Raw genomic sequence first — 72,089 nt, forward strand, 5'->3', positions numbered from 1 at the left:
ATTGGTTGTCTGACATAATGAAGTAGGATTACAGCTTTGAGTGTGTAAAAGAACAAGAAAGATGAGTTCGATGCAATGAAAGCACCAATTGATACGAACCCGTATCAAGCCGGCACCGCTTTGAGTGGATGCAGACTCCAAAGATGGAATTAGGGGAGGGGAAAATCAGAGAGAGAGAGGGAGAGAGATTTCAGAGAAGGAAGATGATAGTAAAGAAGAAAAAGATAATAATAATTCGCATGTCTTTCCCCCTAGCATGCAGGGTGATTATATACTAAGTTACTCCTATTATGCTTAGGACTATGATTCCTAATTAATATGATATAATAATGGATTAGGACTAAACTAATGTATCCTATTACGAATAAAATTAGTCTAACAAATGTAATCAACCATCCATGCCGGTTTCCTTCGTTTTCTCCTTGGCATAGTAGCATGGGTTGTTTCTTTTCTTTCTCCCAATTCTTGATTTTCACCTTCTTCTACTGTGGATATACTCGTATCATCTTTTCTCCTTATGTACGACTTCACCCGACCCGATCCCTGCTCTGCTCTGCTCTATCTTCTTCTCTTTAGTCTTTACTGCGACCTCAAAACTCCGTTCAGTTCTCAAATTCGTTTGCTTCAGTCTCCGCCGTCGTCTCCAACACTAAGGTTCTCGTTTCAAATTTCGTTGAGGTTTAAAGGTACATCGTTATTCTATTGCTTGTAGATCTCATTAAGTTGTCAATTAAAAATGGAAAGCTGCAAATTACCGAGGGATTTATTGATTGAAATTTTGATGAGGTTATCGGTAAAGACTCTAATGCGATTTAAGTGTGTTTGTAGATTTTTTTATGACTTGATAAAAAACGATCATGATTTCATGGACAAACACTATGAATTTAGTCGAGCTAAAAACAATTGTGCTCTCCTAGAGTTTAATTCTCCTGAGTTCCCTGTATATAGTCTACAATATTACTTGATTTACAAAGAATCAGAGTCTGAGACGAGATGCATATACCTAGACATGCCAAATACAGAACTCAGATACGTCAAGAGTTGTCATGGTGTGCTATGTCTGTTTGTTGGCAAGGATTATCCAAGCATTGGTTTCTCCGGTAATAGGAGAGGAATGATTTCTCCGGGCATGAGTTTTGATGTTTTTGCATTGAATCCATCCACTAGGGAAATAAAGGCCTTACCTTCAATTAAGGGGCCTAACAAACCACCAAACAAGCCCCCTATTGAAAATTTTCTACATATAACGTTTGGATTTGGGTTGTCTAAAAACATGGTCTGGAAGATTGTCATGCTTTTGAGATTTGAAGATAGAGAGCTAAGGGAAGATGGTCACGAAATTGTAATGGTTTGTAGCCAAGTAGGGGGTTCGTGGAACTGGAGACAAATAGATGCAGTTCCAGAAAGACCTAGACATTGGCAAACCCTAAACTACACTCGGGACTTCTATTTAAAAGGAAAGTATTATTGGCTTTTTCGTTCAATGCGTAGGATTTCTTATTTGATTTGGTTTGACATGGATGATGAGATTTTTGGTAAGATTGAGATTCCACAAGAATGCAATACTGATTTCATTACGATTATGAATGATACTATTGCTGTAATTAGTTTTGCTGAGTTTGTTTCGAGGGATGAGGGTTTCTTCAACATTTGGTTAATGGATGAAAATAATAATAATATCACTTGGCGTAAACTTTCAAGTATACACATTGGTTGTGGGATGAATGACTTACACATTGGTTGTGGGATAAATGACTATTTGATCCCAATAGGAATTTGGAATTTGGGTGGCCAATTGTTAGTGTTTTCAAGTGATATAGATATAAGGAATTACGAGGATGTAGAATATATGAAGGATGTTTTCAATCTTAGAGCAAATATAATTTCCGTTGATTTGGTAACTCAAGAAATGAAGATTATTTTTACAAGTGAAGTGAAGAAGAGTGCTATTAATATTGGTATGAATCTAGCTGGGAATGCTCTAATCGTCAGTGAACGGAATATTAATAAAGATGAAGAATGGAGTGATAGTCATATTTCTTGGTTTTATACGCGACAGCCATATGCTCGAGATTTTCATGAGAGTTTGAAATTTCTTTAAAAACAAAAATATGTTTATGTATCCTTATTTATTTGTCCTTTTATGGCACAAGGATGTAAGCTTTGCTTTCTCTTTCTACTTTTTCTACTTTTATTTTAGTGAATTAGTTATTTTTCATCCTTAAAACGTAGTGACATATATATATTGTAATAAGTATGGAATGTGTGTTGTGAGTCTATTCTTGATTACTTTTCCCTGATGAAGAATTGTGCACTTATAGATTACCACTAGTCTCTTATTCATGAACATGTTTTCTTAGTTTATTAGTTCAATTGAATAATGTTCTGCTTAAAGTGTGGATCTATTGGTTTAAAAACAGTAAATTTTGGTTGAGGTAAAACATATGTTTGGATATGGGAAAACAATATGCAATTAAAGATTTCACTTGGAACAAATCCTAATTATGCGTATTAGCTGAGAATGTAATATAACACTGCTATTATGAAACTTCATAGATATGAGTCTGGATGGATGTGTATTGCAAGAATGATAATAGGAAAGGAAAACTTAAAGCAATTCCCAATATGCAGTACAGAAATATTTGGCAACTGTGTTCAGGGACATGGGGCACCATTTCGGCTGTGCAATTAATTAGTAATAGGAAAGGAAAATTTAAAATGCCCTTTGCTTCCCCAACTTATATGTAAAGAAATTTTTTTCACGCGTTTAGTTTGTACTAACTACTAAGGTTATTTTTGTTCTGTTTTTCAAAAAGGTTATTTTTGCTGCGCTATTCAATTAACTGGTTATGACTTACTCCGTATAAATTATAGCAAATTAAATTATTATTTAAAAAAAAAAAAAAAAAGAGTATATAGGGGCATGACTTATACTCACACATAAACCTTCACTACACCAAATTAGACATTTAGCGGCGATTTTTTATGTTTAGCGGCGGTTATAAATTGCCCCGGCGATTGTCCAACCATGCCTAAATACTGTCCAACCGTGCCTAAATACTATCGTGAAGATTTTTGCGGCGATTTTTTACAATTGCGGGAATTAGTCCGTCAATCATTTAGCGGCGGTTTTTAGTACGTTTAGTGGCGGTTCAAGAACCGCCGCGAAAAATTAGTCATTTTTTATTAACATTTAGTGACATTTATATAACCCCGGGTAAACATTCTATTTAATTTTTTACTGTAAATATTAGCGACAGTTTTATAATCGCCGCTAAAATATATTTTTATTTTTTACCATAAATATTAGCAACCGCCGTTTTATATTTTTATTTTTATAAATTATTTTTTTATTTAATAATTGTGACATTTTCGAATTGTCACTAAAATTTTCATTTTATTTTTATGATCCTCATTCATTTTTTTTTTTTTTAATAATTCCCTACACTCAAATTTGCATTGCAACCACAAACAAATCTGTATACACCTACATTCAATTTAATAGAAAATCAATTGTAACAAATATTTGTTAAATAATAACATCAAACAATATTCAAGTACAAAAGTCTACATATTCAAGTACGGAAAGTTTACAAAACTCGATGAACTTCTCTAGAGCTATGCTCACTCCGGACTAGATCTACGAACAACTGTGAAGCATACTTCTCAAAAGTATACCGCCTTCCAAACTACTCAAATTATGTAATAGAGAAAGAACTAAAACAATGGGGGAGTCCAGTGAAGCTTTGGCTTGTTGACTGCTTTCTGTTGTACAGAGCTCAACCCAGCACAATTCAAATAAATTTGCAGAATTTTCTCACATACAGACACTAGAAGCAAAGTCACTCCTCTTTTGAAAGTCTGCCTCTCAGTTCACCAGCGAAATGTATTAGTGAAGATACACTAGTACTTGCAGGACCCTGGCCAGGACTTCTTATAAATCCCACTAATATTAATACTACACATCAAAGAAACTAATAAATAGATCAGAGTCCCACATCAGTTTGTGAAGATCCAGATCATGGGGAAGACTGATAATCCTTTAATTCCTGATTCAGTTTTATCACGTGCAGAACTAAATATTAGGAAGAACCCTAGGTTAGAGTTCTTCCCCTTTTTGCAATAATCACAAATCAAGCATCAAGATAGATAATACAACCCTAACTCAAGTCCATAAACTAACTACTCATGATTAAATAGCATAAAGAATACAAGAACACAAGCATTAAACATAAATCTTGCAAACGAAAGAGATAAAATGAAGAAAGCTTCTCTATTGAAAATGGATGGTGGAATCTTGAAATGTTGGAATCCAAGCTTCAAATCATATCCAAGATTACAAGCTTCAAAAGTGTTAAGAAACCTAAATCTAAGCCTAATCTCACACTAATTAAAATAAGAAGGAAAGTGAATGAGAGTGTCTAGGATTCTAACAAGAGTCAAAACCAAGTAGAAATGACCAAAAATCATGCATAAATAAAGCAGAGCGCAGGTATCACGGCCAGGGATATGGCCATGTCCAAAAAGGCAATACACACTGGAATTGCACAGAAATTACACGACCACAGACACGTCCGTGCACTTTGCCGTGTCTTTTGGCCATCAAAATGTCAAAATTTGGAAGTATGGTCTTCATGAAAGTTGTAGCCCTTTCGAGACTTCTTTCCAATGGCCCAAGAATCACTTCATTTGGACATTCCTAGGCCGATATATGGTCCAAAACCCAAACAGTGGTCAGTTTTGGATTGTAAGTTTGGAACTTCACAAGGACAATTTTGACTCTTGTGGCTTCCTTTTTAGGCTTTGATATTTATAAGAATTGTATCCCTTTGAGTCTTCTTTCCAATGGAAAAAGAATCACTTAATTTGGATACTTCTAGACCGAGATATGATCCACAAACAGAACAGTGGTCAATCCATGCTAGAATTTCAGCTTGTTGACACTTGTTCCACTTTTGCCTTGGTTTAATTTGTCCATATGATCCACACCATTGAAAACATCACTCTTTGGCTCCTTTGGAAGTGTTGCATCCATCTCCTTAGCTTCACCTTGGCTCCCTTTGATTCCAAATGCATCCAACATGATCTAAAATCCTTCATTTCTACTCAAAGATAATGAATTGGGCATCAAATTTCAACTAGAAACGAGATATACGAGAAATGAATTGGGCATCAAATCCCAAATTAAAGATAATGAATTGGGCATCAAATCCCAGGGGGGATGCAAATCAAATTCCAACTAGAAACAAGATCGATCTCGGGCGGGCTAAGATATGCCAAATTTCGGTATCATTTTCCAACCGATATACGAGAGGATGTGGTAGGGCAGTAACAACAACTCTCGTGCAACGGTGAATGCTATCCCTCCAATAGCCCATACTCTCTTCTTTAGCAAACAAGAACTCGTGCAACGGTGAATGCTATCCCTCCAACAGCCCCTACTCTCTTCTTTAGCAAACAAGAATCGTAGCACGTTTTATTCTGGGAAACCTAGGCTACAACGCTCCTAGCACTTGTGGGAGATAGCAAATAAGGTTTTAAGGAAAAGAACTTTGTGTTCGAACTCGTGCTAACCTCTACCCAAATTTTTCCACATTTTCCTTCCCAGTTTTTCTGTTTTTCCCATATATTAATAATCTTTTCGTAGGATTATTATTTTGAGATTTTTCCACCTTTTTACCCAACATGAGCAAAGTAAAGATCATTTTGAACAACATTTTCACACTTAATACGCAAAACAAAGCTAAATATGGGATAGACATGGAATATAAATATGAATAATTATGCACTTATCATCAGCAGATCTGCTTTTCTGCATAATAATCAAAGGGTTGCAAAATTTAATTTTGGAAATTATAGTTTGCCCGCTGCGGCTCAAAGAATTTCATAGCAAGTTGCCGAAGTGAATCCTGTTGTGGTTTGGGGGTGTTTTGGAATGCGATATTTAAAAGGAGTTATTTGTTTAATTTCTGTGACGTGTGTATAGACACACTGCCTTAAAAGCTAATTCCGGAGACCGTGCGAGTCTTTTATAACCGGGGCTTTCGACCAGCAAACACAGAGGATACTCACGTATAAATTTCACAGAGTATACGTATATTTAAAGCGTAGTTGCTGAATGACTTTGCAGTATGGGAAGGCTGGGTATTTATACTGGGTGTATACCAACTGCCTTCCCACTACCACCACAATAAAGAGCGCAAAAGATGGATAGGTTGCGCACAAACCATCCACTATGAGGCTCGGATTACTCCTGTCCACAAGAAGGTTTCAGGAGCGCAAAAATCGGACAAGAAGACTGATTCAAGAGCAAAAAAATAGGACAAAGAATAAAACTTTGACCACACCGCGCGAGCCGAGCGGAGCCGAGCGGGCGGCGGCGGCGCGCGAGGCTCCCCCTTTCCTCTCTCTAGAAAAGACTTCAAAGGACCCATTTGGGTTGGTAGTGAAATAGTGGGAAAATTATTCTTGGGAAACCAATGTGGGACAAACTTGTATGCAAAACCTCACTCTTGAATGTCTTATTCCCAACAATCCCCCACACATACAAGGAGTGTGGTTTTTTTTTTTTTTTCCCGATGCTTGCTGACCTTAATACTAGTGTAGAACTTGAACTGGCACGTAGTGACCTGAGTAACTTACTTCTCAGGAGTGAACTGAGTCTTGAACTCACTGAGAAGTGGGTGGTTTTGAACTCCGGTGCACACATCAGCTTTATCGCCCATTGATTTGTTTCCTTAGCTGGATACTCTAGGGTTTCTCGATCATTTTAGCCCCATTTCCCTCGATGTTTCGAGGATGGCTTTCCTGTTCAACTCCTTTGTTAGAGGGTCTGCAATGTTTTTCTCGGATTTCACATATTCTAGTGTGATTACCCCATTCACTATTAACTGTCGTACAGATTCATGCCTGACTCTTATGTGTCTTCTCTTTCCGTTATACACGCTGTTCTTTGCTACACAGATAGCAGTTTGTGAGTCACAGTGTATATGGATCGACGGGGTGGAATTCCCCCACAACGGCATGTCTGCCAGTAGGTTTCTTAACCATTCAGACTCTTGGCCAGCCAGATCCAGAGCTATGAACTCAGCTTCCATTGTTGACCTGGCTATGCAGGACTGTTTGGTTGATTTCCAGGACACAGCTGCTCCACCCATGGTAAAGACATACCCACTAGTGGAGCTGACATCATCACTGTCATTGACCTAGTTTGCGTCACAGTATCCCTCTAGGACATTTGGAAACCCAGTGAAGTTGAGCCCCCACTCGACTGTACCTCTCAGGTAGCGCAATACACGTTTTAGTGCATGCCAATGTGCTTCACTTGGGTTGTGTGTGTAACGACTGAGTCGGTTCACTGCTAGTGCAATATCAGGTCTGGTGTAGTTCATCAAGAACATCAGACTCCCTATGATCTTTGCATAGTCTTCTTGTGCTACCCCTATTCCAGTGTGTTTCGTCAGCTTGACACTGGAGTCATAAGGAGTTGGAGCTGGAGTCACTTCATAGCTGTTGAATTTTCTTAACAGTTTTTCTGTATAGTGACTCTGTGATAGCTTGTAGTTACTCCCACTTTGGATAACTTTTACCCCAAGTATCACATCGGCCTCCCCTAAGTCCTTCATGTCAAATTTCTCTAATAGAGACCTTTTTGTCTCTATTATTGCACTGACGTTAGGGCTGAATATTAGCATGTCATCTACATAGATGCAGATGAGTACCATACTGGACTCAAACTCTCTTGAGTATAGACATGCATCTGATCTATTGACCGTGTACCCCAACTCCATTAGTGTTCTATGAAATTTTTCATTCCACTGTTTAGGAGCTTGTTTTAGTCCATAAAGGGACTTTATGAGTCTACACACCTTTCCTTCTTGTCCTGGGTCAACGCACCCAGGTGGTTGTTCCATGTAGATCTCTTCCTCCAGATCTCCATTTAGGAAGGCTGTCTTGACGTCCATTTGGTAGACTGTCCATTTGTGTGCTGCTGCCAGCGCAAATAGTACTCGTATTGTTGCTATTTTTGTCACTGGCGAGTAGGTACAGAAGTAGTCTTCTCCAAACTTCTGTTTATAACCTTTCGCTACAAGTCTTGCCTTGAATCTCTCTATCGACCCATCTGGTCTTAATTTTCTTTTGAAAATCCACTTGCAACCAATAGGTTTTGCTCCTTGTGGAAGCTCTACGAGTTCCCACGTGTGATTAGACTTTATTGAGTCTAGTTCACTCTGGACAGCCTCTTTCCAGAACACAGCATCAATCGAGCGCATAGCTGCCTCGAATGTTTTTGGCTCCTCCTCGAGGATTAATTGACATACAAACTGTTCAGATAGCACATTTATATCTTCTAACTCAGTTATGTATGTGATAAAGTCTGAACCAAAGCTGGTTTCAGTTCGTTGTCTCTTGCTCCTTCTGAGCTGATCAGGCTCATTCTCACTCTGCGGGAAACGCAACTCAGTTGGTTCATCCCTTTGAGAGCTATTAGGAGACTTCAAGGGAAAGATGTTTTCAAAAAACTCGGCTTCCTTGCTTCACACATAGACCGACTGTCTAAGTACATAAACCGGTATGCAGCACTATTTTCTGCATACCCAACAAAGACTGCATCTGCCGTCTTTGGCCCAAGATTAGGTTCTTTTAAAGGAAGGCAGCCCAACCTTTGCCAAAACACCCCCACACTTTGAAATATTTCAGATTTGGGGTGTATCCTTTCCACATCTCATAGGGCGTTTTTTCGTACCCTTTATGAGGTATCCTATTTAGGATGTGATTAGCTGTAAGTGCAGCTTCCCCCACATCGCATTGGGGGCACCTGAGCTTATTAAGAAAGCGTTTATCATTTCTTTTAAAGTCCGATTTTTCCTTTCGGCTACACCATTCTGTTGAGGGGTGTATGGTGCAGTTACTTCATGGATAATTCCATGTTTTTCACAAAGAGATTTAAAAGACAAGACTCATATTCACATCCCCTATCTGAACGTAATCTCTTAATTTTTTAGACTTAATTGATTTTCTACTTCATTTTTGAAAATCACGAATTTTTCTTCGGCTTCATCTTTCGTTCTAAGCAGATAAATTCTTAGAAAAACGAGTAAATTCATCTATGAAGATATGTAATACCTTTTTCCACCTTTAGTTTCAGTATTTCTAAAATCTTCTATATCCGAATGAATTAAGTCTAATGCACATTTTGAATTATGCTGCCGCTAAGGAGAAAGGTTTTTTTCGTAAACTTTGGCCTCGACACAAGTTTCGCATTTAGTTCGTTTTCACTTGACACATTATGTAATAGATTCATACTTTTTAGTCTAGTCATGCATTTAGAGCCTATGTGTCCTAACCTAGCATGCCACATATCATAAGAGATAACAATGTAAGCAGAATTGCCAGTACCACTGGCCACATTATTTACTTTATTGGCATTATTTGTAATGTTCTCGTTGGTAAGTGCAATGAGAGCGGGCAACACAAAACAGCCCCCACGCAAATACCCTTTTTCCAAGTATTCCCCCCTGCGACTCATAATCATTTTTTCAGATTCAAACACCAACTTGATCCCGGCTCTGACCAACAGCGGCCCTGAGACCAAGTTTCTACGCAGAGTGGGTACATACATTACATTGCTCAATAGTAAATTTTTTCCAGAGCACAGCTTTATTTCTACACTACACTACCTCTTACCTCAACCATGCTATCATTGCCCATGTAGACTTGATCACCTTGTCCTCGAGCAATCGCCTGGAAGTTTTTGAAGAGGCCTTTATTGGAGCAGAAATGACGTGAAGCTCCGGTGTCCATTACCCATTCCTTGGAATCTTCTACTATGCAGGCTTCAAGCGTTATTACTGCTGCTATCACTTCACTTTCTTCCACCACATTGGCTTGTTTCTTGGATCCGCCTTGATTTCCTGCGAGTCATCTTCCTCCTTTCTTGAAGTAGCACTGTGCTGCTTGGTGACATGCTTCCCGCAGACGTAGCATGCTCCCTTTTACCTGTTTTGTGACTTTTATTCGCCTTGAAGTTGTTGGTGTTATTGGCTTTCACATTCTTCTTCCAGTTTTTATTTTGGCCAGCATTTCAATTTTTGACCTGTCACTTGTTACTATTACATTGCCTTCATTTTTTTCAGAAAATGAAATTGTGCTTTGCCTGAGGCGAAATGCCTCCTCAATATTGATATGGTTTACCATTTTTTCCCATGTACATTCCTTAGACTCGTGTTTCATTTTATTTTGGAACTCTGACCATGATTCAGGTAGTTTTTCAAGAAGTGAATAAGTTTGAAGAGCGTCACTTACTGGTATACCTTCGGTGATTAAATCTCCAACCAAATTTTCATATTCATGCACTTGATCAATGACTGGCTTACCATCCATCATTTTGTAGTTCAACCAACGGGCAACGGCATATTTCTTCCGCCTGCATCGTCTGAGCCGTACTTCTTTCGCAATAAATCCATATGGTTTTTTGCGCATTCTGGCTGGCATAAATGTCCAGTAGTGCATCGGACATATAATGAACCAGAATACCCTTACCGTTTTATTATCGCGCTCGTATTTCGTACGAGTGTCTTGGACTCGATCGTCTGTCTTGGACGAAGGAGGTGTCTTCGGATCTGCTGCTGCTGCATTCTGTTCAGTGACCGCATTCTCAGATTGTTCATCGTCAGTTGTGGCTGGTTGTGCAGGCAGGACCGCATCTAGCAAGTTCGCTGGTGGACCGTTGATGACGACGTAATCAATTTCGAGGCTTCGAAATGGATCATCAGTTTCACCGCCCACTGCGATAGTTGAGGCCGTTGAGTGGTTCGATTTTCGTGAGATCAGCAGCAGCTTTGGCGACAAAGGAAGACATATTGGTTTTTTGGTACGGAGGGACTAGCTTTTAACTGTTGTGGTTTGGGGGTGTTTTGGAATGCGATATTTAAAAGGAGTTATTTGTTTAATTTCTGTGACGTGTGTATAGACACACTGCCTTAAAAGCTAATTCCGGAGACCGTGCGAGTCTTTTATAACCGGGGCTTTCGACCAGCAAACACAGAGGATACTCACGTATAAATTTCACAGAGTATACGTATATTTAAAGCGTAGTTGCTGAATGACTTTGCAGTATGGGAAGGCTGGGTATTTATACTGGGTGTATACCAACTGCCTTCCCACTACCACCACAATAAAGAGCGCAAAAGATGGATAGGTTGCGCACAAACCATCCACTATGAGGCTCGGATTACTCCTGTCCACAAGAAGGCTTCAGGAGCGCAAAAAAATAGGACAAAGAAAAAACTTTGACCCCACCACACCGCGCGTGCGAACCGAGCAGGCGGCGACGCGCGCGAGGCTCCCCTTTCCTCTCTCTAGAAAAGACTTCAAAGGACCCATTTGGGTTGGTAGTGAAAGTGGGAAAACTATTCTTGGGAAACCAATGTGGGACAAACTTGTATGCAAAACCTCACTCTTGAATGTCTTATTCCCAACAAATCCATGATAAAAATTGCAACCGAAAGATTTTCTGACAGACCAACAGCCACAAAGAAATTGGAATGAACACTCCATATGTGCGACCATACTAATCTAATACGATTCATACTATAGTACCTGCAAAATTTAAAAATAAATTAAAATAAAGTAAATAGATTGGTACTATTCATCCCATCAACTTTTAGAGTGTTTCAGCATACAGAAGGCTTAGAGGCAATATTTGATAAATTCAAGGAAAGAATCTTACGCAACTTCAACCATTTTTGTAAGGCTAAACACACGACGATCTGTTGAAGATTGTAATTCTGACATGGGCACTTTGCAAAGAGCTCTCACAAAAGCCACTATTACCTCATTGTTTAACCTTTTGGCTATGAGCAAAGAAGTGGCTAAGCTCAAAATTCCCAATCTGATCAAGCAAATTCAAGTTGGAAATGAAGTTGTTTATTTGCTCTGGAGACACCAGCACTGGAGAGTTAAATACTTTTTAAAAACACTTTTAGCTAAAATCCCATTTTAGCAATTTCAGCTTCGGAAAATGCAAGTACAACTCACCATTAGTAGCAAACACACGCTACTCAAACCACAATCAAACTCGAATGCAATTGCTACAATAGACTACCAACTAAACACATTCACGTAGTAGCATAATTCTAGAACTAGAAACATATTATATGCAGACACAGAAAGGGCACCTTGATGATTCTGTTTCAGGCTAATGTAAAGTGATGATCAATTTGTAGGCTTTGAGCCCTAGCCACTCAGCCTTCACGTACGTATGTTATTTATTTATTTGTTTTTTTTTTTTTATCAGTTTTACCTTTTACTTTTTAGTTAGGTTTTGCTTCTTTTTTTTTTTTTCCTTTTAAATCTTTTATTTATAGAAAAAAAACAAAAATAAATAAATAAATAAATTGGCCGCCTAGGCGTCAAAAAATCAGCGCTTAGGCGGTCCCAGGGCGCCTAGCGTCTTTTTCAACATTTGTCGTTGTAAGTAAACAAAATTTAAGTTAAAAATGTAATGAGACAAAATTTGAAGAATATAACTAAATGTAACAACTGCTACAATAAAACTTTATATATTAGAACTCATTAGACATGTTAATATAATTTTCTTTTAGAAAATAAAACTTTTTCAACATTTGTCGTTGTAAGTAAACAAAATTTAAGTTAAAAATGTAATGAGACAAAATTTGAAGAATATAACTAAATGTAACAACTGCTACAATAAAACTTTATATATTTAGAACTCATTAGACATGTTAATATAATTTTCTTTTTAGAAAATAAAACTTTAGAAAAAAATTATTTTATTAAATCTATAAATAAATAAACAAAATAGTATATATATATATATATATATATATATATATTTAATTCATATAGCATACCATTTTTTTTTGTGTCAACCACACTAATATTCATTATAGCATACCATAATATTCATAAAATAATAAAATAATATTTAAAAATCATAACTATGCTAATATTAACGGGTTAAGTCAGTTGACCCGTTATTTGCGTGTCTAATTCCGTATCATGTTAACAACTCGTAAAAAATTCCCTAAGTCTAGGCTATGCCTCCAGGAAGAAGAGTCTATTTCCTGTGGTTGATGCATACATTGAGACAGTAGGTCACAACAAACATTAAAAGATGTTGGTTCTGCAAATGAATTGAAAAATCTTCCATCTAGCTACAAGTAAAGAAAATAAAAAATTCAAAAAGATGGCCGAGTGAGTACAGTATGAATTTTGTATTTAAAGATTACAAGTCGATTCTTATTAACATTTTTTTAGGAGCGATCTTCCTAGTGCAATTTATGTCTATTATGCATGTGGTCGTGGTCTTTCCAACATGCTCTCTTAAATAATTTTTACACAAAAGTAATATTTACCTAATAATGTCTGTAGGTTTACATAGTCATCCAAAGAAAGATTTTTATTTTTATTTTTTTTAAAAGTGTAAGGATTCCACCTATTAAATTTGGTGGTGTAAGATAGTTCCCCAAAAAATTGGTTAATGACCCAGACAACTCAGCCACTCAGGAGTCAGGACAGTAAAGACCAAAGACTAAAGACTAAAGACTTTCCTTCAAAAAAAAAGAAAAAAAGAAAAAAAAAAAAAAAGAGAAGACTAATGACTTGCAATGCTGCTATCATAGTTAACATGTATTTTGGGTTAGACTTGTAAGTCTTTGTTTTTAGTTGTTGACGCCTTGACGGAGCAAACTTACAATTTGGGGTAGAATAATTTATTTCACTAAAAATTGATTAATGATTGAGAAAGCTCAGGAATAATGACAACTAAAGACTAAAGACTAGCAAGTAACAATGCAACTATATATTAAATTTAACATGAATTCTGGGTGCTTAAAAAATTACGTAACTAATACTCGACTTTGCAATTTATTGTAAACTGAGCACATCGATATTGAATATTGACCTGCCTAGCGTAAAATTTAAATACAGATAGTGAAATTTAAATACACCAGTGATGGAATTTGACTCTTTGGACTACAACAGATAAGGAAAGTATAGAACAAATACTAACTTATAATAGTGTTAATTAATTGTATAAAAAAAGTCAAGAATGTAATGTTATAAAAATTAAAGGATAATAAGACTAAATATCACAATAATTAAAAATTAAAAGTAGAATTCGCGTGGGTTTTGCAACGTACAATTATATATTGGCAAAAACTTGTTTGAGACCATCTCATCGTGAGTCGGGTCGGGTAAATGTAATATTAATTAGGAATAAAAATTTTGTTACTTGTAAGGGTAAATGTAATATTATTTTTAAAGGAAAATGTAATACTTTTACAATTTGATTTAAAAGTATTACATTTTAGTATTTTATACGATTGAGACATGCAATGCATTTTCCAGTCCATGTTTTTCGTAGTTGTCAAGGAAGCTTCCCGCCCATCTTAGTAATAGCTATAGCATATGAAGTTTGTATATATATCTATTATCCAGCAAACAAATAAACATAAGCAAAGCATTACATTTAGTCATATATATATTAAGCTTGAAAAACTTTCCTCATAATGGGGACGACTTTCGTCCATCAAACTAGTTATTTCTTCATCATCCTCTTCGCCTTTGTGCTTATGGAGCTGTGCAATTGTAGCGGAAGCAACAACTTGGGGGTTTGCAAGGAGAGGGAGATGCAAGCACTATTGTGCTTCAAGAAGGAGTTTGAAGATCCAATGAATCGACTCTCCTCTTGGGTTGATGGAGTTGATTGTTGCACCAAATGGGAGGGAGTTATGTGCGACAATGTAACCGGTCATGTTGTTTAACTCCGGCTAACAAATCCCAACTTTCAGTTTGAGTTTGTTCATCTTCCGAAAGGTACACTCAGTCCTTGTTTGCTAGAATTGAAACAACTACATCACCTTGATCTTAGCGGCCTTTATAAATATTTCAGTGGATCTCGAATTCCTAATTTCATAGGATCTTTTGCAAACTTGCAATATCTTGATTTATCCAATTTGGGATTTCAAGGGATCATTCCCCCTCAACTTGGAAACCTTACGAGTTTGCACACTTTAATTTTGCAACTGAACTTTGATGATACAAGTCATGCTAGTCTCATAAAAACTAAGAGTCTTGACTGGTTGTCCAATCTTTCAAATTTACAGTTATTGGATTTGAGTTATGTTAATCTCAGCATGGCACATAATTGGTTAGAGGCCATTAATATGCTTCCTTCCTTGCGTGAGCTTCATTTATCTTATTGTGATCTTCCTAAACTATCCCAGTCACTTCGCCTTCTAAACAATTCTTTACTTGAAGTCCTTGATCTTTCCCATAGTGAATTCAACACTGTTATTCCTAAATGGATGTTTAATCTCAATAACCTTGTTTCTCTTGACCTAACATCTTCTGGTTTTCTAAGTCCACTCCCTGATGGTCCTTGGAACTTGACATCCATTATCACTCTTAACATCAGTGATAATGAAATGAATGGTTCATTACCTAGTCAATTGTTTGGTCTTAGTGGTTTGGTATCTATGAACCTAAGAGGTAATCAATTTCAAGGTTCCTTGCCCAATGGTCCTTGGAACTTGACATCCCTGGGTATTCTTGACATCTCCAGCAATAAATTGAATGGTTCATTACCCCATCAATTGTTTGGTCTTAGTCACTTGGCATCTCTGGACATAAGTTTCAATCAATTGCAAGACCCTTTACCCAGTGGTTTCTCAAACTTGACATTCCTTAAAAATTTGGATGTTTCTGGTAACCGCATGAATTCTCACATACCAAATCAGATTTACGATTTGACCAATCTAGAGTCACTACGTCTTAGTGACAACCAATTGCAAGGAACCATTTCAAATTCTATTTCCAATTTGACATCTTTGTCTGCCCTTTATCTCTCTGGAAATATGCTTACTGGAGAGATACCAAAGCAAATTGGGAATCTAAACAAGCTGCAAGAGCTTTATCTCTTTGGAAATAGGCTTACTGGAGAGATACCAAAGCAAATTGGAAATCTCAACAAGCTGCAAGAGCTTAATCTTGCAACAAACAGGTTATGCGGACCTCTTCCTGAGAATTTGGGGTATTCATTTCCAATGATTGAAAGGTTGTACATTTCAGATAACAAGTTGGAAGGCATAGTGACAGAAAATCACTTTGTTAATCTCACAAAGTTAACCATTTTAGATGCATCTGGAAATAGATTAACCATGCGTGTCAATCCAAACTGGACACCTCCCTTCCAACTTGATCAGCTTTATCTAAGTGGCTGGAATTTGGGTCCACAATTTCCTCTCTGGTTGCAATCTCAACATCAAATTTCTTTTGTGGACATTTCTAATGCTGGAATAGAGGGTGAGCTTCCACCTTGGTTATGGAACTTTTCTTCTCAAATTTTATTTGTTAATGTTTCACACAACCAATTGCGAGGCCAAATTCAGAACATACTATCTCATTCAACTAGAGAGATTGGTATGCCTTTCTCAGTATTCTTGAGCTCTAACCAATTTATTGGTCCCTTACCTCGTATTTCTATCCACATAATTGAGTTAGACTTGTCAGACAATTCATTCTCAGGAAATATTTCTAACTTCTTATGCCATGCACAAAAGGTGCAATATGACCTCAGAATACTTCATTTGGGAGGAAATGATTTATTTGGAGAAATTCCAGATTGTTGGATGCATTGGCCATACTTAGAAGTTTTAAATATGAAGGAAAACAAATTGATTGGAAGCATTCCAAATTCCATTAGGCTTTTGAGTAAATTGGAATCTTTGGACATGCACAAAAACATGCTTTCTGGCCCGATACCACTACTGCAAAATTGCTCCTCCCTATTGAAAGTTGATTTGGCTGAAAATGGATTCACAGGGAAGATTCCAAGATGGTTGGGGACTTCTCTTTCACATTTGATAATCTTAAGGCTCCGATCAAATAAGTTTAATGGTGAATTGTCTCCAGAGTTTTGTCATCTTACATCTCTTCGCATTTTAGACATTTCCAATAACAACTTTTCTGGCGTGATACCTAAGTGCCTTAAAAATCTCACTGCAATGATCAATGAAGGGGAGCTCCCATTACTTATGGGGTATTCATTTTTTGGAAAAATCTTCGGTGAAAGTGCTCTAGTGACTACTAAAGGACATGAGTATGAGTATTTCACTATCATTCTAAAGTTGTTTGTTAGCATGGATTTTTCTAATAACAACTTTAATGGGGATATTCCAATTGAATTGACGAATCTTGTGAGATTGAAATCTTTGAATTTATCAAGAAACAATTTGACAGGAAATATACCCGTGGAGATGGGAAATATGAAGTTATTAGAATCCATTGATCTTTCAAGAAATCAACTTTCAGGAAAAATTCCATCAAGCTTCTCAAGTTTGTCATCGTTGGGTGTTTTAGACCTGTCCTATAACAACCTATCTGGGAAGATACCTTCAGGTACTCAACTGCAAGGCTTTAATGCTTCGTGTTACATTGGCAACAACCTCTGTGGCCCTCCGCTCTCAAAAAGCTGTAGCAGTATTGATGATGGTAAAATTCCCAAAAATGAAAGCGAAAGAGATGATGGTTGTGAAGTGGATTGGTTTTATGTTAGCATGGTTATAGGATTTGCAGTGGGCTCTGGATCCATCTATGGCTCTTTGTTTCTTGTAAAATCTTGGAGGATTGCTTATTTTAAATTTTTAGATAAGAAGTTGAAGTCTTTTTTAGTATGGGCACATGCTTTGAGTGCTTAATGCTTCTAGCTATACAGAGTTGGATGAAAGTTTAGAAGTGAATAACAATGTTGTATTCTCCTGTAATATGGCAGTAATAAATTAAGTTCATTCTTCTTCTTCAATTCCTAATACTCTGTTCTCTGAACTTAGCTTCATGCTCTCTATTATTCTGACAACCTGGGATAGAAGAGTTATGAATTCTAAGCAAGGGAATGGACTTAAATACATCATTGCTAATAAAAGCATGTCTATTGCCTACTTGTGTTTTGGAAGCCCCGAAAAAATCTCAATCATTTATATTGTGTGACAATAATATTCGAACTTTTAAGTTTTGACAATTCAATATAAACAATTTTGTCTTGTGAAGTTGTGATAGTTATATATATATCTAACTATGTATTACAATTATATGGAAACCTTTAGAATTTGAAAATTTAACACCACATAAATCTTTGTATCTTGTGACAATTGTATCCAATTATAACATTCGACTCAAGAAATAATTAGATCATAAAATCATTTTAAAACATCATTTATCAAAATTTATACTGCATATACCATCCCAGTTTCTGCTTCGAGATAAATGGACAAAAGAATAGACAGTACGAAAGGAAGAAATCAGGGCTGCAAGGAATACCATGCAGCATAGAAGCTAAGCTTCCATGAGGAGACAGCTCAAGAACAAGGTAGCATCCACCTTCAACTCCATAGCCGATCAACTTGGTAGTATTTGGATGGTTGAGATGAGCCATTATGCCATTATGCCAGGCTGAAGTTGTTCCACTGAGGCCGGCTTGAAATAACTAAAATCACCCTCCAGAATGGGGCTCTGCACCACAAGCTGCCTCCAGATTTTCAAACAACTGAGATGATCCAAGCTTCCGAAATGCCTCTTCTTGAATTTATCCCTCAACAGCTGAAGAAACCCATCCCATTTTGAATTCCTCTTTTCATAACTCTCCGATTCAAATTCCAATATGCTGCTCTTTCTAGTGTCTGTTTCTGATACTAAACCATTCAAGAACTGTATCGCGACCATCTTCAGTCCAGTCCAGTCTAGGAACAGGAAAACTGGGCAAACTCACCAGGCCAAGAACAAAGAAGCAGCTTTCACATAACAGATGATGAAAAACTAATCAAGGATCACTTGTACTGACCAAAAAAACATTAGAAAAAAGAACCCGAAACCAAAAATGGATTCAAAGAAAGAACCTTTAGAACTTACAAGAATCACATTCAAGAATACAAATCAGAATAGGTGACCACAAAAACTAATACAGAATGGTAATGATTGGGGTGACTGATGCCTTAAAGGGATTATCAAACTCCACCAAGATTTCAATCAATGTTTCAATTCCTCACAGTAAACTTCCATAATACGATGCTGTCTCAATCTGTAGCACATTTGTAAGTGATTTATAAGATAAGACATCAAATATGAAAGCAAGTTTAAAATATGAAATCCTGCAGCTCAAACAACTGGTTTTGTTTCAAAGTCTGGAAATAGAGATAAAGACAGAACTTTCAACTGCTCTTCAGAGTGGTATGGGAGGGGGGAAACGGGCATGGAGATTGGCGTTGTGCAAGAAGGACAGTCCTTCATTCCTAAAATAGGCATGTTACATGAATAATTATACAGAACTAATTTGGAAACTATCATAATCATATCCCTGTGAATTAAGAAGCTAAGCATACCTCAAATCATGACATCTCTTAGTATTCTTGACATGTCTGGAAATAATTTGAATGGTTCATTACCCCATCAATTGTTTGGTCTTAGTCACTTGGTATCTGTGTACATTAATGACAATCAACTGCAAGGCCCTTGACAATCAACTGCAAGGCCCTTTACCTAATAGATTTTCAAACTTGGCTTTCCTTAAAAATTTGGATGCTTCTGGTAACCACATGAATTGCCCCATACAAAATTGGATTTACGATTGGACCAATCTAGAGTCACTTAGTCTTGGTGACAACCAATTGCAGGGAACCATTTCAAACTCTATTTCCCATTTGACTTCTTTGTCTACCCTTTATCTCTCTGGAAATATGCTTACGGGAGAGATACCAAAGCAAATTGGGAACTCAGCAAGCTACAAGAGCTATATCTCAATGGAAATATGCTTACTGGAGAGATACCAAAGCAAATTTTTCGCACAACCAATTGCGAGGTCAAATTTGATGAAGATAATGAATGCAAGAATGAAGATAATGGGAAGAGAATGAAAAAATCTGCAGGCAAACAAGTGGGAAGAGAATGAATGCAAGAATGATGTTCATCCTAACCCTAAACTAACCCGAATGAAGATATATAATGAATGCAACAATCATATATGTTCATCCTAACCCTAAACTAGCCTAAACTCAGACAATTCAATTGCAATTGAAAGCAAACTCTTACAAAAATGGGGATCATAACAATTTTACCCCATTTTTGTAAGAGTTTGCTTGCGAGGCAACAGCTTCTCCCAAGAAGCCAAAAATCGAAGCCTGCCAAGTGTTGGTCATAAATATTCTTACAGCAGGAAAAACTACTTCCATAAACAGCTGAGAATAAGGAGATGTCATATCACTATCACAGAAATCAAAACAGTTGTCTTAATAACTGGAACGGAATTGCTCAATTTAATAAATACAGACTAAATTAAACCTAATTATAGTACTACATATCAATTTGGCAAATTATACTTTGGATCATAGATAAATGTTTATTATTAATAATATTAATTGTTTAATTTTGGTGTATGGTAAGTTCATTATTGAATATACGAAAAAATGAACATTTAATATAGGGAAAATGGCACTTGTTCCCCCTATGTTATATACTTATAGCACTTTTTCCTCCTCAATTATTTAAGTGGCTCTTTTTCCCCCTGAAATGTTAAATGGACATATTTACCCTTAAAATAAATATTTTATTTATTTTTATTCTCCAATAAATTATTACTATAATTTGGTTCAAACCAGATACTATAGTAACCAAACCAAAATATTCCAATTACAATTTATAATCAAAACACGATATTTAGAGTTTATTAAAATAGCGAACTGGAATGGCCGGTTCATGTTTCGAACTGAAAAAATAAAATACATTTATTGTTGAATTTAAACTATTTTAAAATAAAAAATAAAATTTTAAAATAAAGACGGTTCAAAATCGCGAATGGGATCCGGAACCGCCGGTTCATGATCCAGTTTTTTTTTTTTTTCTTAAATTTAATAAATTGAAATCCAAATATTGGGTTCTAGATCTGAATCATAACTGAAAACTTTTAATTCGATTGCTATAGTGTCTGGTTCAGTTCGAACCAAACCGTGGTAATCGCTACATATGCGCAATAATTTGTTGGAGAAGTAAAATAAATAAAATGTTTATTTTAAGGGTAGAAATGTCAATTTAATATATTAGGGGGGAAAACCACCACTTTTAAAATAATTGAGGGGGCTAATGTGCTTACATAAATAATTGAGGGGGAAAAAGTATTATAAGTATATAACATAGGGGGAAAAAGTGCCATTTTCCCTTTAATATATTAAAAATAAATTTTTAGTATTGCAAGGTAGATCATAGTCAATAGTATAATAATGATTATATACTTGATGTACTTCCAAAATCTTACTCCCACTTGTGTTCAAATTTAATTGAAGGAAGAAAAAAAATGAATGGATAAACATCATGTTCCCTTACAAAATTGAGCAATCAAAGCATGCTAAATTATAGAAAGTATAAAATGGGAGTACTGGTAGAATTACTCAATTTTTTTTAGACACCCACGTCTAGACTTGCTCAAGGTATGGACCAACCATTCAAACTGAGTTTTTCTTTTTTTTTTTTTTTTTTTTTTTCAATTTCAATTTTGATGGTTAAAATTATCTAAATTTAACTTTATTTCTAAGAATTTTTTCAATTTTAAATTTTTTTAAAGATCAAATGTAGATTTTTTTATTAGTTTCTAATAGGAACTTATTTTGTAGTAATAGTATGGTGAGTAGAGTTAGTTCAATTTTTTAATTTCTAATTTTATAAATGACAGTTCAGTTTTAGTGTTTTTTTTTTTTTTTTTTTTCAGAATATTCTCTTTTGGTCATAGTATTATTTTGGTATAATCATTTTTTGTCCGTTAAATACAAAGACATTTAGATCTTTTTATACAAAGTGAGTTTGACCTACTATCAATGTTTGTGAGAAATGAGTTAAATGACAATTGTTGGATATTCGAATATAATAAAGATAACAATTTCTTTTATGGATAAATTGACACTTTTCAGTACAACCGCACGGGATGTCCTCCCTGCACCTGATCCCTTTCATATATATAGGGTGAGGATCAAGTGAGGATAAGGCCCTAGGTGAGGATTGTGCCTGATTTTGATCCGTGGGATGAGACAATCTAATGGCTCAGAATGCGCAAAACTAGTAATTAAAAATCGACTAAAATTGGTAATAACCGTAGAAGTAATAAATGTAGGGGGTAAAAGAGTAAATGAGAATTGAAGGGGAATTGACGTGAATGGAAGGTGCAAATAGCCTGTTTGACTACCATTAGGGTTAAAACACCGATTCTCTAGAGTTGTTGGCATTGCACATTCCATTCAACCAAAATTCCGTATCGATTTTTGGTTTGTTATTTTGTGTTTTTTGAATCTTTGTCGTTGCTGTATGATCCGATAGACAAATGTTGGAGTTTATAATTTGTTTGGTTTTAGACAATGGAATATGCTACAACTATAATATAAAGTAATTCCAGATTGCACATTAAAAACATGTTGGTTTTATTTCTTTTGTTTTTGTTGATGTTGATGTTAGTGCAACTAGTAAGAAAAAATGTGAGTTATGATGAGGAAGACACCTGTGAATGCAACGGTATGAGCATGGATTGTGGAAATATGCGGATCAACGTGCTACGGGTACTGTGCAACCGTATAGTTTTGCATTAAGTAGGTGTGCAACCGTGTGGTTTTCCAGTGTGCAAGTATGAGGAATCCACCAATTACGGGGTGTGCAACCACATCGTTATTCATTGTGGAACTACAATTAAAAAACAAAAACGTGCAGAACTGTTAAAGTGCATGAATAATTGAAACAAATCCAATGTTTTTAAATGAAAAGAAGAAGTTAAATAATAGAAACTACAAGTAAAAATAATGTTCTTTCACATTAAACTTGTGTTTTTTTGGGAAATGCATTAAGTTACATGATAGTTATGTTACGGATTTCACGTGTTAGGTGTGCACCCCAGTGTTTTTCCAGTGTGCAAGTATGCGAAATACACCAGCTATGGCTGTGCAACCGAGTCGTAATTCATTGTGCAAGTACATAATTTAAAAAAATGAGATACTATAACCATCAATTTAAAACGTTCTTCTATTAAAAATTCAAGTGCATAAGTGTAAAAGTGCATGAATAATTGAAACTAATCAAATGTTTGTAAAGAAAAATATGAATTTAAATCTGTAGGCGCATTAGGCTTGAGCATTTTCCTTGCGCAGCGGGCATGTACGATTGTTATGGCCATACTCCTCATAGGTCTGACATTGTCATTGTTTGGACTTCTCCACAAAGACAAATAAAAAATGGCTAACGAAAATGCTTTAACGACAATCATTCCAACCTACGCAAAAACACATGGCAAATATACCACCTAATGCTTTGACTTGACTCAAAAAAGACTACCACAGAAATATAATAACAGGCAAAATACAGCAAATTATAAGTAAAATGCGAAAAAAAAAAAAAAACAAATTATACCCACCGAATGGGTGTAACGGTAGAAATTTTCAATGAAAAAATAGAGTATAAATTATAACAAAATTTTAAAAGTACATCCGCAAAATGGGTTTAGCACTGGAAATTTTCAAAGCAACAAAAACATTATTGAATACTACTATTTTTAACACATTATTTCAAAGACAAAAACCAACAACAAACAAACAAACAACAAAACTTCGTTGCACAAACGTAATAGTTGAGGGTGCACACTACTACGAAAAAACACCAAAACCCCTACCCAAAATCTCCACAAAACGAACTCAAGAACAAAATCAGAAGGCAATACCCCACGTCAAAACACAAAGAAACGCAACTGACGAAAATGAAAAAGATGAAAACATATAAGGCTCTGTTTGGCAACGCTAAGCTAGGAGCTTATAGCTTATTTTAAGCTACTAATAAGCTATAAGCTCTGTTTGGTAATGTTCCCAAAACAAGCTCCTAGCTTAAAATAAGAGCTTATTTTGGAACGCTACTTTAGGTAGCGTTTCAAAATAAGCTCCTAGCTTCCTAACTTTTTTTCCATCTTTACCCTTATTAGTTTATAAAGTAATGACATGTTTTAACCTTATGAATTAAAACCTTTTCTCTTCCCCTATCCCAACTTTCACGTCAATCCCTTCCTTAGTCTTGTTTCCTGCTAAACAATTATGTTGAAACTTTAGCTTATTATTATTATTATTATTACTAGTAGTTTCACCCGTGCGATGCACGGCCATATATATAAATAATAGAATATATAGTATTATATAAAAAAACAAATAGGGTAGAGACAGTTACTATTTCACTTTTAAAACACACAGCATTGTGCTAAGTGTGTGTATATAAAGATTTAACAAATGTGCAGGTGTTCTCAATTCTAAGCCTCACCTTAATCTTCAAGCAACTGTGTTGTTCCTCTTCAACAGCAATATGCATAGATGGCATGGTATCTTCGCACAGATTTTGGTTCTTCGTTTCTAATTTGCGGGTGGTTCAAACCGGGGAGATGGTGAACTTGGGGGTGAATATTGATATGAAGGAGCTTTATATAGAGGCTGAAATTTGTTCTCCAATTTTGAATATTGTCTTGGAACTATGAATCTTGCTGGAAACGTTTGAAGACCCAAGACTACATTAAAGAGATTGTTTTTTCGAAGCATTTTATGTATGTGTATATATATATATATATATATATATATATATATATATATATATATATAAATAAATGTAGATTATAGGTTAGTTTCTCAATGTAATTAGAAGTCTTTCATTATTAAAAGTGTAATTACATTGGTAATTGACAATCTTAGCCGGCAGTATCACATTTAAAAGCGTAAGGCAATGTGAACACAATTAATTAGACTGATTGTGTTATCTATCATTAAAACGACGCCGAATTCTTTAGGCGGGAAGATGTTTTAGGTAGAAACTTAGTGCTTTATTATAATGATAGATTATTATTATTATTATTATTATTATTATTATTATTATTGTTGTTGTTGTTGTTGTTGTTGTTGTTGTTGTTGCTATTGTTGTTGTTGTTATTATTATTATTATTATTATTATTATTTTAAAATTAGCAATATGGCTTCAATCTCAAATTGAACAAGAGCCGTCAACGAAAATTTAAGTCACACCTCTAATATCTCATCTTCATGCTAATAGTTTTATTTTAAAAAGTGTTTACTTTTTTTGGAAGGCGAAATGTTAAATTTTAATATGTAAACAAATTAATTTAAATTTTATAAAGATGTCCTTTTTAGTCTTTTTACATTTATCAGCTTATCAAAAAGCTAATTTTACCAAACACTTTCAATCATAACAGCTAGCTTAACAGCTCTTCAATTTTCAGCTCTGAGCTTATAGCTTTTTAACTTTCAGCTCCTTTTCAGCTATCAGCTCCTAGCTTATAGCTTTTTAGCTAGGTTTGCCAAACAGAGCCTAAAACTTGAATACAAAATCGCAAATGGTCTGGCATCACAACATATCCTTAATTACCATTATTAAACAACCTAAAAACATGCGAATTACGCCAAATAAAGGAAATAGAAAAAGGAATAAAAAACAAAGACAAAAACACCCCCAACATATATTGACAGGAAGATCAATTAAAAAAGGGAAAAATTATAACAAAAAAAATCAGCCACACATCAAGCAAAGATCAATGGTTAAGATTAATCCACAATCCTCATGTAGGAATGCATCCTCATTTGATCCTTTACCTATATATATATATCCGAAATATATATATATGATCCAAAGGTTATATATACATATATATCTACGAGAAAGATATAACAATATATATCAACCAAAGAGGAACTTATAATCCTCAGATTATAACTCCAAGTCAACAAGAAAGAACGGATTTTTGCTTAGAGCATAATCCAAAAACAAGAAAGAAAGAGAAGGAAGAAAGAAATGTACGAGTTAGGCGAGTGCCTTTCTTTCCTTAAAACCTTATTTTTCACCTCCCAAAAGTGCTAGGAGCGTTGTGGCCTATCCCAGGATAAAACGTACAACGGTTCGACGTTTGAGCACCCAAATGAGCGAACCCGGCGAACTAGAGCACGGGCAAAACACAGTAGCAAGAAAGGAGTATGAGCAGAGTTTTTGAGAAGAAAATGTGCTTATCTTTGTGTGTTGTGTACTCTCGTGTTCTTTCCCTCGTTGTAAACCTGCTGCTCCTACACTAGCTTATATAGGAGGTTGTGTACTTAACAACATTTAAATTGTCATTTAATCTGACATTAAAATCAGATGAAAAACTGTTGTAACAGCTGACCATGCATAACCTAGCCCACAAGGCCAGCCAATTTCCGAACGACATTCGTGCCCGCAGGTGCCGACGCACACGGGCTCGGGCTTGAATCAAGCCTTTTCGAACTCATCTCTAGTTGGAATTTGATTTGCACCCCCCCCCCTCCCGGCGCACGCGCGCGCGAGAGAGCCTCTATGCTATACAATTCTACATGCTTCAAAAGAGCTCTTGTATATAAGGGGGCAAATCCTCTTTCCAAACCAATGTGGGATAAAGCCCATTTTTCCAACTCAATGGGTCTACTTTGAGAATCAATATCTCATTCACCCATTATTCGTTTTGAGCGTACAATATATCAATCTCTTCGTCTCACTACGAAGAACCCGAATCCACTTTGACGCGACCCAAATCGGAAGTGGACCCCACTGATAATTGTACCACAAAATAGCCACTTAATATGTCATTTTAATGCTATTTTTCCAACAATATATATATATATATATATATATATATATATATATAATTAGGTTCTGGTGCGGTTAGGGTGCCCAGGTGCGGTTGTGCGGTTTAATCTGGACCATTCATCTCGCTTAAATCAACATTCAGGATTGTCAAAATTTTTTTAAAAAAAATGCGGTGGCAATTTTGTCATTTTTGCATCTAGGTCAAAATTAAGGTGAGCAGATCTGTGATTAATGTGCGTGAGTTTTGTATATAAGATGCATGAGGTTTGTGTGTAAGGTGCGTGAGTTTTGTGCTTAATGTGCGTGGGGTTGTGCTTAACGTGAGTAGCTGTTAAAACTTAAAGTGTGGACTTTTGTGCTTAAATGCGTGAGATTTGTTCTTAATGTGAGTGGAGTTTGTGCTTAATGTGCGTATGGTTTGTGCTTAATGTGTGTGAGGTTAGTGATTAATGTCAGTAGTTGTTGAAGCTTAAGGTCTGTGAGTTAATACTTAAAGTGCGTGGGGTTTGTGCTTAATGTGCGTGAGGTTGTGCTTAATGTGTGTGGGTTTTGTATTTAATGTGCGTGAGTTTGTGCTTAAGATCTAACACTTAAGGTGCGTGTTTCTATCACTTAGGTGCGTCATTTTTAGCTTATGCTTCTTTCTCCAGACACGCTCGCCTTTTTTTTTATTATTATTATAAATTTTCATTGATTTGAGTTGTTGATCTAAATTTGATCAACGACTCAGATCTAACCGCACAACCGCACGGGAAGCTATACCCGCACCTGAGGGAGGGAATATGCGAACGAATCAGCACGAGACACGTGTCTAGATCTAATAGATTAAAAAAACGTGGTGGCATTTTCGTAAATAATTGAACATCGAAGTGCAAGTAAAATCACTTACAAGTGCACCTACTTTCACCTATAAGTGCATGTAATTTTGCCTTATTAACATTCACTTCCCGCAACCATTCATTCACCTAGGTGCACCTACTTATAACTATAGGTGCAACTATTTATAACTATAGGTGCACCTACTTTCACCTATAAGTGCATGTAATTTTGTCTTGTTAACATTCACTTCCCACACTCATTCATTCACCTAGGTGCACCTACTTATAACTATAGGTGCAACTACTTATAACTATAGGTGCACCTACTTTCACCTATAAGTGCATGTAATTTTGTCTTGTTAACATTCACTTCCCGCAACCATTCATTCACCTGGGTGCACCTACTTATAACTATAGGTGCACTTCGTAGTGATGCTCAATGTAAATTTTACTTGCACCTATAATACATTTTACTTGCACTTCGATGTTCAATTATTTACCAAAATGCCACCGTATTTTTTTAATCCATTAGATCTGGACACGTGTCGCGCACTGATTGGTTCGCATATTCCTTCCTGGGCACTTCATTCACACCTAAATGCAATTATATATATATATATATATATATATATATATATATATATATATATATATATATATATATATATTTCGAGAACGGGGTGGGGCGGGAAGAGTATTCCTCGTCCCTGACGGGGAGTTCAAAATTATCCCCACTCCCCTTTTTTTGTCCCCATCCCCTATATATTTCGGGGACGAAATAAGACGGGGAGAGTAATCACAACGCATTTTAATTGACTCGTCTCATTTTTATTCAAAGGCTTCAGGAATGCTCATCATTTTTTATATCACCAATACAAAACAAAAATATCACTGTAATTTGTAGGATAAGTACATAATAAATTATATTCGTGTTAAATAAATTATAATTATATTTTGTTAGGAATATAGCAGAATAATGCGGAAGCGAAGAATCGAAAATTGAGAATATAGAAGTTAAATAATAGGGAAAATATATAAATGACAAAATAAATTAATAAATTGAGAAAATATAAATAAATAAATATATATATATATATATATATATATATATATATTAATCTCTTGAAAAGAGAATATAAATGAAATATATATATATGCTACGTAAGAAATAGAATAGGATAGAGATGAATTCAATAGATTGATGTGTTTATTACAAGAAAAGCAGTAAGCTATTTATACACTACAATAAGAGAAATATGTGGCATGCACTTGGAGGAGAGTAATTTTAGGTGAAGAAATGCTTGGATGGTGGGTCACTTGCAGCACGGTAAAGATGAAGGCAAAACGTGGTCTGTTGGAAGCTGATAAATTTGAGCCACAAAAATATTATTTTCTAACAATCTCCACCTTGGATCAAATTCATTGTAGAATTAACAACTGGAACAGTCGACTAAACTCAAACACTCCTTGAACTTAGTAACAGAAAGAACCTTAGAATAGCAGGATGGATCACCATCAACTTCCTGTGTGACTGGAAGAGCATAAGCAACCATGTTGGTTTCATCATCACTAGCATACCTAGCAGGTTTTTTAATTGTCCTCCTAGGACGATCCATAGCAATGGAATACTCTCGTTGTGGCTCGACGAGAGGTGCGGTGCTAGTAGATGCATCAGACATCGATGGGGATACCGCTACTGAACCTGTCACAGTACTGCCATGCAAGATGTACAAGCTTCCAGAACGAGAAGCTTTCATGAGAACAAGAGAGCCTTTTATGACTTTCAGAACTCCACCTTCAGCTATGTACTTGCACCCCAAAGATTCCAAGGTGCCCAAGGATATCAGATTGCGTTTCAAATCAGGAACATACCGAACATTGGCAAGAGTCCTGACAACTTTATCATGAGTTTTAATCTGAACACTTCCAATTCCACTAACCTTGCATTGGGTATCATTACCCAACAAGACAACTCCACCATCAACCGGTTCCAGAGAGATGAACCAATCTTTGTGGGGACACATGTGGAATGTACAACCAGAGTCCAAAATCCACTCGGTTTCACTCCGTTTCTCACCGAAGCTAACAGATAACAACACATCACCATCTGAATCACTTTCAACAACACTAGCTTCAGCGGACTTCTTTTCTCTCTCTTGCTTGTTTTTCAGCTTGAAGCATTCAGTCACATCATGACCATGCTTCTTGCAGTATTTACAGGATTTGTTGGACTTGGATCTAGATTTTTTATTGCTACTCTCTGTTTCAAGTGAATGACCCCTTACAGTCAAGCCTCCTTTGTCCTCAGACTTAATTTCAAAGTCAAACTTTTCTTTGGACAATAGGTTTGACTTAACATTGTCGAAAGTAAGGGTGTCACTACTATTAGCATACAGCATAATTTCTTTGAAATGCTTGTATGATTTAGGAAGAGAGACAAGCAATAAAAAAGCGCGATCCTCATCTTCAATTATGACATCAATATTTTCCAAATCCAATAAAATAGAATTGAATTCATCCAAGTGAGATTTAATAAAAGTACCTTCCGTCATACGAATTGTGTACAGACGCTCCTTCAAATGCAGCGTGTTCGCCAGAGTTTTGACCATGTAAAGCATATCCAACTTGGACCATAAATCTGACGCAGTCGTGTCACTTACTACCTCACGTAGAACCTCTTTAGACAGGCACAAAAGGATGGTTGAACGTGCCTTGTCATCCAAATCTTCCCAATCTTCATCTGTCATTGTAGCCGGTTTCTTCTTCTTCCCAGCTAGCGCTTTCTTCAAACCGTTCTGGGTTAGAACGGCTTCCATCTGAACCTTCCAGATAGAAAAACTAATTTTCCCGTCGAACTTCTCGATATCGAACTTGGTAACAGTCGACATCTTTGAAAATAACTCTCAATTAAACCGCTCTGATACCACTTGTTAGGAATATAGCGGAATAATGCGGAAGCGAAGAATCGAAAATTGAGAATTATAGAAGTTAAATAATAGGGATAATATATAAATGACAAAATAAATTAATAAACTGGGAAAATATAAATATATATATATATATATATATATATATATATTAATCTCTTGAAAAGAGAATATAAATGAAATATATATATATATATATATATATATATATATATATATATATATATGCTACGTAAGAGATAGAATAGGATAGAGATGAATTCAATAGATTGATGTGTTTATTACAAGAAAAGCAATAAGCTATTTATACACTACAATAAGAGAAATATGTGGCATGCACTTGGAGGAGAGTAATTTTAGGTGAAGAAATGCTTGAATGGTGGGACACTTGCAGCACGGTAATGATGAAGGCAAAACGTGGTCTGTTGAAAGCTGATAAATTTGAGCCACAAAAATATTATTTTCTAACATATTTCAAATTAGCAAATTTACAATAATAAATATAAGCATATATATCATTCAATCAATCTAAACCTCTATTTGTAAATTTTAACAAAAAATAATTAATATACTTACCTGCTCTAATGATAACAAGTGCCATGAGAGAAATAATAACCATTAACAGCTGTTTACGTGTCCACAGATACAAAAAGTTGATCGAGATTTGAAAAATGAGAGGGAGATAGTGGTTGAGTTGCAGAAAGAGAAGGAAAAACTCCAAGCTGAGGCACTTAACCAGAAAAAGCAGCTTGAAAATATGGAAGCCATTATAAATGAATTGGACCGGATCGATGAAGAGAGTAAAGAAGGTGCGTTGACTCTTAGTTCGCTTGTAAACTCGTTTCTCTAAACTTGCAACAACATTATGCTGAGGATTATTTAGCCCACAACGCATTTTAGTTGACTCGTCTTATTTTTATTCAAAGTCTTCAGGAAAGCTCCCATTATCATTTGTTATATCACCAATACAAAACAAAAATGTCGCTGTAGTTTATAAGACGAGTATTGTAGTATCTGTTCATATACTTTCTCAACCTACTAAAACACAAAGAACCAATAATGGTTCCACTGAGGCTTGAACTCACAACCTTTCAGTGGCGGAGCCAGGATTTATGTTGAGTGTGGGCGAAAAAACAGAAGTAAAATGAATTAAAAAATATTCAAATACAATGTTCAATCAAATACAAAATATCAAATACGAATAAAATTGTTAAACAACTATATTCTAACTAACATTAACTCATTATTCCAAATAAATAACTATGCCAATTAACATTAACGAATTTCTAGAACATAATCATTAAAGTAGTGAAAAACAAATGAAAATCAAATGAGAACTAAACATTGGTATTAATATTGCAAATGGCAACTAAATTACTAGATGGAAAAAAGAAATGGCAACTAAATTGCTAGATGGAAAAAAGGAAGTCACCTATTAGATTCGAACTGTTGACCTTTCATTTTCATTTTTTGATATAATATAAGTATAAAGACCTTACCATCTAAACTAAACTAAACTAAACTTTATTAAAATCTTGATATATTTAATATATATCCAATTTATAGGGGGTAGGGCAGTGGGGGCAGCTGTCCCCACTGCCCCCATTGTGGCTCCGCCACTGCAACCTTCCAAATGAAAATCTAACCCGCGTACCATTAGACCACATAGTCTTGGTACGTCACAAATTATATTAGTGTTAAATAAATTATAATTATATTTCAAATTATTACATTTACAATAATAAATAGAAATGTATATATCATTCAATCAATTTAAATTTCTATTTCAAACTAGCACATTTACAATAATATATATATATATATATAGGAAGATGTTCAGGTGAGAACGAGTTGTCCAGGAGAGAACTAAGAACCACTCACAGTCGTGTCCACGTTTCCAAATCTAACGGATCAGAAACACTGATTTTTTTTAAACGTGGTGCCATTTTCGTAAATAATTGAACATTGAAGTGCAAGTAACAGTTTTATATAGTGAAAGTAAAATGTATTAAAAATGCAAATACAATGTACTCCGTATTAATAGTACAACAAATAATGTACGCTGAGCATCAATATTAAATACACCTAACGTTATCATTATTAGTTGTACCAAACGTTATTATTTTTTGGTTGCCCATGATATTCCTCCAGCCGATAGCCAGAAGATTAATTCCCCGTCCATACGGTCAGCGCACTAAGCGGTAGGGGACTGGCCAAATGGTTTGCTCCATTCACATAGGTGGGGATCGAAACATTATCATTAAGTGCACCAATGTGAAAGATGTTATCATTAGGTGCACTAATATTAAAAAGGTAAATTACTTGCACTATGAAGTGAAAATGGTTGCACTTTGAAGTGATTTTACTTGCATACTTGCACCAGTTATTTACTAAAATTCCACCAAGTTTTTTTTTTTTTTTTTTTAAATTACATCTGATCTATTAAATCTGACATGTGGACAGTTGCGATTGATTCTTAATTCTTTCTTGGGCATTCATTATCGCATATATATATATATATATATATATATATATATATATATATATATATATATATAGGGTTGAGTTCACATGAGGACACTAAAATATAGAGGACTATGACGACAAATCCTAGCCATTAAAATTAATAGATTACACGGTTGTGATACGACCTAAAATATGTTGTGGTTTCGACTAGAAATAACAAGGGAGGGCAAAGAATACATTTGAGAGGAATTTGAATTTTGGAAGGATTGTAATTAACAAACTTAGCATTTTAGAAGGAGTATATTCACGGTAAAAAAATTGTAGGCCAAATCAGAATGTAATTCACGACAAAGGAAATCTATGAACGACAACTAGATGAGCGCTTCTTACACCACCATGGACGATGACTAGAAGAGAGGGTCTGACACCACCACGGAGGACGACCACTGGAGAGGTTTAATTTTGACACCGAAATGGACAACAACCACTAGAGAGCTGCTGACACCGACATGGATGACGGTAAGTTACTCAACTATGTGCATCTAAATGTTTAGGGGAAGTGCATTAGGGTAGAGAATAGGGTTTGCAAAATATCGTAAAGTGCACGTACGTACGGTTTTCATTTGGCGTAAATCACGTACATATGTTTGTGGTTTAGGATGTCGTGTGCCAAACTTATAAAAATTGTGTGCCATGCATGAGGATGGCTGGCGTGTGCATCATTGTAGTATGTCGGAGACCAAAGTTTACAAAACATGACATACAAAACTAAGCGAAAACTATGTGCGTCTAATTTTTATGGGAAGTTCATTAGGTTGAGGATAGGGTTTGCGACAAATCTTCTTAGAATTACAGTCGTTGAGGGGGTGAAAGTTCATCTCGTTGAGTGCACGTACATAGGATGGTATCTTAGGATGTAGTATGTCATACTGTTGAAATTAGTATTGGCATTGGAAATTTTTAAAAACAGTTCATTTTGAGTATGATGAAATATGTGAGTGGTTCAACTTAAAATGGCAATTTAATTTCAATAAAAATGCCAAAAAATGAGTCATTTTCAATGACAATGTATTTAATAAATTTTAGTGTTTTTCATGAGTTTAGCATATATTTGGCATTTGTGTGATGGAAAGGGAGAGCTTTATGTGGAATTATTATTGTCATTTGCAATTTCGGTAAACATTTCATTTTGAATATGATGACATCTGTTAGTGGTTGAATTAAAAATATAATGGCAGAATGAGACATTTTCAATAATGACAGTGTGTGCAATAATTTACCAAACTCACATTCTTACTGAATTCATTTTGTGTTGTACACTAAATCAGGTGAACAGGTCAATTACAAAGCAGAGTGCAGTGTGGAAACATCTATGGGAAAAACAAATGAATTTATTCCCAGATTGTGATGATACAATAAAGTCTGACCGCAACCAACGTTTTGAAACAGTAGATTAAGGAGTTGATTATTACAAACGGTATGTAGCGGGAATGGGTAATAGAGTTTTCAAATTATGTAATTCTCCACTACGATAAAAAGAACTATGTGATTCCAAAATCCAATGACATTCTGCCGTGAATAAATAACTGCATGAAACTGCTTTCATTATTTATGGTACCAACTACAAAGTGCATATGGAATATAGTTGTCAAACCGAACTCACTGTGCACACAACGTGCAAAAGGAGTGCACAAAAAAATAGACTACACAGGCACACAATACACATTCGGTGTGTGGACATGCCAAACTAGTATGGAACTACACTTAGGAAATTAGCACACAGCATAAAAAAAAAGACTCTACATTAAATAAACAAACAACACACACAACCTGAACAAAAAAAAAAAATGGCACAAAGAAGGAACTCCAAGTACCGACATCCTATAACACAAAAGCACAGTAATAGCATACCATGTACGCATGAAATACTGGATAGAAGCTAAGGCACACAACATGCGTAGTAGTGCACACAAACTACACTAAACGGGAACACAATATACAGTAAACGTAATGATTCTGGCACACAACATAAAATATGATCGAAGATAAATTAACAAACAACGCACACGTGCTGAAGATAAAAAAATGCACAAAAGAAAAGACACCATGAGCACACAGCTTATAACAAACTAGCACACAAATAATATAACTTTTGCACACGAATGACTGTAGTGAATACATTTAATGGATGAAAATAAAGATATTAAATTATCAAAAGCTCAACATCTAAACAATGTTAAAGGATGTATTCCATAATTGGCCATCAAAACGTATACAAAAACAAGGCATGGCCAACATACTAAGTTCAAAACACCCAAAAAAAAAAAAAAAAAAAGACAAAACTAACAATGAGTTCAATCTAACAAATCAATCTTTGGGGGTATAGAAAGGGCTCGAAAGATATATCAACGCACATGCCACATTGCTCGAAAGATCATGAATATCCTTCCTTTGCTGTGCAGTAAGGTCTTCCAAGGCCTCTACCAATACTAAGGGAGGCACCCTAATTCTGGCACTTGGAATCCGCACTGTCAGTCTCTTGAGGCACCCTAAAATGTCAATTTTAACCCGACTAAAAATGGAGAATTTTTTTTTTCGGTGAAATTTTGACGGAAAAGTGGCCGGAAGGACCATTTTTGCAAAAAAAATCAATAGTCGTGGACTAAAATTGCAAGGTTCAAAAGTCATGGATCAATTCTGCCAGTGCCACTATAGTCGTGGGACCAAAAGTGCAAAAAACTCCAATAATAAATACAAATGTTAAATTACTGTACTACCCCCTAAAATAAAATAAAATAAAATAATAGAACGGGTGAGCTTAAAGCACCTAATTTAAAAATATAATCTCCCTTAATCTACACCATCCATTATTACAATCCAATGCATCATATTTGTCTTTCATAGTCCTCTATAATATACTTGTCTTCATTTGAATACATGTCTATATATATATGTGTGTGTGTGTGTGTGTGTGTGGCCACACAACACACACATATGTATTACTTTGTATATAATGTATATAATTTTAGAACCATTCTTGTCATTAATTTGTATGTCATGCTTATGAAATGCATAATTAGATAACATGTTTAATTGTAAAATATTGAACACTACTTTAAGTTGGAGATGAATATATATGCGTTCTGTATTTAAATATTTTTTTAATTTTTAATTTTTAATTTTTTTTATAACTTATAAACAGGGTGGATTCCCGTCCCCAAATAATCTCCGTAATTGGGGATGGGGATGGGGGAATTTTTTCCTTCTCCGGCGGGAAATGCGGAAGAAAGTCCAGGGCGGGGATGAGGTATGTCCCACTCCCCCACCCTGCCCCGTTGACATCTCTATGAGAGAGGTAAATGATGTCATTTATTTAAAATAATAAAGATAAAGATAAAAAAAAGTTAAGAAACTACTAACTTATTTTTGAAAAGCTACTCAAGATAGCGTTTTAAAATAAACTTTTATTTTAAGCTATTAACTTATTTTAGAAACATTATCAAACAGAGCTTATAGCTTATTAATTGCTTAAAATAAGCTATAAGCTAAGCTCTGCCAAACACACCCTACGAGCTAAATAGTCCTTTTTTCCCTTTGATTTTCAGTGATGCTTCCAGGTCGGTGCTGAGGAATGACGACTAATGTCGTAACATGTGTATATATACAATTATCATTCAATTTGAAACTATTAAAAGTTTTCTTATCATGGGGACAACTTTACCTCAAATCGATCACCTCTGATCTTAGTCACCTTCCTTGCTCACCTTTGTACTTACGGGGTTGTGCATTATTATAAAAGTGATGTAGAAAAGTGATGTATTAAAGTGAGGTACATATATAGAGTTTATAGATAAGTCTATCTTTAGTATTTTTTATTAAATTTTAGGAAAATGGCACCTTCCGCCTTGAATTATATGTTTATAGTACATTTTTTTGAATTATTCATTTAAGCATATTAGTCCCCTCAATTATTCTAAAAGTGATGGTTTTTCCTTCCTGATATATTATATTGACATTTCTACCTTTAAAGTAAACATTTTATTTATTTTTCTTCTCCAACAAATTATTGCTTATACGTAGGGATGACCACAGTTCGATTCGAACTTAATCAGGCACTATAACAATCGAATTGAAAGTTTCCGGTTATGATTCAGATTCGGAACCAATATTTGAATTTCAGTTTATTAAAATCATGAATCGAAAAAACTAGACCCTGAACCGTGAACCGGCAGTTCGAACTGGAACAACTACTAGCATTAATTTAAAATTAGAATTATAATATTTACAAATAGTGTATGTTCTTTTTTTACATCTTTTCTGATTCTCACATATAAGTATATATGACCGCGATTTTGTTTTAATTTTGAACTGCCGATTCACAGTTCCGGATCCAATTTGAACTGTTCAAACTTTATTTTAAAATTTCATTTTTTATTTTCAAAATATTCTAAATTCAACAATAAATGTATTTTATTTTTCTCAGTTCAGAACATGAACCAATCGTTCCGATTCGCAATTTTAATAAACTCTAAATATCTGGTTTCGATTCTAAATTGTAATCAGAATATTTCGGTTTAGTTGTTATAGTGTCTGTTCGGTTTGAACCAAATCGTGGTCATAATTTGTTGGAGAGGAAAAGTAAATGATTATTTATTTTAAGAGTAAATATGTCCATATTTGAGGGGGGAAAACTGCCACTCGAATAATTTAGGGGAAAAAAGTACTATAAGTATATAACTCCGGGGAAAAAGTGTTATTTTTCCTTAAATTTTTAAATAAAAATTTAATAAATATATATTACTCCATTTATCCATTTTACCTATCATGTTTATTATTTATTGGTCAAACAAACTCTTTCTTCTTTACTTATTTTATCTAATTATTTTTAAATTTACTTTTTTGTGTCTTATAGTACTTTTAAGGTAGTTTCTAAATATATAAATTTTATATAATAATACTAAACTTAATATTATGAATAATAAAATTAAAATAACTTCAGTTAAATCTCGTTAATCGAACAAGACACGTAATATGAAACTAAGAGAGTACTAAATAAAATATTTTTATGAAAGTAAATACATACTAAAAATTAAAAAACACACACACACACACACACACACACACACACACACACACATATATATATATATATATATATATATATATATATATATTAACTAGTTTTTTACGCGCCTTGCGCGATTGGGATAATGCTCAATTTTTTTTTTTAAATAAGTACTTTAAAGTATATCAAGACAAGATTATATTGGAATGGTTCATGCATAGATAATTGAATGTTAAATTTGCATATTTAAATAGGCAATTCTAAGATTATAAATGCAAGATAATATAGTCAAGATTGATTATAATTGTCCATAAAATAATTGTATAGGTACGGTTGAAACCAAATACGGGACATAAGGGAGAGCAAATAAAAATTAGTGCATAAAATATTACATACATACTAATACTGAAGAGCTAATTGCTGATTGCCAAACAAGGACATTGCGAGATAGTTTCCTACTTCAATTTGTTGTGTGATACTGTGATTTGAATACTCTTGTTGTCAATAAATCCCCCAAGTAGTTAATATGATTGACTTAATTATATTTTTTTTATTTTTTATTTTTTTAAAACAATTATTATTATTATTATTATTATTATTATTATTATTATTATTATTATTATTATTATTATTATTATTATTATTATTATTATTATTATTATTATTATAACCTTACCTCATTTTACATGTTAATCTAAACAACTAATTTTTTTAAATATATTTTTACCAACCATTGATATAATTCGCTAATATAATCCACTAGCGTTAACCGCTAACTGCTCATTGTCAAACAAGGACATTGCGAGGTAGTTTTCACTTCAATTTGTTGTGTGATTTGAATACTCTCTTTGTCAACATATCCATCAAAGTAGTTAATATGATTGACTTTATTAATTATATTTTTTTATTTTTTCACGGTATTAATAAAATACTTGGTAAATAAATATATAACATTATTTTGTATTATAACTTTGATCTTTAATTAAAAAATAGTGCACAAAAAGATAGTAGATATATATATATATATATATATATATATATATATATATATATATATATATATATATATATATAACAAATGATAATAGGAGCTTTCCTGAAGACTTTGAATAAAAATAAGACGAGTGAATTAAAACGCGTTGTGAGCCAAATAGTGATAGACTTTGAATAAATCTCATCGGTGCACATTATTTTTGTTATCATTTTCAGTGATGCTTCCAGGAAAATAATGCAACCTAATCGGTGTTGACGACTAATGTCGTAGCATGTGTATATATACAATTATCGTTCAAGCTAAAACCAACTAATAAACATATATTTTCCCTTTTGATATGAAACTATTAAAAGATTTCTAATCATGGGGACATCTTTACCTCAAATCAATCACTTCCTGGTCACCTTCCTCATCTTTGTAGTTACTGGGTTGTGCATTTGTAGTGGAAGCAACAGTACTGGGATTTGCAAGGAAGAGGAGAAACAGGCGCTATTGTGCTTCAAGGAGGAGTCAAAAATTCTAAGGAATTGGGTTGATAGAGCTGATTGTTGCACTGAATGGGAAGGAGTTGTGTGTGATAATGTAACCGGTCATGTCACTGAACTCCATCTATTAACTAACGATAATCTTCTAAGAGGTAAACTTAGTTCTTGTTTGCTTGAAGTGAAACAATTACGTTACCTCGATCTTAGTGGTCTCAATTTCAGTGAGTCTCACATCCCGAATTTCATAGGATCTTTCGTAAATTTGCAATATATTGATCTATCTTCCACAAGATTTGAAGGAATCATCCCCCATCAACTTGGAAACCTTTCACATTTGCATACTTTACGTTTGGGAGCGGATAATGCTCTCAAAGCTGACAACCTTGATTGGTTATCCAATCTCTCAAATTTAAAAGTATTGGACTTATCTTATGTTAATCTTAGTATGGTACATAATTGGGCAGAGGTGATTAATATGCTTCCTTCCTTGCGTGAGCTTTATTTAAATGATTGTGATATTTCAAAATCATCACATCCACTTGGCCATAACAAATCGTCACTTCAAGTCCTTGAACTTGCATATAATAAATTCAACAGTGTCATTTTTAGATGGATATTCAACCTTGATAGCCTTAGAACTCTTGACATCTCTGCAAATCAATTCCATGGCCATCTTCCCAATAGTCTTTTGAATTTGACATCCCTTAGAACTCTTCAGATCTTTGAAAATCAATTCCATGGCCATCTTCCCAATAGTCTTTGGAACTTGACTTCTTTTTCAGACCTTGATCTCTCTGAAAATATGTTCACGGGGGAGATACCAAAGCCGATTGGAAAACTCAACAAGCTACAAAGCGTTTATCTTTATAACAACAAGTTATATGGACCACTTCCAGAGAATTTAGGATATTCATTTCCAATGTTAGAAAATCTTAACATTATGGGTAACATGTTAGAAGGCATAGTGACGGAAAATCATTTTGTTAATCTCGCTATGTTGAGGTATTTACAAGCATCTGGAAATAGATTAACGTTGAATGTTAGTCTGAATTGGATACCTCCGTTCCAACTTTTTGTGCTTTATCTAAGTGGTTGGAAGTTGGGTCCTCAATTTCCTACTTGGTTACAATATCAACATACAATTGTCGAGTTGGACATATCTAATGCTGGAATACAGAGTGAGGTTCCAAGTTGGTTTTGGAGATCTTTTGAATTTGAGTTCCTTAATCTTTCACACAACCAGTTGCGAGGCGAAATTCAAAGTATCTCAGTAGTAAAAAAATTGTTTTTTTTTGCACTTGTATACTTGGGCTCTAACCAATTTAGTGGTCCTGTACCTCGTATCTCTAGCAATACAACGGAGTTAGACTTATCAAATAATTCATTTTTAGAAGATGTCTCTAACTTCTTATGTCATGCTCAAAATGTGCCATATGAGCTTAAAATACTTCATTTGGGAGGAAACCGATTATTTGGAGAAATTCCTAATTGTTGGATGCACTGGCCAAAGTTAGAAGTCATAAATATGGGAAATAACCAACTGATTGGAAGCATCCCAAATTCCATTGGGCTTTTGGATAAGTTGAAATCTTTGGATATGCACAACAACATGCTTTTTGGCCCTATCCCTCCATCATTGCAAAATTGCACCCTTTTGTTGAAAATTGATTTGGCTGAAAATGGATTCACAGGAAAGATTCCAAGATGGGTGGGGACTAGACTTTTAGATTTGACAATTTTTAGACTCCGATCAAATAAATTTTATGGTGAATTGCCTCCAGAATTTTGACATCTTAAATCACTTCGCATTTTAGATCTTTCCAATAACAACCTCTCTGGTGTGATTCCTTGGTGTCTTAAAAATCTCACTGCAATGATCAATGAAGAGGCGATTCAAGATGGAGAATTTGAAATGGGTTATTCATCTTATGATGGGGCATATGGTGAAAGTGCTATAGTGACGACCAAATGGCTAGAGTATGAGTATTACACAATCATTCTATTGTTGTTTGTTGGCATGGATCTTTCAAGTAACAATTTTTCTGGGGACATTCCTATTGAATTGGCCAATCTTGTGAGATTAAGATCCTTAAACTTATCAAGAAACAACTTGACAGGAAATATCCCCATGGAAATGGGAAACATGAGATTCTTAGAATCTCTTGATCTTTCAAGAAATCAACTTTCAGGAAAAATTCCCCCTAGCTTCTCAAGTTTGAACACTCTAGAAGTTTTGGACGAGTCATATAACAATCTATCTGGGAAGATACCTTCAGGTACTCAACTTCAAGGTTTTAATGCTTCATGCTACATTGGTAACAACCTGTGTGGCCCTCCGCTCTTACAAAGCTGTAGTGTTGATGATGGCAAAATTCCAAAAAATGAAAATAAAGGAGATGATAGTTCTGAAGTAGTGGATTGGTTTTATGTTAGCATGGCTATAGGATTTGCAGTGAGCTTTTGGGCGTTCTGTGGTTCTTTGCTTCTTGTGAGACCTTGGAGGATTGTTTATTTTCAATTTTTAGATGACAAGTTGAAGTCTTTTTTAGTATGGGCACATGCTCTGAGGGTATAATGTTTCTGGTGTTCTCTACTGTTAGGAAACTATGCATATTAAGATTTATGATTTAGTGTATCTTCTCGCTAGTCCCTTGTAATTTATCATGTAACACTCATTGTCATAATTATGTAACATAGTGTAACTGTAAACCTATCGTTTATCTATGTTGTGCAAATCTTTTGTAATACTACAATGAGTTTACATATTTTTCAGCCAATTACGCATTCATTTTAATTACTACTACAATAAGGCTTTTACCAAGCATTAGGCCGCCTGACAATTATCGACACGAAACCAAACACAAAATTAACGCGTTAGTGACTGATTGATCCGTAAAGAATCCATTATGTTTCGTGTCTTAACAATCTATTCAACATATTAAGAACCCGTTTAACCCGTTAATGTTATTGTGTTAACCTATTTACACAAACTTATTTATAACTCGCTAAAAAACATTGTTATTTGGATATTTTATCATTTTATGAATTGAATATTCTTTGAGTTTGTTTGAGGGATTGAATGGTAGATTTTGTTTCTTTTTTATATAACTTAACTTCAAATTTTAGTTTTTAAAATTAATATATTAATATGGTTAATGAGGGATAACATTTACACCACTAATAATTCATGACACTGATAAAATAATTAGCATATTTGTGAGAGACATAAATTACAATTTTTCAAAATCATAAAACATCACAATCACAATTATAAAATCATTTCAATAACTCGTAAATAAACATTACAAATCATTGAAGCTTACACTCTTCTATTCTCTTCCAGCTGCTTCCTCACCACTTCTCGTGGTCATCCAATTCTTCATTTATATATGTTCCTTTCTTGTGGTCTGGAAACCAATTAATACGAAGCATTCCAAATTCCATTGGGTTTTTGAATCATTTGCATTGGAATCTAATAACTTGGGGTATATTACTAACTGAAAATTAGAGAATAGAAAACATAAAACATATTTAATAACACAGTTTTTCATTTTGAAAACATGAACCAATTTTTCAGTTTTTTAGAAAACTGGAAAACTATTAAAAATGTTTTCTAAATGAAAAAACAGAATCATCTATCATCAATAATTTATTTGGTTATATGTCACTATAACCACATTCTCACATTATCTACTTACATATTTATTCACCATTATTCTTCTACTTACATATTTATTCATTATTATGATTACTTCGTTATCATCTTCTGATCTTTTACTTATGGTCATCTTCTATCTTTTCTACTTGCATTACTTATTTAAACAAAACGTATTTGCTTATGCTTAAAATTAGATATCATTTATATTATCAAAATTAAAAAATAACTCTATATCAAGTTTTATATTTTGATTGAACTCAATTGATTATTGATTCAGATATTTTTAGTTATGTTATATCGTAATACAAGTTTAGTTCAAATATTGGATATTGAAATTTCACATATATTACTATATTAGAATTCAAAGTAAAAATTATATATTTATATACATGTCATTCAAATGAATATATTCAACAATATTTTAAATATTAGCTCAAAAAATATTACGGAGTAATATTATCTGAACTAGGTTTTAGGTGAACTTAATAGGTTATTGGTTCGGATATATTTTTAGTTAAGTTATCTAAACTAGGTTTTAGGTGAACTTACATATATTAGACTTAAAATTTAAAATTATATTTATTCTATTTAAACTAAATATATTTTAAATATAATGTCTAAAAATTACCTGAAATTAAACTTGTGTTAATTTTATAGTGTTAATCTAAAAAATAAATTTGAAAAAAATAAGTGTTAGAATAAAAAAAAAAAAAAAAAAGAGAATGAAAACTGAAAAATTAGAAAACAAAAAACAGTTTCCGTTAATAAACGAGTCCTATGTGTTTATTGTTCCGATTCCAATTCAATTAGGTTTGCATAGTACTCAATTCAATTTGAATTGGATAGTTTAAACCAAATCGTGATCATGCCTACCCACATCTTGCAACTATAGTTATATCATGGACAATGTGCATATACCAACATGAACCTAAGCCACCCCAATTTCTCTCCTTAATTTATTTTTCAACTCGAATTTACTCTTTTTTTTATACAAATATAATTACTGTAAAAAATATGCTAGTAAAAAGTTTTAATTAAAATATTTTAAATGATAGATATAGTAGTTTTTTATTTAATTTTTTAAATGAATCAATTTGTTCATAAAATTATTAAGTTAGGTTTATAAAATTATTAAACTAAAATAGATTCAGTAATTACTGAGGCTCAAACACACAACCTTTCAAATGGAAGTCCAACCCGGGTACCATTAGACCACATAGTCTTGGTATTTTAAATTCATATAGTTTTAATACAGTTTCAAAAAGTCGCTATCATAAAGTTCATAAGGTTACCATTGCACATTCATAAAAAGTCACTACTATAACGGCATGTTTGGTTCACTAAAAGAATGTTGAGTGAATAGAAATCTCATTCTAGTCAAACATATTGTGCTCAATTGACACCTTTGTAGCTCTTTTTGAGGGAAGGTCACAAGATCGAATCTCCGGTGGTAAAATATTGACTCTTTGGGCTACAATAGATAGAGAAAGTATATTGAACAAATACTATCTTGTAATAGAATTGATAATATTCAAAAAAAAAAAAAGTCTCATTCTATTAAGAACGGAATATGCAAGCAATATAATAAGAATTTCAGTTCATTTTCTTGGTTCACAAAAAATATTTCAATACAACTATAGTTTAACATTCAATACTAATATTATACATTTATTGTTGTGACTCACGCATAGAAAAGACTAGTATCAATATATGTGTTTTTTAAAAAATGTCAACTAAATATTTTTAACAATATATATTTTTGGAAAAAAAAAAGATCAAATAGACCCTTTAACTTTTGATGAAAAAGTAATTAGGCCCTCAAACATTAAAAATGTTCAATTACACACTTGGACTCTTTAAAATTGTGCAATTAAACCTAATTTACCGGTAACCGGTAAAAAAAATGTAATTTTATTTTAGATTTGTTTTTGGCCGGCCGACCGGCAACATCGCAGCCTCCTTCCAGATTGGAAGGAGGTTGGACGTTACCGCCTCCAGTCTCCTTCCGATCTGGAAGGAGGCAGATGCTACCTCCTTCCAGAACGGAAGGAGGCGGAAGTTGCCTCGTTCCAGACTGGAAAGAGGTGACGTTTGCCTCCTTCTAGAACGAAAGGAGGCAGAACGTCGCCTTCCTCAAAAGTTGCTACTGCGATTGGAAGGCTATGGTGGCTGGCAGAAGGGACGACAATTTTCGGTCTACGACGGCAGCTAACGATGGTGGCGATGATGGTTGGTATGGTGGTAGTAATGTAGTTTATCGGTTAAAACTGGATGGTTACATATTAAAAGGTTATACTGCACTAATTTGAAAAGTTAAAGGGTTCAATTGAAGCTTTTTATATATTGAGTGGCTAATTGCATTATTGAATATACTTTAAGAGCTTATTTGACCTTTATCTCTATATTTATTTAGAGTTAGTTCTATTTTTTGTCATAGATTTATAGGTGGCAAATCATTTATTATCTTTTTTTTTTGTTTGTTTGTTTTATTTTTCATAACATTCTCTTTTGATCCTAGTATTATTGTTGTAGGACCATTTTTCGTCCTCTATCAATAAAATTTTTCAAATGTCGTTCAATATAATGACATTTTGGTTTTTAATTAGGGATTTTTTTTTAAAAAAAACAATAGAAATAAAAATATAGCGGGTTAACCCACTTTGTATTTTTAAAAATCTAAATGTCTTTATATTTAAAGGCATTTTAATGATTTTTGTTAACGAAGGACCAAAAATAGTTATACTAAAATAATGCTAGGACCAAAAGATAATGTTTTGAAAAAAGTCTAAAAGTGAACTACAACTTATAAACCTAGAACTAAAAAAAATTCTTTGTTGGGCCGGGATGTGGGGGGCCCTTGGGGTTGGGGATTCAACCTTTTGGGAGAAGAACTAAAAAAAATTGAATTAACTCACAATCTACTATATATATATATATATATATATATATATATATATATATATATATATATATATATATATATATACACTAATAAGAGCCCAAGAGAGTTAGGCCTATAATGGGTAGAAAAAATGGCGGTCAAAATTTTTAATCAAATGAATGGCTCAGATCGATCAGATTTTAATTTTTCCTTAAGATTTCCTAATTTATCCTTAATGAATATGATTATCCGTTAATTTTTCAGTTAAATATTATGTTTTTTGTTAATTTCTGTTAGTTCACTGTTAACTTACTAATTGATTTCAATAAGAAATGTCTTAGGTTCGAACTCCATCCCAATCAAAGTTTGCATAATTAGTACTCCATTTTACTCTTATTAAATTAAATAATAATTTAGTAGCTACAAAAAAAAACAAAAAATACATATGCATTTCTTTAATTTAGAATTATGTGTCTACAATGTCTTTATTCAAAAAAAAAAATTTCATTATCAATAAATTTAAAAAGAGAAATAATTTCATTAGTTATATTGTATTTAATTTATTTTTCTCCAATATAAAAATTCTTTACATTCAAATTCATCAATTGATTATATTTGTTACATTATCCCTACAATGTCTTTATTAAAAAAAATTATTCATTATCAATAAATTAATTAAGAGAAATAATTTTATTAGTTATATTGTCTTTACATTCAAATTCATCAATTGATTATATTCACTACATTGTCTATTATCTTTTTTGTGCACTATTTTTTTAATTAAATATCAAAATTATAATACAAAATAATGCTATATATTTATTTACCAAGTATTTTATTAATACCATGAAAAAATTAAAAAAAAATATATATATAATTAATAAAGCCAATCATATTAACTACTTGAGAGATTTGTTTACAAAGAGGGTATTCCAATCACACAACAAATTGAAGTGAGAACTATCTTGCAATGTCCTTGTTTGGCAATCAGCAGATAGCTCTTCAATATTAGTATATATTTAATATTTTATGCCCTAATTTTTATTTGTTCTTCCTTATGTCCCGTATTTGTTCTTCCTTATGTCCCGTATTTGACTAGCGAATTATATCAACGGTTGGTAAAACGATATTTGAAAAAATTAGCTGTTTAGATTAACATGTAAAATGGTCTAAGGGTATACATAATAATAATAATAATAATAATAATAATAATAATAATAATAATAATAATAATAATAATAATAATAATAATAATAATAATTGTTTTAAAAAAATAAAAAAGAGTGAATTCCATTTTTGGTCCTACTGTTATAGGGACATTTTCAATTTTAGTCCACCTTAATTTTTTTTGCCACTTTATAACCACTATTATTGAATGTGTTCCACTTTTAGTCCCACCATTAGTATTTCCAACAAGAGGCCGTGTAATCTAGGGGTATTTTGACCTTTCTTCTCATCCAAGACTATGTTTGACTAAAGAAATGAGAACATTAAACCTAAAACCTAAGAAACCTCGCCGGCCCATGTTGGAACGAACGAAACGATGTAACTTTGGCTTCCCATTCTCGTTGTTCGAAGTGCCATCTTCGAATATCGGAGGAGGAGGACGAAGCGCCTGGATTAAAAGAGAAGAGACAAACATAAAAGGACCAAAATACCATTTGATTATACGGCCTCTTGACAGCAATATTAACGGTGGACTAAAAGTGGAACACATTCAATAACAGTAATTGTACAGTAGCAAAAAAAATTAAAGTGAACTGAAATTGGAAACGCCCCTATAACAGTAGGACCAAAAATGGAATTCACTCAATAAAAAAAATATATAATTAAGTCAATCATATTAACTACTTGGGAATTTATTGACAAAAAGAGTATTCAAATCATACAACAAATTGAAGTGGGAAACTATCTCGCAATGTCCTTGTTTGGCAATCAGCAGTTAGCTCTTCAATATTAGTATATATTTAATATTTTATGCCCTAATTTTTATTTGTTTTTCCTTATGTCCCGTATTTGGCTTCAACCATACCTATACAATTATTTTATTGACAATTATAATCAATCTTGACTATATTATCTTACATTTGTAAACTTAGAATTGCCTATTTAAATACGTAAATTTAACAAAAAAAATGGGAAATTATCCCAATCGCGAAATTTGCGTAAAAAAACTAGTACTATAATAAGCTACTACTAGAAACTACTAAAAAAATCTACATTTGATCTAAAAATTGTTTAGAATTAAGAAAATTCGTAAAAATAAAGTTGAGTTTAGATAATATTAACCATCTAAATTGAAATTAAAAAAAAAAATAAAGATTAAAAAACAAACCTATTTAAAGGCAAATTATATCGTGGGCCGAGGTCCATAATGGATTATGGACCGAGCTTCTAAACGATATCGTTTCTTTTTTTATTTATTTATAAGGAAGGGGTATACCCAAGTACTAATACATTTTAAAAATAGCTAACAAGGCACTTCACGCCATCTGGGTATCCCAGAGATATCATCTTCTAAAAGGCCTCTTATCTCATCCGGTGGGTCAATTTTGATATGAAGACCGGGAGGAAGACGAGAGGCAAGTTTCGCCATTGCGTCCGCAGCTTGATTCTGATCTCTATAAATTGGAGCAACTTGCCAAGTTTCGAACGCTCTTAGCTCCTTTCTGCAGGCTTTTAACACGTTGTGGGCTGTAATTCTAGGCCTGTTTTCACTATTGATGAACCTTGCGACTTCTTCCGCGTCGGTCTCAAATACTACCTTTGTGAATCCCCTTGACACTGCCAGCTGAATTCCTTTGAGCAGTGCCCATGCCTCGGCTTCAAATGGTGAACAATTGCCAATGCTGTAAGTGAAGCCCTGCATCCATTCTCCGGAGTGGTTCCTCGCCACACCTCCGTAGCTTGCTCTGCCGGTAGCGGGGTTAACTGATCCATCGACATTTATTTTTGCAAACTCATGCGGTGGTTTAGACCATGCTAGCTGCTTCCAGGCTGATTGGTCCTGGGGTTGAAATCCGATTTTGGCCTTCTTAAGAGCCCTGTCAATGTCTTCCAGTTGGGAATTAATCCAAGAAATTTTAGCATTGAGGGGATACTTGGTGTTATTAAACATAGCTTCGTTCCTCCACCTCCATATCCACCAAGCCGTAACTGCGAACTGAGCACTGCTGTCGAATGGATGTCTACCAGTCTTCTCCCCCGTTATACCTTGTTCCAACCAACTTTCAAAGGGGGTCGTTGCACAGCTTACCCGAGAGTTAGGCAGCACGGCTTTCCAAACTGGTGTTGCTTCAGGACATGACCTAAGAACGTGCTCCACAACCTCCACTTTGTCGCCGCAGTAGCAGCATTTGTCATCCAAGGCAATCTTCCTCTTCATTCTAACACTGTTTGTCATAATTCTGCCGTGAGCCACAAGCCACATGAATGTTCTAATCCTATTTGGAACTTTGAGTTTCCAAATATTGTTCCATTTGGAGGGTTCAACCTGATCGTCTTCCCCCAGAGCTATTCTGTAGGATGATCTTACCGTAAAACCACCTGAAGCTTCCTTGCTCCAGTTAATTCTGTATTGAGTCTCTTGATCTTCGCTCGGCAGGTAGGCTGCTATCTTGTTCAAGATTCTTGCTGGCAGTAGAGTATCGAACTGGTCCCACTGCCATCCTTCTTCCGGATTCCAATAGCTTGCCACCTTTCTATTCTATTCGGATTCCGGTACAGGGCTAGTTACCACCTCGATTAGAGGTTTTTCATGTATCCATTTGTCAGTCCAAAAGAGTGTGTTGTTCCCATTACCAACTAGTTTCCTCAGTCCCTTTTGGAGAATTGGCACAGCTTTAAGTATTCCTTTCCAAGCATCAGACTGATTTTGTTTAATTTGTGTTTCCATTTCGAGGGATCCAAGTCTGTTATCTTGTATTTGGTTCTCATGACTTTAACCCAAAGACTTTCTTCATCCTGCACTAGTCTCCAGCCCAGTTTGGCAAGGAATGCCAGGTTCATTTGCTCTAGCTTGTGAATACCCAGCCCTCCACTTGCTTTGCTTCTGGTTATTGTATCCCAATTGACTAGGTGGCACTTCCTTTCGCCTTCCTTGCTACCCAGATAAAACCCCTAATAAGCTTCTCAATGCGATCCGTAACATTGTTTGCATTGAATAGAACATGATTGCCGAAAGGACCGATTGGGCTAGCGTGATTCTTCCTGCTAGGGAAAGTGTTTTCAATTTCCAACCTGATAATCGCGCCTGAATTCTTTCTAAGACAGCAACGAAGGATTCACTTTTGAGTCTACCATGTATTGAGGGGATCCCCAAGTAGATGCCTAGATCGGACACAGTTGGGAAACCTGCTATAGAGGCTTTGTCTTAAATTCCCATCCACATTCTTGGAGAAAAAGATGGTGGATTTCATCAAGCTGATTCTCTGTCCTGAACAAGCACAAAATTCATCCAAACACCTCTTCATCTCCAGAGCTTGCCGTTCCGTAGCTTCCCCAAAAAGTACTAAATCGTCTGCAAAAAAGAGATGTGTAATGTCAGGTCCATGTCTAGCTAATCTCATACCTTTCCAGCACCCTCTATTTAGAGAATCTTGAATTATATGGCTAAGTCTCTCTATACAAAGCACAAAGATTAAGGGTGACATGGAATCCCCCTTGGCGTATTCCCCTTCCCGGTTTGAACCAATGGGTTTTGTGGCCATCCCATAGTATCGTTTCTTTTAATTAAAAGAAACGACACCTGTTCCGCGCCATTTCGCGTTGTCCGCAAAAAAGTAAATTGGATTGTATAACATGTTCAGTTTCATTTTGTATACACTACAGTTTCATTTCAACACAATTGTACTACAGTTTCATTTTGATATAATTACAGTTTCATTCGATATTTATACACTCAAATATGTGAAAATGTTATTTAGTTTTATTTTATATACACTTTCATTAAAACACAACTACATTATCATTTCGATATAACTACAATTTCATTGCACAATATACACTCAAATATGTGAAATGTTATTTGATCAGTTTCATTTTATATACACTGCAGTTTCATTTCAACACAACTACATTATCAATTTGATATAACTATAGTTTCGCAGGGTAATATACACTCAAATATGTGAAATTGTTATTCAGTTTCATTTTGTATACATTGCAGTTTCATTTCCACACAACTATAGTTTCATTTCAATTCAATTGCAGTTTCATTTGATAATATAAAAATAATACGTGAGGCAGTGTCAATTTAGATACACTCAGGGACGGAGCCAGAAAACTTGAGTTGGGGTGGCCGATGTAGTAGAGAAAATTTACAATGTTAGTCGACATTACAATTAATTGCACCATATTATTATATATACAATACATTATTGTGATTATTATTGATAATAATTTTTAATTATACTATGTGTAATAAAGTATGAAATACATAATTATATGAGTACGATCGACACAGGTGTCGATCATTACTTTAGAATTTTTTTTCACATAACACAAAATATAATAATAACAACAACAACAGCATTTATTTAAATATAGATTTTCACTTAAAATCAAATAAAAAGTTTTGTCAATTATTTTGTCACCAAATTTTTTCATAATTAACTTATATTCATTTTACTGGTTAACTGAATATTTCAAAATTTGAGAGATAAAGACAAAAATCAAGATGAATTAAATAATCAATATTAATTTTTGTCAATTTCAGAACTAATCATTTAAACTAGTAAATGTACATTTTAAAAATGTAAATAAATAATTAAAACACACAATAAATCACTAATTAATTAATCAACATATATAACTAATAAAACCAAAGCATATATCTCAAATTTGGAGAATTTTTTTTTTAAAATTAAAATGTATACTTGATGCCATTCATTATTAAAATCTTGATAAAAGAAATAAGATAATAAAGAAAAATGGTCACTTTAATTATTTGATTTATTTCTTTTTATTTTATGAATTTGAACTTTAATATATATTTTGAGTTTATTTAATATAAACATAAAAAAATACGCGCTCCGTTAAATTGTAACCACTGACGTTTTTTTACATAAAGAAATGATGTCGTAGTAGGGCCGCGGTCCACAATATAATTGATGTTGTTTGCATCGCTGGTCCAATTGTCCAAACTCCAAACCTTGAGCAAGCCTAGACGTTGGCGTTGAGCAAGTCTAGACGTTGGTGTCCAAAAAATTTATACAATCATTATACGGCAAATTATGCCCTGGACCCGTGTCCACAATGAATTGTGGACACGAGCCCAAAACGACGTCGTTTTTCAAAAAAAACGCGTCCTTTAGTTAAAAAAAAAAATTCGCGCGCGTTTTGCTGTTAACGGCGTTATTTTTTTTTTTTTTTTTTGATTATGAATGTACAGTTATGCCGTTATGAATGTACAGATATGCAATTATGAAATTATGAACACAGAGCTCTAACATTATGAACTTACAATTATGAACATATATAGTGATAAAATTATGACCATGGAGCTTTAAAATTGTGAATATAGAGCTTCGAAGATTATGAATGTACAGTTATGGAGTTATGAATGTACAGTTATAGAGTTATGAATCTACAGTTATGAGATTATGAATCTACAGTTATGGAATTATGAATGTACAGTTATTGATCGAATTATGAACAAAGAGCTCTAACATTATGAACTTACAATTATGAACATATAGTGATAAAATTATGAACATAGAGCTTCGAAAATTATGAATGTACAGTTATGGAGTTATGAATGTACAGTTATGGAGTTATGAATGTACAGTTATGGAGTTATGAATGTACAGTTATGGAGTTATGAATGTACAATTATGGAGTTATGAATGTACAGTTATGGAGTTATGATTGTACAGTTATTAATATATAGTAATAAAATTATGAACATATACTCCTATAACGAAGCGGTCTGAAATTAAAAAAAAAAAAAAAAAAAAAAAAAAAAAAAAAAAAAACAAGAAGGAGATAACAGTGCCTAACGGCACTGTTACCCGTGTCCAGCAAGCATGCTGGACACGGGTCCAACGCATAACGATTGTAATATACGGAGTACTATTTACCATGATCTACCTTATAATATTAAACATCTATTAAAATTTAGCATGATCTACCTTATAATATTAAAGATTTAGTTTTAATAGGAAAAATTGTAATTTATGTCTCACAAATATGTCAATTATCAATGTCACCCCTGAATTATTAATAGTGCAAATGTTGTCCTCAGTTTTCAAAACTTGGCATATATTGTCTCATCTATTTTTCTTTTTTAATTTGTTCTCCTTCCACCGACAATCATATTTCTCCTTCTTCCTATTAGGCGAGGGGCAATATATGTTACATTTTAAAAATTGAGGAGCAACATTTACACCACTAATAATTTAAGAGTGACATTGATAATTGACATATTTGTGAGAGACATAAATTACAAATTTCTCTTTTTAATATATTGAATGTTCGTTTTTTATATATTAAATAATAAACCTTCAACACACAAAAAATAAATATTTAATATATTAAAAATAAGCATTTATCTAGAGTTTAATTTGCCAAATTTATATGGAGTACTACAATTAGGCTTAATTTAGTCTCTGTTTATTAAATTGGGCAATTCCAGTGATGTTACACCGGATAGTATACCATGGACACGTGTTCACCTTGCAATGTGGATTCAGGTTTAAAATTCACAATTTACATATTGTATATTCACAAATTACATACTAAATATTCACAATTTGAATTGTAAACATTCAGTATGTAAATTGTGAACATTCAGTATATAAACTGTGAACTTTTAGTATGTAAATTGTAAACATTCAGTATATAAATTGTGTATTTTTCACCAATTGGAGGTTCCAAGGCTCGCGGGTTTCTGTTTACGCCAAAAAATAGGTGCTGCCGGAAATATTGGAAGAAAAATAGCCTAGGAAAGTAGACTTTGATACCATGTTGAAATTGAGGGATTGGAAGCACTGGCGGCTGGAGAATAACAACCACCCGCCAATTAGGCGCAAGCAAAATATGTGAGAAACCAAAGAACAAGAGAATAGAAAGAGTATATTATATTATAAAGGAATAAGGGTCAAATAAGACATCGAACTACACGCCAAAATGCAATTATGTCATTGAACTTAAAAAAAACATGCAAATGAGTTGCTAAACTAACTAATTTCATGCAATTAGTCCAATTTGCAAGTTTTTAGGTTTCTAACCTATCACCCGAATTTAAAATAATTATTTAAAATTTAATTAAAAAGAAAAAAAAATGTCTCTGCCAGAGACAAAGAAGTTTCTTCGTTTCTGGCAGAGCTTTTTTTTTTAAATAATTATTTTTAAAAAATATTTTAAATTTAGAATGACATGTTAGAAACCTGGAAAATTTGTAAATTGGACTAATGACATGAAATTGGTTAGTTTAGGAACTCAATTGCATGTTTTTTGAGTTTGATGGCATAATTGCATTTTGGTGTGTAGTTTTATGCCCTATTTGACCCTTATACGTATTACTAGTTTTTTACGCGCTTTGCTCGAATGAGATAATGCCCAATATTTGTTTTTAAATAAGTATTTCGTTCAAAGTATATCAATGCAATATTATATAGGAGATGTTCATGCATAGATAAATAATGTTGAATTTGTTTATTTAAATCGGTAATTTAAAGTATATAAATGCAAGATAATATATAAGAGATTGATTATAAATGTCACTAAACTAAATGTTTGTAACTTTGTAATAACGCTGGTCTAAATACTCAGTCTAAAAGCGATAGTCTAAATAAATACTACTTTTGATTTAAATTTCTCCAATTCTTCTTAATTCTCTTTAGTGTAGCATTATCATTATTTTCATCTTCAGTACATGTCCTCTTTTTTGTTTTTTTGTTTTTGTTTTCTTTTTGTTATTTATTTATTTATTTTGGTAGTGTGTCATTTGCAATTGGGTTACAGGTGGTAGCATAGACAATCGTTATGCTGTGGAACCGTGTCTACCTTGCAAGGTGGACACGGTTCCACAGCATAATTTGCCTAGCGTAGAGGGATAAATCGTGCAATGAGATTATAGTGTAGAAAGCTTTAGATTTGCATTGCTGTATATATATGACTGTGATCTTAGTTGTACTCTGAATTCTTTATCTTACAAACACATATTGATATTTGGTAGTGGTAGTTTTTCTCCTACATGTTTCATGTGTTGTGAGATGTGTATCGTAGGTTATTCTCTGAAAGTATTGAACAAAACATAATATTTATTATATTTGTATAAAATACTTGGTAAATAAATTAATTAATTAATATATATATATATATATATATATATATATATATCTAATCTAAAAACATAATAAGTGTGAATGAAAGTTATACCCTTCATTTATGTCCATTTTTCCGTTAAGTTTTTTTGTACATTATGCTATAAAGGTTGTACATGAAAATATTTTGGACAAACATACCCCTACCGTTATAACTTCCGTTATCTTGTTCACTATTGTTACCATGCACATGCATCCACCATATATTTTCTTATCTTATTTATTAATAATAATATATACACATTATATATTTGAGTTATATGTTAAGTATTACCTAAAATATAAATATCAAATTTATAAAAATGATTTACATTATTATTATTCTTTAGAATAATTTAAATATCTAAAATCTAAATAAACTTAAAATTTTAATATAATAATGTATTAATATTGGGCACCTATTTTTTTGTGCATTGCGCATAAATAAATACTAGTATATATATATATATATATATATATATATATATATATATATATAAACTTTTAAAGTTAATAAAAGTCTTTAAAAGTCTATAAAAATCATGATTGAATAAACCTTCTTAAATCCATTTTAGGAGGAGTTTCCTATATTCAATAAAGATTTCCTAATATTCAACAAAAACAATTGTTATAAAGTCCACAATCGTCTTCTCATCACCCTTCTAAATCCTATTCCTATTCAAATTCATATTCATTATTCATATTCCTATTCCGATTTTGCTCTGTTATTTCCTCTTTTTGTATTAAAATATATAGCTGCTTCTGAGTTGTGAGATGAGTCAATTTTCAAAGCTCTCAACAATTCTTTGATTTGCATGTCGTTGCTGGAGATTAGTTAGGAGGGTTATTTTAAAGTTCGGAAGGAAATCTTCTTCCGTCTTCCAATTTAATCGAGCCCTGAGTCCTCCCTCGCAAGCCAAGCCCTAAGCTCGTAGCTGGAGATAGAAAGAAAGGTTACGTTTGTGATGGAGAATGATTTTGATGAGGGTGTGTTTTACTACCGTAGTAACCGCAAGGAGAAGCGGGCGCTTATCTATGGCATTTTTGGTGATAGTAGTGACTCCGATTATGAGGAGGGAAAGCGCAAAAAGCAGCGGAAGAAAGATTTCTCAGTTTCTAAGAAGCCAGACGTTACCAAGCCTGTTAACTTTGTCTCCACTGTAATGCCCAACAAGGAATTTCATATTGATGATGATGATAAGCGGCCTGTTATGGGAGCTGGAGCATCATCTTTTGGCATTGGATCCTTTGAGAAGCATACTAAGGGGATTGGGATGAAGCTGCTTGAAAAGATGGGATATAAAGGAGGTGGCCTTGGCAAGAATGAACAAGGTATTACAGCTCCTATTGAATCAAAGTTGCGGCCTAAGAACATGGGAATGGGTTTCAATGAATACAAAGAGACTAAGGTGCCACCCTCTGAAGCAAAGTCTGCCCTATTCTTCCTGCTCAGCCATTGGAAAGCCACAAAAGAGACAAGCCCTGGCTGAAGCAAGCTTCAAAAAAGAAGCTTTACATAACGGTAGAAGAATTGCTGGCCAGGAAGCAAGAGCAGGGTCTTCATGTCGTTCAAAAGGTGTTTGATATTCCTATGCCTGAACTTCAGCACAATGCCAGATTGGTTGATATACAAAAAATTGATCTGAGATTTGCGAAATGAGAAGGAGACAGTGGTTGCGTTGCAGAAAGAAAAGGAGAAACTCCAAGCTGAGGCATTTCACCAGAAAAAGCAGCTTGAAAATATGAGGGGTCCACAACTTCGGGTACTGACAAACCTGGAGAACTTAAATGCCGAAGAAAAAGCAAGGGAAAATGATATTCCTATGCCTGAACTTCAGCACAATGCCAGATTGATTGTTGATTTAGCAGAGCTTGACATACAAAAAGAGAAGGAGACAGTGGTTGCGTTGCAGAAAGAAAAGGAGAAACTCCAAGCTGAGGCATTTCACCAGAAAAAGCAGCTTGAAAATATGGAAGCCATTATGAATGAATTGGACCGGATAGATGAAGAAAGTAAAGAAGGTACATTGACTCTTGATTCACTTGTAAACTCGTTTATGAACTTGCAACAACGTTATGCTGATGATTATAAACTCTATAACCTGTCATCTATAGCGTGCTCGCACTCTCTGCCTCTGTTTATTAGAGTATTTCAGGGATGGGACCCACTCCAAAATCCAACACATGGATTAGAAATTGTTTCCTCATGGAAGAATCTATTGCAAGACAACTCTTTTGATTTCTCTGATAGTGATATGAGATCTCCTTATTCTCAGCTGTTTATAGAAGTAGTCTTTCCTGCTGTAAGAATATCTATGACCAACACTTGGCAGGCTAGGAATCCAGAACCCATGCTTCGATTTTTGGCTTCTTGGGAGAAGTTGTTGCCTCCTGTAGTCCTTCACACCATTCTGGATAACATTGTTTTGCCAAAATTATCAGCTGCTGTGGATTCGTGGGATCCACGTCGAGAGACAATTCCAATCCATTCTTGGATTCATCCTTGGCTGCCCTTGTTGGGACAGAAGCTGGAAACATGCTATCAAACTATACGTTGCAGATTGCAAAGTGTACTTCGTGCTTGGCACCCAAGTGATATGTCTGCACACTACATATTGTCACCTTGGAAAACTGTGTTCGATCCAAGCAGTTGGGAAAAATTGATGGTAAGATTTATTGTCCCAAAGTTGCTGTCTGTCATGCATGAGTTCCAAGTAAACCCAGCAAATCAAAACCTTGATCAGTTTTACTGGGTTCAGACATGGGCTACTGCTATTCCCATTCATCACATGCTTCCACTTATGGACATCTTCTTCAACAAGTGGCAAGAATTTCATAATAACAATACGAAGCCTAACCATACATACTTCTCAGAAACTTCATAATAACACTTGAATATACAATAATTCCACAACCCAAAATGACAAAATATAATCGACTTGTTCTTCCCATAAACTCATCAACTCCACTATTAGATATTTACAATCAAGAGTAGTATGTCCAAAATGCATCACAAGCACCAAAACCAAGCACAATGGTCTACCAAAAATACAAAGGGTCAAAGGGAAAGTCTAAATAAACAAAAATCCATGATAAGCTCCAAAACTAGGACTAACTCTCCAAGTTTCAGAAGTCACCTTCGAGACCCCACCACTTGTGCTCGTGCTATTCACATGTCCTTAACTACTCTGAAACATGAGGAAAATACAAATAATGAGCTAATGCCCAGTAAGTGGTACTCCTCTCATCCCGGATCAAATAGCCCCAATAGAATACAAAAAAAACATGAGAGTAATAAATAGATGCAAAACTCAATCCTTAAATTATATCAAAATCATAACATACTTCCATCGTACTATACACAAATTCCCAAAACGAAAAACTTTAGCTACATGGGCATCAACATCATTTCATAATACAATACTTTCAAAAGCATCAATCATTTCTTAACATATGACTCATTGGCAACGTACAGCCACTATTATAACCCGTGGCAAAGGCCATTATCGGCATAATGGTTTAGAAAGACTCGACGATTCGGAATGAGTCAGACTCGACGATTTGGAATGAGTCAGGCTCGACGATTCAGAATGAGCCGGATGGAACGTTCCAACAAATAATTCAAAAGACACGACGATTCGGAATGAGTCAAGCTCGACGATTCGGAATGAGCAATTAGGAACGTTCCAAGCCAAACAAAACAAACAACAAAATGTAGGTTGCCCCATGAGTTTGATCAAACAATCAAAATAGTTCTTATAATCAAATAGCCCGATGTAGCAAAATCATTTGCTTAAAATCACATAACAAAGTTCATATTTCCAAAATAGATAATAAGTTTATCAAACTAAGAAAGATGCAAAGTATAAACCATTCTCAAAATAATAATTTTCTTAGTACATAACTCTTTAAAAATCATAGAATGGTTTATTAAACCAAAGTAATTTCAAAGGGATTGTAATGGCTTAGTTGGAAAGAACTTTAAGGATGAGGTTAAGAGTTCAAGTCTCACTTTAAATAAATAATTCATTTTATAAGCATATATTACATATATAGAACAAACATAAAGCATATATAGCAATGTAGAATCGAACCCAGGACCAACCACCACCAACACAGCAACCATAAACCATTCTACCATCACTACACATGGTGATAACTTTAGTCAGAAATTTTCCTTAACCTTCATTTCGAAAACACAATTCCAACAAACCCAAACCCAAACACAATTTTAGTCCAAACTCCAAAATACATAAGAATTCCAGTCCAGACTGCAGCTTAGCGTTTCAAACCCACAAAATATCATAGTCTATAATATTTTTAACTCATACTAACCTTAAAATGGGTATTCAAAGTAGTGGAGATTATTCCATAATAAGTGATCGGTTTTGCAAAATAAGGAGAGAAGAGTTAATCACTTACCTAAAACATCCAAATTTTAGCTATTAAGCTCGCCCAAATACTCCTTGTCAAAATCCTAATATTTTCAAACATTAATCTTAGGGCTCAAATGATAAACCCAACTCAAAGAGTGAAATATAGAGGTCAAACTTACCTAGAATACTCCAACAGCTTTGAGATCTAAGCTTGAAGAAGATGGAGATCAAAGCTCCAAGGTTTTCCTTCCCCTATCTCTCTCTAGTTAGCTCCCCTTATCTTCTTTCAAATGAAATGTTTATCCAAGACCAAAGTGGTTCCTTAACCTTTAAGGGTAAAGAGGGGTACTTTAGTAAATTAATCCAATATCAATTTTAATAACCTTTGACTTGTTGACCTATTTTAATAACATAGGTATATTTTTATTTCTAAGTTAGTGGGTATTACAATATTCCATAGGCTTGCCCTTCATACTCCCACTAGTTCAACTCTAAGATTGCATGCTAAGATCAAGTAGGACTTTTATTAGGCTTGTAATGGGGCTAAGGGTGAATGGTTGACAAAGAACGGGTAAGGAAATCAAACAAAAGAGAGAACTTCACACTTATTCACAATTGAGATTGGAAGAGATATGGCATCAAAGAACTAAGGAGCAACTAAAACTAATTAAACACAAAAAAACACTCTAAAGTAGTGGAGGTTGAAAACAATTTTCAAATCAAACTATCAAACTTTTATTGAACTTCTTCTTTTTCATTTCTTCATCTCTTTTCAACATTTTCATGACTTTTTTTTTTTCATTTTTCTCATCATTTTCTTTTCAAATCAACAACGAAACGTGTTAGTGTTTTTAAATGTTCAAAAACCCCATATTATAATTGGCAATATTATTATGGCATACTAAGATAGGTTTAGAGTATGTCCGTCCAGCTCTACAGACGACTGATCAATCAGAAGCAATAACAGAAGGACTGACACTGAAGATCTGATTAAGGAAGCTGATTTCTAAAAGACTGTACGCGGTATTATCAGACAAGTTTGGAAAGAAGATTAGCGTATATTTTCAAGAAAGGTATGGACGGACCTAATCTTCTGAGATTACATTCCTCTTTTATAGTCCTATCTTCCACAATCAAAGTCATCTATGGAGAGTGTTTATTGAAGAATCTATAAGTACCCTTATTCGAAGAGAATTAGGGTTACGCCGAAAGTAATAAGAAACACTCCCTATCTGCTATATGAGACTAGATCTTTGATTGTCATGCATCTTCTCAATACAATATGTCCATGGTGATTAAGATGATGAACTTGAGAAGAAACACTGCTGCTTAAACGAAAAGACACTGTGATCACACTGTTGTGGGAACAACTGTAAAGAGCGTCATTGAAGTGGACTGCATCAGAGTGGGCTCTCCAAGTGAAGGGATTTCATTGGACTTCTGTATGCATGGCTCTCCATCTTCAACAATCCACTAAACCTGGGTATGTACCATGTGTGGGGCACTTGGGTAAGATTATTGTATATCTACCTTTGTACATTGGATTATGATTTAGTGGATTGGACGCCTATGTGATCGTTCCCCAGACGTAGACACACACTGTATCGAACTGGGTAAATATTCTGTGTCGTTGGATTTGTGCTGTTATCTTTCTCTTACATCTTCACCATGATTTATTATTACTGACTGACTTCGTAACTGAATCAATCAGTAATCTCTGACAGTTGATTAATCCTGTTTATCTATCTAAAAAGTGAAAATGCAAAATTACAAAACGTTTTCAATAAATCAAGACCACCACACTTAGATAACATTATAGAGAGTGTTGCTAACAAAACAAGCTCCAAAAAAGAAAAAGAATCACTTCCAAGAAAAAGAACAAATGCTCTATTCTCTCAAGGGTGGAGGGAAACATTTTGGCTAAGGGTTGAAGGTTAAATGATGAGGGTTAACACAAGGAAAAACAATCACAATTAATGAACAAGTGCTTAGCACTTATTAAACAAAGAAAAGGCTCAACGGGGACAATTAGGGGTAAAGATATGTTTAAAATGTAGGCTTAAAGGCTTGGACTAAACGAAAAAGGCATAAATCATTTCAAAACATGCAAATCTTATATTTCACTTGGAGAGTAATGAGGCAAGTTCTAGCAAAACAATCATTACCGAAATATCACATAAGCCTTCACTAGCAATGCACAACACACAAGATGAAGAATTTATTCAATTATTAAGTGGTTAACAAGACCATTGGCAAGAGAATATATCAATCATGTGATACACCTTGACTCATCAATCACAGGTTGCGTTGTAACAAGTTCCACCAAGCAAACCATAAACCAACAAAGCGGAGTAATCACAAATTCAAGTATATAAAGGCAATTTATTCAACACAAAACACAATGAGTCATCCAAGCAAGGTTTCAAAAAGTTCAATTTTATTTTTTTAGAGAACACCCAAATTATCCCCTCCCCCACACTTAAAGGCTACATCGTCCTCGATGTGAAAGAAAATAAAGCACAAGGGGGAAATGATGGCACAATAAACACAAGGAACACATTCTCTACTATTTACACTAAGTAAAGCACTAAACACATTTAAACAAAGTAGAGAAAGTAGATGAGACTCCCCTAATGAATCTTCTTATGCCAAAGAATCATCATGGAGCCTTCTTGGAATTGAACATACTCTTTAGTGTCACTCCTAGAGTCAAGAGAATATACACATGAAAGCACAAGTGAAAGCATAATACATCAAAATTCAAAATATAAAGCAAAAATAAAATAAAATGCAATAAAGTGAAAAATAACATGAGGTGCCTCTCATGAAGCGCTAAGTTTAACGTCGCTAGCTCGACTCAAGCTCTCAAGTGTTCAACCATCAATGGATTGGAGGAGAAAAATTCCCATCTTTCTATCAACCTTTTCTTCTAGGTATTTCTTCAAGTGGTGGCAATCAATAAATTCACTTAAGCTCATCTTCACCACTTGAAAGTTTAAGACACTAAGCTCATCCAAATCAAACTCCAAGAATATCTTTTCCTCAAATCCATTTTTGATCCATAAATCAAATGAGGTCTTCATCCTAAAGATTGGGTCTTGATAATGCTCAAGAGCTTGATCATTTCCTTGGTCTCGAGTTCTTTTCTCTTCTTGACTTTCCTTTTCATTTGCAAATAAGGAGAGTCTTGGATCTTTCTCATGCACCAATAAGAATTTGGAATCCTTTGATATGAATATAGGCCAATTCGGGCTTCCATTTTCAAGAACATCAACTCCTCCCGGTTCCCACACTCTTATAAAGCCTTCACTAATGAGAGTATCATCCATTGGAGAGAATTCATCAAATTCACTTTGCATGTTATCAACTTCACTTTCATTTACTTCTTCTTCTTCAAATGGGTCATATTGCAAAGGTTCCTTGGCACCATTATCTTGAATCTCAATTTGAGTCTCAATCTTGTCATCTTCTTCATTAAAACGATTGGATTCAAGACACTCCTCAAGCACTTCATTTTCAAGATTTTCCCTTACTTTCTCATCTCCAACAACCTCATCCCCTTCATTAGATAAAGGCAACTCTTGTTGAACCTCTTCTTTGGACAATGAATCTTGAATGGACTCTTGAGTTGCCCTACTTTGTATTGGAACCATCATGTTATCCGTGGAGGTTTGTAACTCATCCAATCGAGAAGATGTTTGCATGATCAAACTCATCAACTTGGACATCATCTCGGACTCTTTTTCAAGGGGTTGAAATCCTTGTTGAGGCTCTTGGTAAGAGGGCTCTTGAAATTGACACAAATGTTGGTAGTTAGGAGCCAATGTATAGCAATTTTCGGCGTCATGTGCTCCTCCACAAATGGTACACCATAAAGGGTGTGGCATAGTAAATGATGGTTGCCTCCTTGAAAAGCTTCTTGACTCATGTAGGCAAGATTGAGATGTGATTCTTGTTTTTCCATTCCTCCATATGTTTGGCTCATATTCAAATTCATTTCGTATCCATGGGGAGGAATTTGGAATGGTGGTAAGGATCCTTGAAACTCATACCCATACATATTGAAAGTTCTTCTTTGGGTGGACGATGTACCAAACTACTCCTTGATCTAGAATAAATGCATCTAGCAAGGTACATTCATCCGAAAATCCCAAACAAGATTGAGCAATTAGCACTTGAGCACATAAGGAAAATAAAAAGAAAATAAAAACATAGAAAAATGGTCTAGTCTCCTAGAATAGTCATTCACTAATGTTAACTACCACAAAACAATCAAACCAAGTCATCCCCGGGTAAGTGAGATGCACAAAAGTGTCCGAATACCACTCTCGTAACAATTTGGACTTGCAACCTATCCTTAAACTCCACTCTCGTGGCAATTCAATCCAAGGTTTCCCAAGCAAGAACACAAGGCATAAATTCTCCTTAATACCCGAAATACTCTCGTATTGGGCATCAAGTATGTGAATGTGTGGCTAGTGTACAAGCTCTACTCTCGTAGCAACAAACACACTCCAAATAAAGCATATAATTGGGATCCAACAATTATACACAATTTCATAACAATCCAAAATCACACAACTAACCCTATAACACCCAAACAATCTCCTTTATGCAATACAACTCAAATAGACATCAATAGCAAGAAATCAAACCAAATCCTAGTCCCAAAAAGGAAAGTTATTCAACTTAAGTGTTATTGAAGCAATTGTCATACAAATCGTTTGTAAATCTCACAAATTTCATTAGATATTTAGTTATAGATTAGGGATAAAGTACAAATAAGCCACCAAACTACTTGAGAAATATCAATTAAGCCATCGAACTCAAATAACCCCCAAATAAGTCATTGAACCTGGAAATAAAGAGCAAATAAGCCATTGAACCCGGAAATAAAGAGCAATTAATATTTTTAACAGGTTAACTATAGGTTTTTGCTGTCTGGATTGCAAAATGTTTATTTTATTTACGTTTATTAATATTATCCATTTGGATAGTATTCTATTTTAAAATAATTATTATAATCAAACTAGTTTTGTCTTGTCGAGATCTGATTATTTATTTATTTATTTATTATTTTTCACTAGATCTTCTGTTTAAAAAATAATAATAATAAATAAATAAATTAGATCTAGACAAGACAAAACTATTTTGATTATAATTACTTTAAATATATTACCATGTAGGTGGATTATAATAAAAAAAATGTAAATACAATAAATATTTGGGAATCCAGTTAATAAAAACCTGGAGTTAACCTATTAAAAATGTTAATTATTTTTTTATTCTAGTTCAATGGCTTATTTGGGGGTTATTTGAGTTCGATGGCTTAACTGCTTTTTTTCCAAATAGTTCAGTGGCTTATTTGTACTTTATCCTTATAGATTATTGAAAAGATTGCAAGACATATAATAAACATTGACCAATAAATATGCTATTGAATGCACAAAAAGTGCACTTGAACGAACATAAATGTGCACTTGAAGGCCAAATGTTTGCACACAAAGTTATAAAGATTTGCACTCAAAAGGAAAACTAAAGTACTCAAACATAATATGTGCACTCGAAGAAGGATGGCTGAGTGGGTAGAGCATAATTTTTGTATTTAAAGGTTACGAACTCAATTCTTGTCAACATTTTTTACGAGTGATCTTTCTAGTATAGTTTTTTATTTTTTATTTTTTTTTTATTTTATGTGGTCGTGTTCTTATTTATCTAGTAGTGCCTGTAGGTTTACATAGTCATCCAAAGAAAGAAATTTTTAAAAAAGAAAAAAAAAAGAAAAAAAAAAGTAAGGATTCCTCCAATTAAAATTTGTGGTGGAAGAAAGTTCCCCAAAAAATTGGTTAATGACCCAGTGAACTCAGCCACTCAGGACAGTAACGACTAAAGACTAAAGACTTGCAACGCAGGTATCATAGTTAACATGTATTTTGGGTGATCAGACTTTGCAATTTATTGCAAACTGACCACTAAGCGTATAATTTAGGGGGATGTCATGCTCATATAGTTATTATAGGCCGGCGTTGAGATAGATGTTTGTGAACTGAATTTATTGCATGTTGAAAATATATATGATTGAGTATGACGTTGCAAGTTTCCTTATTAGTTTCATCATTATCTCTCCCCTGAATTATATGTTTATATCACTTTTACCTCTAAATTATTCATGTATCTACATTAGTCCCATCAATTATGTTAAAAATAAAGATTGTATCCTTTTTTATTAAATAGACATTTTCATCGTTAAATTTAAATATTGCATTTATTTATCTTCTCCAACAAATTATTGCTAATATAGAGTGTTAAACACTGTTCGCTTCGAACCGACTAGTTTGAACTGAACCAGACATTGGAGTAACCAAATTGAAAGGTTTCGGTTATGATTCAGAACCAGAAATCTAATTTTTAGATTTTGATTTATTAAAATCACGATGCGGGAAAAAAATAATTTTTGAATTTAAACTATTTTAAAAATAGAAAAAAAAAATATTTTTTTTAAAAAAAGTTCGAACAAGCGGTTCAAATCGGAACCGAAATCGTAAACTGGTGGTTCATAATCAAAACTAAACCGCACTCATATCTATTTCTATGTAAGAATTAGAATAAATGCGAAAAAAGAGAAGATATCATTTGTTAAATGACAAAAACGATTGTCTGGGACTAAATTTGGAATTGCCACAAAAAAACAACAGACCTCTAATGTAATTAACTCATAAAATTTAACATGAACTTTTGTCAATTAATTAGCTAGAATATATATATATATATATATATATATATATATATATATATATATATATATATATATATATAACATTCAAAGTTGAGCATCAAAGATTACAAATAAGGAATCTTGAAAATCATTTTCTTGCATTTTTTTAAATAAAAGAAATCTAGGTTAAGTTTTTTTTTTTTTTTGTTTAATTAATCTTCTTTTGATTATTTAGAACAAACTCAATATTTTAATTATACGTTTGCATTATTATTGAAAATAATTTAGGTCATTATGGTATTAATATTTTTTGTCTCTATTTTTATAATAGGGGTGTAAATGAGCCGAGCGACTCGCGAGTGATTCACGAGCCGCTAGGTCAAAGCTCGGCTCGAGCTCGGTCAAAATCGAGCTCGAGTCGAACTCGAGCGGCTCGTTTAGTAAACGAGCCGAGCTCGAGCTCAAATATTCTAGGTTCGTGACTCGTCGAGCCGCTCGCGAGCCATAATTAAATAAATAGATAAATATTAAATATAAATATAAATATATATAAATATATATATATATATATATATATATATATTACTTACAACTCGCAGAGTAGGAAAAACCTAAATCTATTGTAGTTGCATACCCGCTGCCTAAATCTCTCGGTGTTTCCCCGGAGACGCCACTAGTGCCGATAAGGAGGAGCATCAATTCAGATGCCACTACCAAAGTTTGGACTTTTGAATTTTTAAAGTTTATATTATTTATGTATGGATAAAATAATATTTATTATTAATTGAAATATGAATTCAAATAGGTCAAACTCGAGATTAAAATCGAGCTCAAATCAAGCCCGAACTCGAGCTCAAGATCGAGCTCGAACAATTGAGCAGCTCGAGCTCGATCGAGCTCGAGCCGAACTATATTTATCGAGCTCGAGCCAACCCATGCTCGAGCTCGGCTCGGCTCGTTTACACCCCTATTTTATAATGGTACAATTATACATTACTTCTTTTTGGTACATACAATTATACATTACTTTACTAATATTGTACTATTTTTTTTATCTGACAAAATTATTCTTAAATCATTAAATTTCAATGCATTGGTGCCCTAGCCAAAACGACGTCGTTTTGGTCATGTTTTTTTTTTTTTTTTTTGAAATTCCGTTTCCCGTTTCTACTGTTAACTTTAAAAAAAATTCCCTTGTTTCGAATGTATATAAACTCATAACATAATACACATAAACTTATAACATAATACACATAATCTAGCATAATACATAATACACATAAACTCATAACATAATACACATAAACTCATAACATAAAACACATAAACTCTTAACAGAATACACATAAACTCTTAACATAATACACATAAACTCTTAACATAATAAACATAAACTCTTAACATAATACACAAAAACTCATTATAACATAATATACATAAACTTTTACACATAAACTCTTAACATAATACACATAAAATCTGAACATAAAAAATGACGTCGTTTTGGACAGGACGCACAATACATTGTGTGTCCTGATACGATATAACGATTGCTGAATTTATTGCATATTGAAAATTAGCGATTCGGACTAGGGTCTACATTGTCTTATGTTGTAAGTTTTTGTGTCTTTGTTATAAAATTTTATACCTTAAGAATATGAATTTTGTATTTGAAACAAATTAGTAATTGTGTCTTATGTTATGAATTTGTATGTCTTGTGTTGTGAAATTATGTGCCTATAAACACATATTATATACATAAATCATATTTGGAAAATAAGTAAATATATTATAATATAATGTGTATGTGTCTTGAGTTTTGATTTTTTGTATCTTTGTGTTATGAAATTCTTTACCTCATGAGGAAGGTTGCAAAAATCGCTAGGCTTACATCTAGAATTTTAAATTGTATGAAGATTTAAAGAATCAAAACACAACACAAAGTCACAACTCACAAAGTATTAATTAATATTAGATAACTTGATTTCAATATATTAATTACATTTTTGGGTTTGCGACCGAATTGAATAATTTAGGGTTATTTCACTAAAAACGGTGTCGGTTTGAGCGAAATAACCCATTTAAAAAAAAAAGGAAAAATAGCTAACCAGCAGCCTTAATGCCCGCCTAGTCTTCCACAACCTAGTCGGCACCTAGGCCGCCTAGAACGACGATTTTGCCAAAATTCTAGGTGGCTGGCCACCCGCGCGATTTTTTGCAACATTGTTCACGAGTATGAATTTTGTACATCGTCGTTTCAATCCAAGGTCCATAGTTCTATGTAGACCCTAGTCCATGATATAAATTGCTGAAAATTAAGATATCAATCTAGCTTAGTCTGAATTTGATGTGTTGGCCCGATAAAATTTTAAAATCTTAGGGGTAGACCCGAAATATTTTAGCACAATAAAAACTAGTATAATATGCACGAAATCGGCGGTCCGAACGGGTTAGCCTGAAATTTAGTGGGCTAGCCCGATAGCTTGAGTGTTATTCTTTATTATAAAAGTGATATAGAACATAACATACATAGAGTAACTCATCTTTAGTATTTTATTAAATTTTTAATTTAAAAATTTAATAAATATATTACTCCATCTATCCATTTTACCTGTCATTTTACTATTTATAAACATTTTTTTTTTGCTTATTTTCTTTATAAATCTCGTCACCCAAACCAGATACATAATATGGAACGTGGTGCTATTGTGCTTCATGGAGGAGTCAAAATTTCCAATGAATTGGGTTGATAGAGCTGATTGTTGCACTGAATGGGAAGGAGTTGTGTGTGATAATGCAACCGGTCATGTCATTGAACTCCATCTATCAACTTTTAGGATAATCTTCCAAGAGGTAAACTTAGTTCTTGTTTGCTTGAAGTGAAACAATTACGCTACCTCAATCTTTATGGTTCCAATTTCAGTGAGTCTCACATCCAGAATTTCATAGTATCTTTTGTAAATTTGCAATACATTGAGCTATCTTTCACAAGGTTTGAAGGAATCAACTGATTGAAAGCATCCCAAATTCCATTTGGCTTTTGGATCAATTGAAATATTTGGATATGCACAACAACTTACTTTTTGGCCCTATACCTCCATCATTGCAAAATTGCACCCTTTTGTTGAAAATTGATTTGGTTGAAAATGGATTCACAGGAAAGATTCTAAGATGGTTGGGGACTAGAATTTTAGATTTGACAATTTTTAGACTCCGATCAAATAAGTTTTATGGTGAATTACTTCTAGAATTTTTCCATCTTAAATCACTTCGCATATCTTTCCAATAACAACTTAACCTCTCTGGTGTGATTCCTTGGTGTCTTAAACCTCGCTACAATGATCAATGAAGAGGCGATTCAAGATGGAGAATTTGAAATGGGTTATTCAATTTATTAATGGAGATTTGGTGAAAGTGCTATACTGACGACCAAAGGGATAGAGTATGAGTATTACACAATCATTCTATCGTTGTTTGTTGGCATGGATCTTTCAAGCAACAATTTTTCTCGGGACATTCCAATTGAATTGGGAAATCTTGTGAGATTGAGATCCTTAAACTTATCAAGAAATAACTTGACAGGAAATATCCCCATGAAAATGGGCATTTCGTTATATCTGATTAACTATATATCTGAATGAATGTCTGATCGTAAGTCTGAGTGAATCAGTCCACTATCCAGTTGTCAAGAAAGTAAATTGATTATCTTAGATTAAGAGAATATGCAAAATTACACGTATCATGTTAACAAGTTGGGTGAACGGCGGCAGACGGTCCGGAGGTGGGCTACGAACGGGTGGACGGCGGCGAGCGGAGAGGATGCATACTCAACCCAACGATGGGATGAGTGTGAGGATCATTCGGTCTTCGAACATTGTGATAGTGAGGGTATGGCGGAGGAATCGATGGAAACATTGATTCAGATTGTTGTTGACTTATCATTTTTTAATGATGATCGATGGTGCCAAATAAACAAAGAAATTGATTGAAGTCATAATTATCATTTTTTTTCATCTATTCACTAATTAGCTTTGGAGTTTTTCTTTAATTAATTTGCTGTATTTTACACCGAGTGAGACATGCAATGCCCGCATTTTCCAGTTCATGTTTTTTGTAGTTTTCAAGAAAGCTTCCAGCCCATCTTAGTAATAGCTATAGCATATGAAGTGTGTATATCTATCTATTATCCAGCGAACAAATAAACATATTTTCAAGGTTAACGAGATAAAATTTTGTACACCAACAAATGCAATTTTTTTCTAAAGCACACAGAATTAATACTGCTCTTACTAGGGCTTAAACTCATGACTTCCCCATTTAGAAGAGTCACTTCATGTCATTAGACCATAAGGTCATTGGCCATAATAGCTCATTTAGGGAAAATTATGTTGTGCATCTGTGTGCACCATGCATGGTGCACACGAATGCAAAAACGACGTCGTTTTGAATAAAAACGCGCGTCTAACTTTTATATATATATATATATATATATATATATATATATATATATATATAAAGAATCAGCTTCGATTCCCGTTAACAACATTATGTTGTGCATAATTTCTGAATGTATAGTTATGCAATTTTGGATGTATAGTTATGCAATTCTGGATGTGTAATTATGCAATTCTGAATTTTTAATTTTTTTTTTTTAAGTCGACGTCAAAACAACGTCGTTTTTGCATCCGTGCACCATGCATGGTGCACACGGATGCACAGCATAATGACTCCTCATTTAGAACTCATTAGATATGCATGTTAATATAATTGTTTTTTTTATAGAAAATATAACTTTAGCAAAAATTATTTTATTAGATAGATCTACAATTAAATCAATAAAATAGTATACATATTAAACAGTTTGATTGGCGTAAGCGGCCGTGCACTCTCAACTTAAGAGAGGTTGTGAGTTTGAACTCCCTCTTGTATAGCCAGCACTTTGTGTAAATGGGGATTAATTAGAATCTGTTAATACATGAATTTTAATGGATTTTTAACGAGTCAACCTATTAATGACGTGGAATATATTAAAGTAAACACTAACTCGTTATTGTGGGTCTAATTTCGCATCATGTTAACAAGTTGTATAACAAAGTTGCCTAAGTCTAGGCTATGGCTCCCGGAAGAAGAGGTTATTTACTGTGGTTGATGCTGATGCATACATTGACAACAAGCGTTATAAAGATGTTGGTTCTGCAAATGAAATGGAAAATTCTCCATCTAGATACAAGGAAAGAAAGAAAGAAAAAATTCAAAAAGTATGATTTTTGTATTTAAAGATTACAAGTTCGATTCTTGTTAACGTTATTAATTTTAAGTGGTCTTCCTAGTGTAATTTATCTATCTTATGTAATTGTGGTCTTTGCAACAGGCTCTCTAAAATAATTTTTACACATAAGGGGTTTTTCACCTAGTAGTGCCCGCAGTTTTCCATATAGTCATCCAAAGAAAGAAAGAAAGAAAGAAATAATAATAATAATAATAATAATAATAATAATAATAATAATTTCTTTCAAAAAAAAAAGAATAATAATAGAGTAAGGATTATATTCTGAACTAATTTCACTTTTGGTCCCACGACTTTAGAGGTTCTATCATTTTTGGTGCACAACTTTAAATTTTTTCAATTTTGGTGTCTAACTTTGTTATTTTTATCAATTTTGGTCCTTTCGACCAAATTGGCTGCGAAATATTGCCGGATTTTACATTTTAGGGGC

At 33.8% G+C, this 72,089-nt stretch overlaps 3 protein-coding genes across 3 annotated transcripts; all 3 read left to right on the forward strand.

Moving 5' to 3' along the window:
• The first annotated feature begins 14,534 nt into the window (after positions 1–14,534).
• On the forward strand, positions 14,535–17,723 carry LOC109154361 (probable leucine-rich repeat receptor-like protein kinase At2g33170). The gene is made up of 2 exons (XM_019302172.1): positions 14,535–14,768; positions 15,132–17,723. Exons 1-2 carry the CDS (start codon positions 14,535–14,537, stop codon positions 17,721–17,723), a joined length of 2,826 nt encoding a protein of 941 aa, XP_019157717.1.
• Positions 17,724–39,315: 21,592 nt separating this feature from the next.
• LOC109154362 (probable leucine-rich repeat receptor-like protein kinase At1g35710) lies at positions 39,316–42,012 on the forward strand. Its single transcript, XM_019302173.1, has 2 exons — positions 39,316–40,627; positions 41,252–42,012. Exons 1-2 carry the CDS (start codon positions 39,316–39,318, stop codon positions 42,010–42,012), a joined length of 2,073 nt encoding a protein of 690 aa, XP_019157718.1.
• A 14,234-nt stretch (positions 42,013–56,246) lies between these two features.
• On the forward strand, positions 56,247–58,166 carry LOC109154364 (septin and tuftelin-interacting protein 1 homolog 1-like). The gene is made up of 3 exons (XM_019302174.1): positions 56,247–56,690; positions 56,735–56,902; positions 56,946–58,166. The coding sequence occupies exons 1-3, from the start codon at positions 56,247–56,249 to the stop codon at positions 58,164–58,166; spliced, it is 1,833 nt and encodes a 610-aa protein (XP_019157719.1).
• Positions 58,167–72,089: the final 13,923 nt, after the last annotated feature.

Source organism: Ipomoea nil, unplaced genomic scaffold, assembly GCF_001879475.1.
Source record: "Ipomoea nil cultivar Tokyo-kokei standard unplaced genomic scaffold, Asagao_1.1 scaffold2647, whole genome shotgun sequence".
Lineage (NCBI taxonomy): Eukaryota > Viridiplantae > Streptophyta > Magnoliopsida > Solanales > Convolvulaceae > Ipomoea > Ipomoea nil.

Coding starts and splice junctions, on each gene's coding strand:
- LOC109154361 (XM_019302172.1), top strand. CDS start 14,535: ATGGGGACGACTTTCGTCCATCAAACTAGTTATTTCTTCATCATCCTC. Junction 14,769..15,131: donor AGGGAGTTATGTGCGACAAT/GTAACCGGTCAT, acceptor TCAAATTTACAG/TTATTGGATTTGAGTTATGT.
- LOC109154362 (XM_019302173.1), top strand. CDS start 39,316: ATGGGGACATCTTTACCTCAAATCAATCACTTCCTGGTCACCTTCCTC. Junction 40,628..41,251: donor AATACAGAGTGAGGTTCCAA/GTTGGTTTTGGA, acceptor TTCGCATTTTAG/ATCTTTCCAATAACAACCTC.
- LOC109154364 (XM_019302174.1), top strand. CDS start 56,247: ATGGAGAATGATTTTGATGAGGGTGTGTTTTACTACCGTAGTAACCGC. Junction 56,691..56,734: donor ATGAATACAAAGAGACTAAG/GTGCCACCCTCT, acceptor CTTCCTGCTCAG/CCATTGGAAAGCCACAAAAG. Junction 56,903..56,945: donor TTCAGCACAATGCCAGATTG/GTTGATATACAA, acceptor CGAAATGAGAAG/GAGACAGTGGTTGCGTTGCA.